Source organism: Neolamprologus multifasciatus, chromosome 3, assembly GCF_963576455.1.
Source record: "Neolamprologus multifasciatus chromosome 3, fNeoMul1.2, whole genome shotgun sequence".
Taxonomy (NCBI): domain Eukaryota; kingdom Metazoa; phylum Chordata; class Actinopteri; order Cichliformes; family Cichlidae; genus Neolamprologus; species Neolamprologus multifasciatus.
Genome location: NC_140441.1, coordinates 38462362 through 38534450, shown reverse-complemented (window position 1 = coordinate 38534450; position 72089 = coordinate 38462362). Strand labels below are relative to the sequence as shown.

The window sequence follows — 72089 nt, the reverse complement described above, 5'->3', positions numbered from 1 at the left end:
TCCAAGGAACAGGCCGATGTGTTGAGTTGGATGATTTAATAAGGTAAAGTGTGAAACTGTTGACAAAACCAGAAATAAACCAATAAAATGTTGCATCAATATAAAATATAACAAACACATATTCAAAAATATAAGAACACTATATTTATCTGCTTAGTGAGTGCCCGAATAAAACATCAAATGAAATCACACTCATGATCAAAATGTTAAAGAAACCACATGGCATATGAGCTAGCTTAACCTTACTAGCTTAGGTTATACATGCGTTCAAATTAAATTCAAACTACAAACTATATCACGCCTTCACAACAAATAATAATGCACACAAGTCGTCTCAGTGATAACAAACAATATTACTTACAGATGATGCCGTTTATCAACTTGTGAAGGCATGGATGGCAACAGATTAACAGAGGTGAAACTGCCTCTGGCTAGATCTTGCAGAGTGAAAAATACACAAAAACAACCACTAGAGGGCAAACTGCTGCAGAACAGAAAATACCTAATGCCAGCATAGACCTAAAAGAACTACAACCTGTCTTGATTATCTCTAGCTGGTGATTATGATACAATTGTGTAACATTCTGTTAATGATGAAGTAAAAGTTCAGTCATATTAGTTTTCAAACTTATGAATACTACAGAGATTAACTGAATGATTACTGCCTGCTACCTAACATGAGCATACACTTTAACTTTAAAGCATCCTGCCGACTACAATTGGACAAGAATGAATTGTACATACATACACACAAAAAGCACATACAAGAATTGTACAAACAATACAGGTGATTTGTGCTGTCATCTGCATGGCCAGAAACCGTTATTCTGTAAGGGAAATGAAACATTTGGAAGGCAAATAATTTCGTCCATTTTCCCCAATTCAAAAAAGAATGAAAGCAATGTGCTTAACAATCACTTCAATCCACAATCTTTATCAAAAGGTTGAGACAACTATAAGAGCTGAGGATGTCTATGATTTCACATCTAGTAAAATAACAAGTGACCCAACATGTATCTTATAATCTCTTTCTTTTGTGAGCAGCTGTTGAAATGGAGCTTCAAAATTTAGGTTTGTCTTCTCCAAGACTTTGTTTCACATGGAAGTTATTCTGCTGCACTTTTCAGTGGTCCATAACTCTCAAATGTTGGATTAAAAAACACTGAAAGTAGCACTGCTACATCAAACTTAATTAGTGTGCACAAATGCAGAACAACCTTTTGTGTTCTGTGTGTCTTTTAGAAAAGGAAACGTAAAGATTTTATGCTCCATGCTCTTATGATCCATTTGGTGTTTTTCATTTTTCTGTTAATAGGACAGCATCAGCTCTAGGCTTTATTTTAAGACTAGTGATGTCTCTAAATAAAGCCAAACAGCCTCCTTTATTTCCAAATTCAATGGTGATAGTCTACATACAATATCTATACAATTTGTAAAGCTTGATTGATGATGAATAACTCAATAACACAAAAAAGGAACAAGTCATGGGGTTTGATTAAATCCTGTGACTGTTAATCAACAATGTTTTGTCAGATAAGTTTACAAACCACCAGTTTAGACTTATCGTCTACTTCTGGATCTTAAGTGTGGTTCGAGTCTTGACTTAGCCCTGTCTTATGGTAGTAATAAAACTGAAACATTTCCAAACATTTTAGCATATTATATAAATCATTTACATCTCTCTGTTGTACTCAAATTCAATTCTTGTATTCATTTGTTGGTACAACAGGAACATGAGAGTTTTCCTGCTCTATGCAGAAACAGCAGAGGTAACACCAAACAATTTGGAAAGTTAAACCAGATCATGTACATCGATGCTGAGCACAGGGCAGTGCTGCTCACTAGACGTGAGATGTTGAGAGCATTAAATAAAAGCAGCCCAACAACCCATAGCCACACAGCACAGGTTATAGCCATGATGGTGTAGAAAGCTTTCAGCTTTGATTGGTCAACCATCTCCTTTTCCCCACCCCCTTCCCCTGGCCTTGGGCGAATCAACACACACAGAACAGAGAGGCTGCAGAAAGTTATGATTATTATGGAGAGAGCCAAAACAAAGAACAATGGGGCAGGTTTGTAGTTAGAGGGTAATAAAACTTTAACACCTGACAGTCCTAAACTCAGCAGCCAAACACAGCCGATGCAGATGTTTCTGATCCTGACCCCACGGGCATTTTTTAGACTGATGTAGGTGATGGGATGAACAACAGCCAGATAACGCTCTACACATGTCAGGAGGTGGAAAAGTATTTCTCCATAATAAGCAATGCTACAGGCATATGATCCTACAGTCTCACTCAGTAAGTGTTTAGTGTAAGCACCACAAAACATGATCAAACATGCTAAGACCCAGGTCAGCTCCATAGCAGCCATGTGGTAGGTGAAGATGTCAGAGTGGCTTGCTGTTTTAAAGGAGCGCTGCTGCCGCCATCTTTGGTGACCAATATAAAAGATGATGACAGAGAGAGTGAGGAGGAGGATGATTCTCACTGTATAGAAGGGAACCATTTGGGATGAATTTGCATTTGTGGAACAGATATAGTCCAGAAAATTGTTGGAGGTGGTGTTAAGTGACATATCTGCTGTAGGTCTGATGAAAAAAAACAAAAACAATTATAGGGACAAACAGGGGAGGGATCGACAGTTCACAATTAAAATGCATCTTATCAAGAAAATGTGCTCCTAGACAGTCATAGATCAGTTACTATATCTTTGGGAGCGAAAGTGTGAGTAATAAACTGCTTCCTGAAATATTTTTTAAAAGGAATTTTACAGGACATATAATCTTAAATGTTAACTGACTTTTTAATACAAAACCAAAATGAAAAGAATTATTGACACTGGAAAAAATCTACCAACGATGTTCGATGTTATTGTGATAATAACATCGAACTGATCATTGTTATCTACAATATCATTAAGTTGTTGGTTTGTTCACACTGAATAAAATTTAAATCGTCAGAGCCAGTATCTATGTTATTACAGAATATTGACTCTCTATATGAATATATGTTCAAACATAAAATATACTGTCTCTCTTATGATAGCATATACTTATGTAATCATAGTCAGTGTTCTTAGATTCACCTAATCAAGTCTGATTTAATCACGGAAAACCAACACAAAAACATTTGTGCAGTGGATACCATTTTTTTTTACATGTTAGGGGTGTATAGGCAACATAGATTCACGTATGGAAAAGTGTCTGTTGTCTGCCTTTAGAAGGAATGAGTTAATTTCATAGCCCCTAATATTCAAGTTATAATTAGTTTTAAAAAGATAAATAACAGCTTAAATAATCAAATAAGGCATTTTAAATGAAGTTCTCACTATAATAAAAGACATTAAAAAGCACCTTTTTGGCTGAATTGTTTCCTCTGGCTTGCGTCTCCAAACTGATTGATTGCTCTTTACACTAAATGTGCAGCGATGCTTCTGGGTACTCACACTGGGTAGTTCACACAGCAGCAGAGTGATAGGAGCTTTTTGCATGACTCAGTAGGTGGCACTTAATGTAAATCAAGCAGCAAATTATACTCTAGCCTTTGGAACACAGAGTCATATCACAGGGTACATGTGTATTATGAAACCATATGGAAACTTTATGTAATTAAAACAGAATTCTTATTTTTACTAAAACTAAACTAACTAACTAACTCAACCTAAAACTAACAAAGAATTTGTGTAAAGAATGCAACTGGTTTAGACTCAGTTTTTTATATGTGACAGGTAACATGCAGTTTGGGCGGTCAACAATGTGGAAAGAGTAGTGTTAGAGTTTTTTAATGTCTACGTTTCCTTCACTCCATTACATCTGACCATATTCAAATAGCCTGTGATCAAAAGCAGGTGTTCATTCAAATTAAGCAGTGTCAGGCAGCCTCTGTAGCAGCAGCTAAGTACTAATCCTTTCCTATTAAAAAAAAGAAAAGGAAGAAAAATAACAACAGCATGCTTTTTTAACTAAAGTCATATCCCTTTTACTTTCCATAAATACAAAGACAAAAAAATAAAATAAAAACACAGGTAGGAGATGTTTAAGCAGAAGTCAGCTGGACGATCACATCACTGTGTTAGAGAATGATGGACCTTTGGAGCTGACACATATAGTGGGGAGGAATAAAAGGGTCAGGGTAAGTTAAATTATTCGGACATGCAATTGCAAGAATCATTAATTACATCAACTGGTACCATTTGAATACTGCAGTCAAATGTACTAGTCCATCCATCCATTCGCTTCCACTTATCCTTTTCAGGGTCGCGGGGGGCGCTGGAGCCTATCCCAGCTAGGTCGCCAGTCTGTCGCAGGGCCAACACACAGTACAGACAACCATTCGCACTCACATTCACTTGCACATTCACACCTAGTAGCAATTTGGATTATCCAATTAACCTATCCCCACAAGCTGCATGTCTTTAGACAGTGGGAGGAAGCCGGAGTACCCGGAGGGAACCCACGCAAACACGGGGAGAACATGCAAACTCCACACAGAAAGCCCCCGGCCTGATGGTGGAATTGAACTCAGGACTTCTTGCTGTGCGGCAACAGTGCTAACCACTGTGCCACCGTGCTGCCTGGGGACTCGTCCGGGATGCACTCACAACCTAGTCATTTAGTCTAATATCACCTATTTACTCTGTGTTTGTCTGTGTAATGCTATCTTTCTGTGCAACAATCTGAAAAGCAATAAATAATATTACAAATGACAACCTTACAAAAATCTTTTAAAAAATTACAAAAAGGTGCATTTCCTGCAAAAATGCCAGGTGAATGCTGTGTAGCGGAACTTACAGCTGAAGAAGCAGAACTATCTGCTGAAAAGAGACGAAAAAGCTCATCTGCTGAAGATGGCTTTATTTGAAAGGGTACACTGAAGACTGACAAGAAAGCAGAGGGAGTGAGAGCGGGGAAGACATGCCGCAACAGCCACGGGTAGGATTCGAATCTGTGCCGCCCGCTCTAAAGGTGCCTGCTCATCTAAGTTATGCAAACCGGCACCAGTTTTGCCAACTTTGCGACTTTGTCACTATATTTAGCAAGTTTTCATACCCTTTAACCCTTTAACCCTTTAAAGCCGGTCGGAGCGGGCACGCTCTGTTTTGCGTAACTATTTTTAAATCCCGGTAGCTCTGCAACCACGTGAGCTAGCGCAATAATTTTTTTTGCATATGAAACCGGAGGAGTTGTACTTACATCTTATGCCATCAGCTTGTGCTAGGTCACAGTTTCCTTCCACATATAGCTTTGCAAAAACTGCATAAAAAGCACTTGCAGCAACAAAAACATAATATTCCAGAAACACGCTTTGCCGATCCGATCAGCTGTTCGTAACACTTCCTACATTGGATTAGACGTCAGTGCGAACTATCGCATGTCCGCCATGACCTGCTCGAAACCGGAAGTGACGTCATTTTCGCGGAAATGTAGTTTTTTACCGTCCGGGCCCCAATGAGCCTATGCTGGTGTATTTAAAAGTTATGTTTGACTTTATGACTTTCTGTGTCGTTTCTGGGATGCTTAGGACTCATATTGCACTGCTGGAAATAGTTTATTTTGATGCATATGCTGCTTTTTTGCAAATTTGCACTATAAAATGTATTTTCGTTTTTCCTGCAGTGTATAAAAATTGGTGTATTTCAAAAATAAAACTATGAAGGCACTCAAAATAAATTTCCTGCGGTGGGAAACTATTTTGTGCAACTTTTTTGTATTTACAGTTTAGAGGGATAAGCCTCTTAAATTTCTCTAACTAGAAATATATGTTAAAAAAACAAAAACGATTTTAAATTTTTTTGTAGTTTATTGCACTTTTTTGCAATTTATGTAATCACTGTGCACTTAATTCATACATATTATTAAAATCTAGGCTGTAATGGTTGTATTGATGTATAGCAACTTGAAATGCTCCCAAAAATGGCACTACAGCATGTAAAAATATAATATAAGCTCTGGCGGACTTGGTTCTATGGTAGGTCTTAAAGGGCTAAGACCTACCATAGAACCAAGTCCGCATTTCAAGTTGATATACATCAATACAACCGTTATAGCCCAATAATAATATGTATGCATTAAGTGCATAGTAATTACATAAATTGCAAAAAAGTTTTAAAAACACCAGTATAGGCTCATGAGGCCTTGATGGTAAAAAACTACATTTTCGCGAAAATGACGTCACTTCCGGTTTCAGGCAGGTAATGGCGGACATGCAATAGTTCGCGGTGACGTCTATTCCAACCCAGGAAGTTTTACGAACAGCTGATCGGATCGGCAAAGCGTGTTTCTGGAATATTATGTTTTTGTTGCTGCAAGCGCTTTTTATGCAGTTTTTGCAAAGCTATATGTGGAAGGAAACCGTGACCTAGGACAAGCTGATGGCATAAGATGTAAGTACAACTCCTCCGGTTTCATATGCAAAAAAAATTATTGCGCTAGCTTAAGTGGTTGCAGAGCTACCGGGATTTAAAAATAGTTGCGCAAAACAGAGCGTGCCTGCTCTGACCGGTTTTAAAGGGTTAATGACTTTTTTTTTTCTAAAAAAAGCAACCAGCAAGTAAGTAAGTACAATTTTATTTACATAGCATCCTTCTAGATAAAATATTGCAAAGTGCTTCACATAGAGATAACAAAGTATAAAACAAAAACAGACAAAAGTTAATAAAAATGCAATTCTAAAAACTGCATTTTTGTTTTTAGTTGTCCTTTCAAAGAAACTACTGAGTCCACAGATCTTAAGCTCAGTGGGAGAGAGTTCCACAGTCAAGGACCCTTAGTTCTCAGCCTTGTAAGCTGAATAACAAGAAGGCCCTGATCACATGACCTCAGGGACTTGCTAGGGACGTAGGGCTGTAAAGGTTCAATGATGTAGGCTGGTGCTTGTCCATGAAGAGCTCGAAAGGTCAGAACCAAAATCTTAAAATGGACTGTGAATTCAACGGGCAGCCAATGCAGCTGTGAATGCAGCAGTGAATTACAATAGTCCAATCATGATGAAATGAATGCATGTATAACAATCTCTATTTCAGTGCGTGACGCAACAGGGCTTAATTTAGAAATGTTTCTTAATTGATAAAAGCAGGACGGAACCAGAGATTTGACATGAACATCCAGGGTAAGAGCAGAATCAAAGGTTACCCCTAGGTTCCATGAACACCCAAAGTGAGAGCCGGATCAAAAATTAACCCTAGATTCCTGATAGACGATTTCACAAATGTTGAAAGGGGACCAAGAGCATTCATTATCTTAGGTACATGCCTGTCAGGAGCACATAAGAGGACTTCAGTTTTTCTTTTATTAAATTGGAGGCATTTTCAGCCATCAAAAACAAAAAGAAGATGCAAATTCTCTGTCATATAGGCCTGCATGAATAAACCTTCGCCTTATTGGGAGCCGTGGGGTTTCTCTTTTCTTCTTTCTCTCACCCTCTCTCTCGCACTTTTTTTCTGCTTCACTCCGCACGCGAGCCTTGTGCTTTGTGCTGGGATGAGGGGGGAGGGGCGGTAGTTACACTCGTAGCCAGTGTTGGGACTAACGCATTATTAAGTAACGCGTTACAGTAACTACGTTATTATTGTGGTAACGAGCACGGTAACTAGTTATTATGCCAAAATCAGGAAGGCGTTAGTCGTTACTGGGATTTAGATAGGGTCGTTACTCGTTACTTCGTGTGGTGGCTATCGCGGAGCTTCCACAGATTCTGTAACATTAGCAAGTGGTGGAGGCCAGCAGGTAGATGAGAGAAAGGGGACGCAGAAAGAAAAGAGACCCGAGGCGGCCGCCGGTCCAAGTGTGAACTGAACTTCAGGTAAGAAGTTATGACCTGCAGTCTATCTGGGTCAGATATAAACCAAGTTTAGGTGGAGTTTATTTTCGTTATTCTGACTTTTTCCGTACTGTGTACTAGCTAGCATGACGGAGTTTCTATACAGCTGGGTGGGTGCTATGAAGTTAATGATGTTGAACTTTATTTTGTTCATAAGTTATTAGAGTTGCCAACCGTCCCGTCTGGTATTCAGAGAAAATATTACGCGTTTCTTATTGAGGTGAAAAGGAACAGTTTGTCCCGGACTTCAGCTACAATGAAAAAGACACAAAGCTGGAGTTATTCTGTGTCTTTGCTGCACAGCTGCCTCTTCTTCTTTCATTCCCCCCCCCCCCCCCCCCCTCTCCTGTTTCTACTTCAATCATGAAAACTGATCAATGATCAGCTGATCGGCTTTTCTCTCTTGTTTGTTTATCGCCCACTTTGCGCCAGAAAGAGGAAACCAGCCGATGTCGCGTTAAACAACAGCAGCACGTTTAAGCTTGAGCAGCTGTTGTTAGAATTTATTTAATATTAATTTCTAGTATCAGCTGATGTTTGCTGGAGCCACAGCTGCAAAAAAGCTGCTGGTCATGATATCGGTTTGGTTATCTGGTGAGAGGGAAACATGAAGATGAAACCAGGAGACGTCCTTACTGAATCATCAGAGCTGAACAGGTGATGGAGAAACAGGTTTACCTTTTAGGTGACATGAATGAGTTGAAGGGAAGTTATGAACTGTTTCTGAGAGACAGATAACCCCAGGATCCTTTTTTAGGTAGCTGACAGCTGGTAACTGTGCAGGTGCGGATCTAGCAAAGTTTTGCCAGGGGGGCCAGGTAGGGCATTAACAGGGAAAGGGGGCACAAGGAAATACTTTTCTTTCTTATTCCCATTTAAAATGTCTAGCTTTTAAAAAATAATTATCTGAATCTTACAACAAAGGATTGATAGATTGATGCATATATACCATCAAAACTGTGTACATCACTGTCACAACAGCGGTTGTTTTCATTCAAAGGCTTTATGATTTTTCCTATAATGGCCGGTCTCTAGTCAAAACGCCCGGGCCGATTTTTTGTCCCAGTCCAGCCCTGTATGCAGCTCATCTGCAGTCTGGTGTTACCTACATCTTCCTATTCAGAAGGCAGAATTTCCGAGTTCCGAGTACAATCAAAGCACCACGACTGCAGTTTTTGTGTTGGATGTAAAAGGCGCACATGACGCTGTGACGTAGGCTAGAATCATGGCAGCAGTCAATGACGGTCCAGGTGTGGGATTTCTCTTGTGGAAATATGCACATTATCTTTTCCTTTCTATTGTTAGGTGGCACAGTGCACTTGTGGCAAGTAAGCAAGCTAGAAGACTGGCAAAGTTATGGAAGCAACACATTAACAAGAGAATTCTGAGTAAAACCAAAGTTACTTTCCCTAGTAACTAGTTACTTTGAAAGTAACGAGTAACTTGAAGTAACTGAGTTACTTTTGATAGAAGTAACTAGTAATGTAACTAAGTTACTATTTTAAAGTAACTTACCCAACACTGCTCGTAGCACAGGAACAGAGCGGGAGGGAGAGAGAGAGAAAGAGTCAGGGACAACGTCACATTAGAAAGGTATAGTAATCATCCACAACTATTTTCTATTTTGTGGTTTGAAGTGTTTTGTGTTGTTTCACTTTAAATATGTTTAAAAGGAAAAAGCTGGAAATTTAAATAGTTAAAAGTTGAAATTTTCTGATTTATTTATTACATTTTATGTGGAGTGAATAAATAAAAGTATATTTACGGTGACCCCTAGAGACAAAGCACGTACAAACTCCAAAACACGTTTCGGAGTTTGTACGTGCTTTGTCTGTAGGGGCCACCATATATATTTATATATAAACATATTGTGGCGTGTTGGGGGAGCAGCTAGTTCTCTCTCATCATGCCTTGGGACATGTGCTACTGTTTAGATGTTCTTGTTTTATTGTTTATGGTTACACTACTTTTAACTGTTATCTTGAATGTTGTGTTTGTACTGCGGTTCAAAGTTACTTACAGTTATTGTTTTATAGAATGAATGCAGTACCATAAGTGAGTTCTGTTATGCTGTTAATGACCCTCGAAGCACAGTGGAGCATCAGCAAGTGTGTTTAATAAAGAGCTCCCCCTATCAGCTTGAGGTCAAACAGCAAGCTCCAACTTTCCGTAGAGCTTCTTTGCTAAGATTTCTCTGCCACAATATATAAATAAAACCATGTTTTATATATATTAGTAAATATTTTTGTGCATAATTTTATATTGCTGTTAATAAAAAAAAAAAAGATAAAAAAAAAAGCAACAAAACAACCTGAAGAGCCGGTTGAGAGCCGAAAGATCGGCTCACTAAAAAGAGTGAGCCGATCTTTTGATCCGAAAGAGCCAGTTCTCTAAAAAGAGCTGGAAATCCCATCACTAGTACCTACCACCCCTCCCCCTCTGCGCAGCGCAAGCACAAGGCTCACGTGCAGAGTGAAGTGGAAAAAAAGTGCGAGAGAGAGCGAGAGGGTGAGAGAAAGAAAAATAAAAAACATGGGATGGGAGTATTTCAAGGTGTTATACATTAACACAACCGTTATATCCCACATTGTAATAATATGCATGCATTAAGTCCATAGTAACTACATGAATTGCAAAAAAGTGCAATAAACTACAAAAATAATGAAAATGATTTTTGTTTTGTTTTTTACATATATTTCTAGTTAGAGACATTTTGGAGGTATCTCCCTTAAAACACTAAATGCAAAAAAGTTGCACAAAATAGTTTCCAACCACAGGAAATTTATTTTGAGTGTCTTCATAGTTTTATTTTTGAATTACACCAATTTTTATGTACTGCAGGAAAAAAAAACATTTTAATGCAAATTTGCAAAGAAAAAAAAAGAAGAAAGAAATAGCATGTGCATCAAAATAAACTATTTCCAACAGGTTAATTTGAGTTCTAAACATCACAGGAACTATACAGAAAGGCATAAACTCAAACATAAATTTAAAAAAAAAAAACACCAACATATCTTTGTAAATGCTCTATAGGAAAAAAAATACATTTTCTGCGAAAATGACGTCACTACAGGTAAATAATTATCTGTACAGTTTGGGATCCAAAAGCACTATAGCCTGCCTGAAAAAGCCCTAGCTTTTGAAAAATATGCTAATGGTAAAGTGAAAGCTCTGTCATAATTCAGGCCTGTAGGTTTCCAAGCACATGAATGATTACTACCTGGCAGGCAATATGTTTGTACACAGTCATTATTCTGTATGTGACATGTGTACTTCTGAAAGACAAATCATTTATTTTGTTTTGCATGCAGAGCAGCTGGGATATGCACCAGCCCAGCCGTGACCCTGACAATAATAAGCGGGAAATAATGGATGGATGTAGGGTAGTATTAGCTCTGAAACCCTTAATAATCATCTTTGTAAACTTTGAATTTCAAGGACTAAAAAATAGTATTCTGGCGCTAGATCAAATTAGTGTTCAATTAGAATGATTTGCTAATTGATCTTACAATTAAACTAACAGTTAAGACTTATTGGCCAATATAATCAATTTCTTAATTCTCCTGGGTCTACTTCTGGAACTTAGTCTGGTTGGAGTCTTGACTTGCCCTGTGTTATGATAATAATAAAACTGAAACTGTTCCAAATATTTTAGCATACTTTTTGTTTTTAGATCATGTAACTCTATATTCTCTTGTGTACTCAAATTCAATCCTTGTCTTCACTTGTTGGTATTACAGCAACAGGAGAGTTTTCCTGCCCTGTGAAGATATAATAGAGGTAACACCAAACAGCTGGGCAAGTTAAACCAGATAAGAAACATTAACACTGAACACTTGACAGTGCTGTTCTCGAGAAGTGACTCCTTGAGAACATTTGATACAAGAAAGCCAACAACCCATAGCCACACAGCACAGGTTATAGCCGTGACAGTGTAGAAAGCTCTCAGCTTTGATTGGTCAACCATCTCCCTTTTCCCACCTCCTTCCCCTGGCCCTGGGCGAATCAGAGCACGGAGTACAGAGAGGCTGCAGTAAGATATGACTATTATGGAGGGAACCAAAATGCAGAACATTAGGACAGTTTTGTCATTAGGAGGTAATAAAACTTTAACACATGTTAGTCCAAAGCTCAGCAGCCAAGCACAGCCGATGGTGATATTTCTTATCTTGACCCCACGAGCATTTCTTAGACTCATGTAGGTGATGGGGTGAACAACAGCCAGGTAACGCTCTACACAGGTCAGGAGGTGGAAAAATATCTCTCCACAATAAGCAACACGAGAAGCGTGTGATCCTACAGTCTCACTCATTAAGTGATTAGAGTATGCGCCATAATAGATGAGGAAGCACCCCAAGACCCAGATCAGCTCCATGGCAGCCACGTGGTAGGTGAAGATGTCAGAGTGACTTGCTGTTTTAAAGGAGCGCTGCCTTCGCCATCTTTGATGACCAACATAAAAGACAAGGACAGAAACAGTGAGTAGGAGTATGATTCTCACTGTATTGAAGGGAATGAATTTAGGTGAATTGTAGGAGCAGAAATAGTCCAGAAGATAGTTGGAGGTGGAGTTAAGTGACATATCTCCTGTATGTTGTAGGTCTGAAAAGAAAAGAAAACAATTAGAGAGACAGACAGGGGACGGATTGAAAGTTTAGTTATGATGCATCGTATTAAGGAACTGTACTTTAAGGCAGTCATGGACCAGTTAGTATAGCAGATATATAAAGCAAGATATATGGAATTATGTAGCAAAGAAAAATAGAAACATATCACCAAATGTTTTATATTTTAGATTCCTCAAAGTAGCCGCACTTTGTTGACAGCACTGCAAACCCCTGGCCTTCTCTCAGTGAGCTTCATTATGTAGTCACCTGTAATGGTTTCCTGTCACAAGTGTGCCTTGTTGGCATTCATTTGTGGAATTTCTTGCCTTTTATCTACTGTTTTTTGTTTTTTTGGGTTTTTTTTTTTTAATCAATTTTAAATCATGCTTTTTATTTGTTTTTGCTCTTCAATGTCTCTGTAAAGCACTTTGAAATCACCTTGTTGTTGAATTGTGCTATATAAATAAACTTGCCTTGCCTTGCCTTCTTAACCCTTTAAAACCAGTCGGAGCGGGCACGCTCCATTTTGCGTAACTATTTTTAAACCGCTGTAGAACTGCAACCACGTAAGCTAGCGCAATATATATATATATTATTGTTTTTGCATTTATAGTTTCTGGGATGCTTAGAACCCATATTGCACTGCTGGAAATAGTTTATTTGATGCGGGTTTTTTTGGGTTTTTTTGCAATTTTGCATTATAAAATTTATTTTTGTTTTTCCTGCAGTATATAAAAATTGGTGTATCTCAAAAATAAAACTATGAAGACACTCAAAATAAATTTCCTGTTGTTGCAAACTATTTTGTGCAACTTTTTTGCATTTACAGTTTTGAGGGATAAACCTCTTGAATTTCTCTAACTAGAAATATATGTTAAAAAAAACAAAAATGATTTTCAATTTTTTTGTAGTTTATTGCACTTTTTTTTTGCAATTTGTGTAGTTATTATGCACTTAATGCATACATATTATTAAAGTTTGGGCTATAATGGTTGTATTGATGTGTAGCAACTTGAAATGGTCCTAAAAATGGCACTACAGCATGTAAAAATATAATATAAGCTCTGGCGGACTTGGTTCTATGGTAGGTCTTAAACGGTTAATGGGGTTGGAACCATCAGTTATGTAGTGCAGAGGTCAGGTTGGTACACAGATTAGAGACCAGATAAATGCAACACAGTGTTCTAGTAGCAGACACATTTCTACAACTGTTCAGAGGAGACTGCACAAATCCAGGAACGGACATTAGACCAGTGGAAATCTGTGCTATGGTCTGATGAGTCCAAATTTGAGATCTGTGGTTCCACACATTGTGCTTTAGTGTGATACAGAAAAGGTGAACCGATAGTTTCTACATGCATGGTTCCCACCATGAAGCATGGAGGAGGAGGTGTGTAAGAGCTACTTGTCCAATAAGTATAGTGATGGAGTGCTGCACCAGATGGCCTGGCCTCCACAGTCACCTGACCCAAACCCAAGTGAGATGGTTAAAGGTGGGATGGACTGCAGAGTGAAGGCAAAAAGCCCAACAAGTGCTCAGCATCTCTGGGAACTCCTTCAAGGCTGTTGGACAATCAAGTGCCTACCTCATGAAGCTCATAGAGACAATGAAAGAAAGAGTCTGCAAAGCAGTAAGCAAAGCAAATGGTGGTTATCTTTAAGAATATAAAATATAAAATGTTTTGAGTTATGTAGTTAACAAAAAAATTATGAAATAAATTCATGTTTTCATTCATAGTTTTCATCCCTTCAGTGAAGATCTACAATGTAAAATAAAGAAAACCCATTAAATGAGAAGGTGTCTCCAAACTTGACTGGTAGTGTATGTTCCAATACAAAACACATTGTGTCCCTTATCCATGATATAATATAATTATGTAATCCCAGTCAAAGTTCTTAGATCTACCTAATCAACAAGCAAGTATTAACAAGATGTCTGATCTAATCACACATAAAACAACACAAAAACATCTGTACAGTGGACAACATTTATAAAAAATTAGTTAACACAGAATAATTTATGGAAGAGCATCCATTGTCTGTGCTGCTGTCAGAAGTAATTATCTAATATCCCCCAAAATCTTCAAGACTCATCTGCTTTTATGCGAGTGCATTAGTTTAAAAAGATACATAACAGCTTAAATATGTATGAAAAAGAAGGCACTACAATAAAAGATATTAAAGAGCACCTTTTGGTTGAATTGTTTCCTCTAGTTCACGTCTCCAAACTGACTGCTATTGACCCTAAACGTGCGCTGATACTTCTGCTAGTGTTCAGGGTGCTCACAGTTGACACAGCAGTAGAACTATGTGAGCTTTTTGCATGAATCATTAGGTGGCACTTAATGTAAATTACAGCAGCAAATTGTACTTCACAATTTGGCTCACAGAGCAGTGTAGTAGGTACATCTGTATTTTCTAACCATGTGGAGACTTTATTTAGTGAAAATAGAATTCTTATTTTCACCCAAAGCAAAACTAACAAGCAGTTTGTTTAATTGATGCAACTGGTTTAGATTCAGTTTTTAGATGTGACAGAATATAACATGTCTATGTTTCATTCACTTCATTAGATCTGACAGTGTTAAAAAGGGCCTGTAATTAAATGCAGCTGTTTATTCAAATTGGGCAGTGTCATGCCACCTGTGTGTACATAGAGAAGATTTATGGGACCTCATTTCCATTCTTTATGGAAGCGGAGAGCTGCAACCCAGGCCAAAGAAAAAAAGAGCTATATTGCATTATAATGAGAAAACCTTTTTGTTCAAACAATATGCTTTTTACATTCAACATAATATCACGTTATTACAATATACATACTCATCACGTTATAAAAAAGCCTTTCATGCTCTTACAATATAAATATTATATTGTACAAATGTGATCATGTACTGTACAAGTATAAGTATATCCTATCCTAATCCTATATAAAAGTATAGGATTATAAGGCCCCGAAGGTAAAAAAAACCACATTTTCCTGCGAAAATGAGGTCACTTTCGGTTTTAGGCAGGTAATGGTGGAGGAATTGTTTTGAACAGCTGATCAGATCCTCAAAGCGTGCTTCTGGAATATTATGTTTTTGTTGCTGCAAGTGCTTTTTGTGAGCTATATGCTGAATATATGGTATATGTTGAAGTATAACTGCTCCAGTTTCATATGCAAAAAAAATCATTGCGCTAGCTTATGTGGTTGCAGTTCTACAGGGATTTAAAAATTGTTACTGTTCCAACCTTTTGTAGCTCCTGATTCTTTTGATTCTTAACTGATATAAAACACACGACTAGAGACATCATACTTCACTTCCCGTGTTCTTCTTTATTTACCCATGCACATGGGGAGATGTGCACAGCACGAAGCCTCCTGCAGATCTGAAGGCCGCTCCTTCAGTCATGTACATTTCTAACTTTTGTCACACAATACATTTACACACTTTGACCTGACCCTCCACATGTGACTGTAATCACTGAATCCATACGCTCCATCCCATGACCATGTATGTGTGTAACTGTGGTGTCTCTTACCCCCATATGTCCTGGCTCCCTACTCCTGCTATTCTCCTGCTATGAAGATATCCAAATGCCCTACTTCTTTTCCCTGCTTGCTTCTTACTTAAGGCCAGGTCAGAAGATCATCCTGTGTACACATATAGACACATCACTGGCGTCTCATTATCTACCTACTCTGCATTATCTACCCCCACAGTTACACACATGATGTTTCACATGATCTCTCCCCCTCCTCAAACCATTCATACTTTATTCTTTTGCTGCATTTCTACAAACAGAGGCCTCTTTTTAGTAAGCAAACCCAATATATTTATCCACATTACGCAAAACGGAGTGTGCCCGCTCTGCTTGGTCAAGTTTGCTGTCTAAGGACAGCACTAGCAAGCACAAAAACAAAACAAAAAACACCCCTTTGTATTGGTGGAAAAATGTACAATGCCGACCAATGAAAAAATGATATGGGAACATGAGATTTGGTTGTTTAGGAAAAGGGGGACGTTTTAGGAGTGATGGCGAGAGAGAGCGAGAGAGAGAGAGACATAGAGAGAGAAAGAAGGCAGAAAAGCGAGAGAGAGAGAGAGTTTGGAGTGTACAGTTAGTGTGTTGCCTTGTGTAGTGTAGTGGATAGTTTTGTGTTGTGGGTGAGAACAATGAGGTGACAGCTGAATATCACAGTTGCCGCCAAAAAACCACCAAAGACAGATTACAGTGTCTCCAGGCAGAAAACAGGAGGAGTGATACATAGCCTGTTGTCAGAAGTGCAGGTATCAGGCTGTGATATTCAGCTTTATAGTGGACAGAAATTATTTTTTGGAGTGGCACAAATATTTTGTGTGGCATCTTATTTAATGCAGAACACCTGATTGTTCTGAAAATAGTTTGAAAGGGATATAAAAAAAAAAAGGTAAATGGCTGCAAATAACTTTGTTTGCAAAACTTGTGCATAGGCCTTTAAAATTTACCATTTATTTGCATTTAAAGTTATGAAATACGATTCATTAAACATGTTTGTGGTTGTTACAGTAAAAAAAAAACTTTCTCTACTCGGATGTGTGTTTTTTGTCTTGTCTAATTTTAGATTGTGTTAGTACAGTATGTCAAAATGAAAACATAACTTTAAATTCAGAAATGTGAGGTTGTGCTGAAGAGAATCAGACCAAACAACGCAAAGCAAATAGTTTTTTAATATATTTCTAAAATCATATGTACAAAATGTCGTTTTCAGTTTACATTCCCGGTATGCGCAGTTGTGAACCTAACACTTTTTTCCCCCTATTTTTTTTTCCTTGGCAAATGACAGAGTAAGATAACATTTAAAACATGGATTTTTCTATTTTTTTCTCATTGCTTGCATTTTGTAATGTGATGCCTGACATTTCTTTATTTGTTTGCTTAAATTTTAATCTCTAAACTAATTTAATTTAAAATATAATCTATATTTTAAAAAGACATGCAGTTTGACTGTATTTTATCATATGAGATTTTGTTATGATAAAATTGTGATAGAGTGCTGTGCAAATATGACTAATGTCATTATAGTTTATTTAGAAAATGTGAAACAGGTGATTCATTGTAATGTGCAAAGATACATGGTCACACAGGATACAAGGCACAGAGAGAGTTTGTGTGTTCTATTTATACTAACTCATTCATATTAAATTTTTTGCTATCATTTACTTTTATTAGTTTGAACATAGAGTTAATTCAGTTTCACCACAACAATGTCTGTAAACGACTGAGAGGAAGAGGATTTTAACTTTAATGTTATTGCAGTTTGTACAGAGACATGATCGAAACAATGCAAGGAGGAAATTTTTAGATGTAAGCAGGAGGATGACAGCGATGCTAATCAGGTGATGAAAAACATGTCACTGCAGCTCAGGGGGCTCTGAGAAACTAGCTAACTAACTAACTCAAAGCCTGCTGAACTGCATTCTAGCATTTTTTTCAGTCCATGTGAATGTGTCAGAGGTGATGAATATTTCCACATTCAGAGATTCCTCCTGTGAGTCAACCCTCTGGATTTTTAAACAATTAATAATGAGAAAAAAAAAGGCAAGTAAATGTCCATTTTGTTGATCAGAGCAGCCTCACAAGGTTAAAATCAGACCTGAAGAGGGCCCGAAGCTGGAGCACTTTCATTTTGTTGAGCCTTTTTATGGTAACAAATGGTTTTTTTTTTCCTCCAGAAAACAGAAAACCTGCAGCATTGTTTCTGTTAATCCATCTGAGACATACACAGAGATCTTTATGTCATTTTTATACAAAATCAGTGAATAATTGCTAGAAAATTTCCACCTGACAGAAAGAATGCTGTGAATGTTGCTCTTACTCTGAAATTTGAGGTTTTTTTAAAAGTAATATTAGCCTGAAAATACACACAAACGTGCAGGCACATAAAAATCACAGAACAGAGGGAAAAATGAATGGGAATAGAATTCATGCCACACAAATCAAGAGAAAGGCACGTTGGAGAACAAAGTGCTAGGAATTGATGCAAAAGTCTGAGTTTAGAGTCTGAGTGTGTATGTATGAGTGTGTGGGTGTGAGTGTGTGTGTGTCAAAATATGACCCTGTGAAAACTGCTCAGCCAGGCCTAGCAATGGTTTACTATGTTATCTGCAAAGGGATGAAACTCCCAAGTTGACCGGTGCCATTAGCCTCCCAGGAGAATAGTAGAGATCATAGGGAAGATGGCGGCTCGCACAGACGCAGCGGCTCTATGCTCTCCACTTTCTGTTTCAATGTTTCCTACACATACACCATGTATATAGTTCCACTCACATATGTATACATATACACTGTTTTTTATTTTATTCTATTTATTTATTTATTTATTTTCCGCCTCCGTTGTATATTGGTTTCTCTTCTTCTTACTTTAGCACCTTTGTGGTTCAGCTACCCAATTTCGCTGTGCAAGAAACTGCACAATGACAATAAAAAGCTCTAAGTCTCTAAGTCTAGTAGGAGTCCTCCTTGCAGCATCCCAGCTAAGACAAAAGACTGTTGTAACTGTTCCACCATACCGTATATCATCAAACAAGATGTGACCTTCCCATGAACTTAACATGTGTATGAGCTATGCCGAAACAGCAGAACGGAGTGAACATCCTCCCATCTCATGGTGGACAGAGTGCACACAGAACTAGCAGACCTAAATAAGGATGAGATATTTTATCAACATACAAACGATTATATATCTCTAAGCATAAATGATTATATGTTTCTAAGTACAAATGGCAATTTTAAGTTATCACTCTCACAATGTCTGCGTGATCTCTACCAAGATAAAAAAGATGAGAAAGACTGGTGTCACGACACTAGTCAGTCTTTTACCTTTTCACAAAAGGTTAAAAAGTGATTGTCCACAATTTAGACTTTAATTCCAGAATAGTTTTGCACAATATTTAATTAAAACAATTTTGCGAGAGCAAAGCAAAATCAAATAATATCAATAACAAAAAATGATCAAATAACATGTATCATATTTATCTACTTAACCTACTCTGAGCTAATGCTGATTTCGTTCTTGTATTTAGTGGAGAGAGGCTGAAGAAAGGATGAGCATACCTGGATCCATAGATGCACTTATTGAGGATAATCACAGAAAGGAAAGCAGCATTCTCTGGGCATTTTGTAGAAGTAATCCTTCTGAATTAACCATCTAACACAGCAAAAATGAGCAGAGAGGAAAGCCAAAAATATACAACCAGTTTGCAGAGGTCGGGTTGGACTGGGTCAATAACTCTACCATCCCTCTCTGAATTTTCAACTGTGACCCTCTTATATCCAATCATCTAAACTGCTCATCTCACAGAAGACAGAGGGGAAGAACCCCAAATGTATTTTACAGCCCACTTTTATACCACCTCTAACACCTAACCTCACCTCTGGGGACATATAGTCACATCATTAACATTTAATCATCCGATGTGCACCCACACGTTACCATCCTCTCTCTGACTTACATGATCTAACACACAGTTTAAAGTTTAAAATGACTTCATTATATTTTCTTCATTATTCTAAACACAGAAATTCTAACATAGTTAAACATTCAACAACATATAAATGGTAAATGGTAAATGGCCTGTGTTTGTATAGCGTTTTTACCAGTCCCTAAGGACCCCAAAGCGCTTTACACATCCAGTCATCCACCCCTTAGATTCATCTTTAGCAAATTCTCACATGAAAGTTCATTTTAACATAATCTCTTTTTAATTGAAGTACACAGGAATATTTTACTTTTTTAAAACGGAGTTTGTCAATCACCATCTATTTAATACAAGTTCTTTTTATTAAATCATACATTTTATAAATAAACCATTTTCTGTGATTTGCACTCCGATCATTTTAATCACTTAAAGGTAGATGTTCACACCCTCTCAGCTGTGACAACAAGCAGTAGCAAAGGGGGACTTCAGTCTCTCTCTACCTCATGTCACCTGACACATCTTGATTGACACTCACTGCTTTACATGATTGACATTAAGTTTAGAACGATGGATGCACCAACATCCTAAACTATTTATAGCAAAATACAACCAACTTCTTGAATATTCTCAGAATTTTAAATAACCCACCATTAAATCTTAACAACCACCTAAAAACAAACGCAAAATCACTCAAAAACACAACCTAACACCCCAGCAAACAGTCTACACTCCATCAATTACAAATATACGAAATAAAACTACTGGATAAGTGCAACTGAAAAGCAATAAATAAAATTAAAGTCTTTCTTCTGATGATGCTGTCTAAGAGAAGCATGCATAATGTAAACAGGAGTGGTGCTAGCATGGACCCCTGTGGAACTCCATAGTTAACCTTAGTGTATGAAGAAGACTCTCCATTTATATGAAGAAATCAGAGTCTATTAGATAGATATGATACAAACCACTGCAGCGCAGTACCTGTAATACCTACAGTGTGCTCTAATCGCTCTAATAGGATATTATGGTCAACAGTATTTTTCAAACACTGCACTGAGGTCTAGCGGGACAAGCACAGAGTTAAATCCACTGTCAGAGGCCATGAGAAGCAATGAGCTCTGAAACCTGACTGAAACTCCTCAAATAAACCATTCTAGTACAGTTAGCTGTTTTACAGCTAATGCATTTTATTTATTTTGGCACTGGCAGGTCATCTAACTAGTCAAACACATCAGTTCCTGCTATATGATAAAACCAGTGTAAGCATTACTGAAATTACATACAAGAACATTCTATTTTAAAGGAACTACAGCATTTATATTCAAGACAGCGGTCTTTTAAGGTTGCTTAAATCACTATTTTCATTTTTTTCACTTGCAGCTCAGTTACATTTAGGAACCAAAACTACAAGCACACAATGACAAAACCTCTGCAATTATCTGAAAAACTCAGTACAAACCAACTATGCTGATCAGATTCTGCTTACATGACAGTGAAAGGTGTGAAGATAGGTCCCTTTGTTTTAAAGTATTTTTTATGAAAACATAAAAGTTTCAGTGCAAGAATTGCCTTGACAACTACGATAAATACTCAACTACAATTCATCAAAATGTGAATTTTCCTGCTCTGTGTAGATAAAGCAGAGGTAACACCAAACAGCTGGGAAGATTTAATCCCTCTACACTTATTTCCACCAAACACTTGACAGTGTTGCTTATTACAGGGATATTGTGCACTGGAACAGAGGCAAGCAGCCCAATGCACCACAACCAGAGCACGGATGATATAACTGTGATGGTGTAGAAGGCTCTTCGCTTTGATTGGTCAACCTGTTTCTTTTCTCCACTTGCTTCCCCTGGCCCTGGACGAATCAGAACACAGAGAACAGCGAGGCTGCAGAAAGATATGACTGTTACCGATAAAATCAAAACACATAACAATTGTTTGGAGAGTTCATTTTGCATAACTAGAGCTCCAAAGCTCAGTCCAAAACATAGCAGCCATGCACAGCCAATGGCGATGTTTCTGATCTTGACCCCACGGGCATTTCTTAGACTCATGTAGGTGATGGGATGAACAACAGCCAGGTAACGTTCTACACAGGTCAGGATGTGGAAAATGATCCTCCCATAGAAAGTCATATAATAAGCATTTAATCCAAGGTTTGTCAGTGCTGAGGTATTAATATAATTGCTACCAAGAATGAAGAAACTCCCAAAGATCCAGATCAGCTCCATGGCAGCCATGTGGTAGGTGAAGATGTCAGAGTGACTTGCTGTTTTAAAGGAGCGCTGCTGCCGCCATTGTCTATGACCCAGGTAGAGGACGATAGTGGAGAGAGGGAGGAGGAGGATGATTCTCAAGGTATTGATGGTAATGCTTACGTATCTGTAAACATTGTAGTTGCTGCAATCCAGAACACTTGAGGTGGATGAGGTGTTAACTGACATATCTGCCATATCTCCTGTATATTGTAGTTGTGCTGAAAAAAGGGAATTCAAGAGACAAATAAGGAGGCAGAAGGTATAGAGTAGAAAAAGGAAAAAAAAGAAATTGAAATACTTTTAAGTTATATTTAATCTTGGTAGGGTATTCATGTAATCTCACATTTTCTTACATTAACGTTACCATATACTATCATAAGAAAATATTTGTTGACAAATAAATGAATGGTAATAATAAAAAAAACAAACAAGAAAATTACATACACTGACAAAATTCATTTTATACTTTTGCAACAGAATGCATTTTATTCTTGTTATGGGTATACGTTTATCTTTATGCTTGAAGCTATTACTGAAGCTCTGTCACTACAGACCACATTTACTAAGAGTTTCTGCTGGTGCAAAATACTTTTTTATGTTGAACAGCTACCAGGATTTAATAGAGGCACAGTTGTAAATTTTGTAATTGAATTACGTAAACACGGGAAATTCTGTGGCTGGTCTCACTGCATAGGTATTTATCAGTTCCCAAAGCATGACGTTTTGGGAGGAGAATATTTAACTCATACATGTAAGTCATTACTGAAGCTTCTGATATTCAGTTTAATGCAGATTATTCAATCGATTCTCATATTAAGATATCTGTATTTTAGTAATTTGGGGTGCATTAGTTGTTTATGATTAATAGGAAAGTGACTATGTTATTGGGATTGTTTAAATGATTGGTAGGAACTACTTTTTCTTCAGCCTGTCACAGTGATATGCGAAATATGACTGTATCACTGCTCATGTGTGATGTGTGGCGCTATTTCAGCTCCACAAACAGCCAAGATGCGTTTTGTGACACATGTGGCAAGACCACAAGCCTCGTCTGACAAAAGCAGAAGTAAAATATAACACAGAATCTAATGATGAGTTTATGATGAGGCAAAATGAAGGAGAGGAACAGGTGCTGCTAGGGCGAGACAAACGTTGCTCGTTGAGTCCTTTCCCATTACAAGCACTCTCCAGGTACAGAGAGAGAAAAGGTGGTGGTATCGGATCTAAAAGGAAATCAGTGGTATTGCACATCACTGGGTAGTTCATCTCTCTGTCTCTGCCATGGTCCTGAGTCCATTGACTCAGGGATTTTGGGTTTGGTGTATTTATTATTATTATTATTATTATTATTATTATTATTATTATTATTATTATTATTTGTGGACTCATGTTCTAGTTTTGAGATGATTTGTGTTTTGGGATTTTCTGGTTCTGGGATTTTGGTTTGGTGCTCCCTCTGTTGGTCCCTGGTGTTTCCTTTGTCTCATCAGGTTAATCAGGTCCAGCTGTGTCTCCCACCTGTGTGTAATGTCCCAGTGTCCCTCTGGGTGTATTTATGTTGTGTGAATTGGTGTGCTGGTTACTGGACCGTCTGTTCGTCTCCTGGAAACTGTCTGTGAACCTTTTTGTGAATCCACTGTGTGCTCTCCCTGCTGTTCCCCTTCGTGTTCAGGTTTTCCGTTCAATAGTTTAGTTTCTCCCAGTTTAGATTATCCTAAGTTCTGTTTTTGCCATCCCCACTTTGTGTTCTTTCATTTATAATAAATCTCCCTCGCATCTCACTAAGTGCCTGCATTCGAGTCCTTTTCCCACACACCACAAGACTGTTGCCCCAGCCGTGACAGTCTCATTTAAAAAAAAAAAAAAATGCTGGAATTGCTAGTTCACAGATTATAAATCCAATCGGTTACATTTGTAGAACATTTATTACCAAAGATGTTTATTCAAATCAAACTTAATTTCTGGACTTATAACCTGCCCTGCCATCGTGTTTTATGAATTATGCTATTTGAAGTCACAAATAAGTATTTAATCTTAATAAAAACTGCAATATCATCAGCAGTTAAAGGGTTTTTTTTTTGGTTGATTTTAATTTTGGGTGTCAAATTGGGATATTTTTTATCCTATTTTCCAATTGTAGCTCTAACAGTGATCATTTCTTAGCACAGGTAACAATCATTTTCCATTTCTTATTGACTTTCAGGGACACCTGTTTTGATCATAGTGTGCTGCTGATATATCACCTTTTGCTTGTTGTTATTCTGCACCTTTTGGGGCCTAAATGCATATCACAATATTACAGTACATTTTGGACACACATAACAGTGTGTGTGTGTTTTTTCCACAGCTTTTATAGTGTATTTAAATTGTCTGGGTATCATTTATTTGGTTTCCATTGCAATATCAATAATTTTAATACATTATATGGCCATTAAACTAATCAAGTCCCACTTCCCAGTCAGGTATAAATACTATTTTTAATTCATGATCATCAAACTTTTTACTAACAGAGAGCTGCAATGTATTTTTTCTCTTTAAAGTGTTTAATAAGAAGCAATGAAAGTGTAATTGTTTTTTAAACAAAGGTAACTGCAGATTTTTAATTTTCTACAAACAAAGACATAGAATGCAAACTTTTCTGCATAATATGGATTATAATAAAGAACAAGTACCTCGTCTGTCGTCTCGTTGTTGTTAATCTCAGGCGTCCAAACTGAGTGATTGCTGTTCACTGCAAATGTCCTCTGAAGCTTCTGGCTTGATTGTGCTCACCACCACAGCAGCAAGACTGTCTGAGTTGTTTGCAGCAGAGTGTTCTCTGACTCAGTTACTGTGAACTATATCAGGCAAAAAAAAAAAAATCTCAACTTCTTCTGTGCATGGAGAAAATACAATCTTGCTCTAGGGCTCATTCTAATGACCATGGACCCTTTATGTGGCAAATAATAAACAATAGAGATTCAAACATGCAGTAAATAAACACCAACTCAGAGTTGAATTAGTTCAGACTTTACAACAAAGTAAAGTTGAAACTGTTAATGAAGTCTGAAAAAACAGTAAGCCCTATTTCATTATACTGACTCATTTCTATATGACTTGCTGTGCTTGAGGCTACCAGTCCATTACCTTTGACAGGATTCAAATGTACTGCAAAGAAAAAACAGGTGTTAATTCAAATGAGGCATAATCTTGCAGACAGCGTGTACAGGGAGCACTTTCTCATTCTCATTTGCATGATTCATTGTTGGTATTTTTGTTGATCTCAAAAAGGCCTTCGACACAATCAATCACTCAATTTTATTGGATAAATTGGAAAGATATGGTATTCGAGGGAAAGCTGGTAACTGGTGAAAAAGTTACCTAACGGGTCGGGAACAATATGTTAGCATAGGGCATTACCATTCAGAGAAACTTGGTATTACATGTGGTGTTCCCCAAGGGTCAGTGTTGGGACCAAAACTTTTCAATATATACATAAATGATATTTTTTGATGTTTCTCAAGTACTTAAACTCATACTGTTCGCAGATGACACCAACATATTTTTCAGTAGCGATGATTATACTGATCTTGTAATGACCGTAAACAGGGAGCTAAAATTAATAAAAAAATGGATGGATATAAATAAATTATCATTAAATATAAATAAAACTAAAGCAATGTTTTTCGGTAATTTAAAATATAACATAGAATTACCAATTATCATTGAAGGTGTACCAATTGATAATGTGAGTGAACACAAATTTTTGGGAGTCGTAATTGATAACAAAATTTCATGGAAACCACACGTCACACACATAAAAACCAAAATTTCCAGAAGCCTCGCAGTTTTGAACAAAGTGAAACCATACCTTGATAAAGATTCACTTCGTACTCTGTACTGTACCCTGGTTCTTCCATATCTTACATATTGTGTGGAAGTGTGGGGAAACACATATAAAAATACAACTAATCCATTAGTCACAGTACAGAAACGAGCACTGCGTATTATTCACAAGGCTGGTTATCTAGATCATACTCACAAACTCTTTCTTCAGGCAAAGTTACTTAAATTCCAGGATCTGGTTAATTACAATACATCTATAATCTTATACAAAGCCTTTAATAAACTTCTACCTACAAATTTACAAATTATATTTGAAATTCGAGAAAGGGTTTATAATGTGAGAGGCTTCGGGGAATTCAAATTACCCAGAACTCGAACAACCCGTAAAGGTTTTTGTGTGTCTGCATGTGGTGTGAAAATCTGGAACAGTCTGAGTTTACAACTGAAACAATGCAAAAATATTCACAGATTTAAATTCCTCTACAAACAGTTGGTCTGGTCACAGTATACTCAATGATGGTTTTAGTGTGCTCTGTAATGTCTGTTCTCTTACCATTGCTGGTATGGATTCCAAAAAAAAAAAAAGTGTGTATGTATGTATATGTGTGTGTAGATATATATGTATGTATGTGTGTTTGTCACTATGTAATTATTATTGCCTGTTACCTGTGGTGACGCAATTTATAATTATTATATATTCTGCATTTAGTTATGATCGTTCTAATTGTTGTTGCGAGCTGCCGTGGAGATGCTTGCTTGCTTTTTTGTTGATGAGTGAGTATAGGGGTGGGATTTAATAAGTTTTCTTCGTCCCACTCCTTTTCAGGTAATTTTTGTTTTTTGTTTTGTGCACTTTATGTTCAATATATGTATTTTGTTGTGCCTGAAATTAATAAATAAATGAAATGAATGAAATGATGATTCTAGTTGTCATGAGCGCAGGAGTTGTTTGTTTTATGTGCTGGATTCAATTTCCATGAGTTAAAACAACTGCATTCACAAATTGTTGAACAATTACAGAATAAGTCTTCTCAACATAAAATTTTGAAGACTACTGCCATCATCAACAGTTCATAATATCATCAAAATAAACCATCAATCTAAAGAAATCTCAACAGGAATCCCTACAGTAAAACATTACATAATAGAGAGTAGTTATAGCTTCTCTGCTTTGATGACCTTTGGAAACTATAGGACAAGGACTGGAATTTCATCAATTTAGTACTCAAAATAACAAAAATAAACAATGGAACAATATTACATGTAACTGGTTTTTCTGTCTCTTTGTCTCATGTCCTCCAGGTGTAGGGCATCCACTTATTGGCTCATTTAAACTTGGTATACCCATCTTGGGTGCTCTAAGCATAGGCGACAAACCCCTCACCATGGATCATTGCAAAAGGAGCAGCTTTCACATATATTGTTCAAAATTGGCAGGAGCAACGCAAATAAATAGCATAGAATAAAATAATCCTTTAATCATCCCACAAGGGGAAATTTGGTTGTAACAGCAGCCAGAAAGACACATATACAAACAAACAGTACACAGGACACAAACATACACAATTTTAATAAAGAGCACACACTTCTTTTTCCAGAGTGAAATGGTTATACAACATACATCATTAAAGACTTTTAAGAACAGTTAGTGGGTACAGAAGTTTAAAAATATTTTTTTATATTTTCTAATTCACACAGAGTCAAAAGTATACATACACCCCAACTAATTGTTGTTATTTCTCCCTTAGCTTTTTGCAGCTGACAGTTTTTGGACTGTTATGATATAATTTTTAAGCTGAAGTTTTGCAGGCTGTGACTATTTGATAGCAGTCATTTAATTCTGTTTAAAAAAAAGTGACATTCCCTGTACATGTTATACAGGATGTTGGAAAATTTTCAAGTCAGTTGTTTTGCAATAATGACAGCATGTTTCAGCGGTCCTACTCCGCCCTTGCCCCAACATGAAACACTGTGACATTTTCTCTCAGGGAGATGTAATGCTACATACAGTTTGACTCTAAATACATCTGAGAAATGTGTCAGTACAAAGAAAGTCACGGCTCACATGTGTGTACACAAAAGCAATTTTATAAAGAAGAAGCAGTGAATACTTTACATATGCCTATGCTGATGCAGAGTTTTGGTGAAATATTGGAATATAATGTTTCATGTTTTCATTTCTTGAAACTGTCCCAGCACATAATGGATCTGCTTCTAGAAACTTAAAAATAAAAAACTCAAAATAAATGAAGCACATTAATGTCTTTCTATTATTTTATTTGTACTACTTGCCATCATTGCACTGTTTCGTGTATCACAACAGTTAACATGCATTAACATGCTGGTGAATTTGTTATTTTAACTTTGATTTTCCCACAGCAAAGAAATCCCAGCAGCAGCAGCAGAGCCACCATCACGATGGTGAACACAGTCCGTGTGATGAGGTAAATATGAGTCTCTGGGTAACTGACTGTAGAAATAATAGAAATGAATTAGTTGTCTTAACATTGGCTGGTTACTTAATATCTACATTTTATTCTGGCAAATTCAAGGACTGAAAAATTGACACAAACTGCATTTTGTGTAAATGCCCACCTGAGTAATAAACAATTAAACAAACATGTTTATAGGCTAGTACAAAACACTCTTTTGCTATATTTCCTCCGTCTCTATACAATATATTTAACCCTCTGGGTTCCAGGGTATAATTGGCCATTTTTGATTACTTTTGATTTTCTTTTTTTCAGTGATTCATTCCCACTCTGATGGACGGATTGGAGAGAAACTTAAAGTTAGTATCTTGCCCAAGGATATTTGGCATATAGACTCTGATCGAAGAAACGACAACAAATTACCTGCTCTTCCTCCTGAGCTATACTCACTAGTGATGTGTCGGTCGCAAACGAAACGGCTCTTAGAGCCGACTCTTTAAAGTGAACAACCTTTTCTTTCTCTCATCCTCTCTCTCTCTCTTGCACTTTTTTCCCACTTCACTTCACACGCGAGCCCTGTGTTTTGGGCTGAGCAGAAGGGGGGAGAGCCGGTAGTTACACTCACAGTAGACCAGGAACAGAGCGGGAGGGAAAGAGAGAGAAAGACATCCAGGGACAACAACGTCACATTAGAAAGGTATAGTAATCATCCACAACTATTTTCAGTTGCAGATGATAAAGGATTCAGAAGGTTTATTCATGCAGACCCATATGACAGAGAATATGCATCTTCTTTTTGTTTTCATATTATAATTTATATTTAATTGTGTTGTGGTTTGCAGTGTTTTGTGTTGTTTCACTTTAAATATGTTTAAAAGGAAAAAGCTGAAAATTTAAATAGTTAAAAGTTGAAATGTGAATAGTTGATTTTTCTATTATATGATTTATTAATTACATTTTATGTGGAGTGAATAAATAAAAGTATATTTTTGGTGGCCCCTACAGACAAAGCACATAAAAACTCAGAAGCACGTACAAAAGACAACAGAAGTGCTCCAGGATGCTGGGCGCAGTGTTGAGCTTTTGTTACCTAGTGGCTACACAAGCCAGGAAGTACCAACGACCGGATTTGGTGTGTGGTAATAACAGATAAATGAATTTTTTTAATTGTTTGAATATATATGAATGCTTGTGTATAAATACACAAACAATACACAAATGCTTTCAATTATGTAATTTAAGTGATCTAACTAGCTCTGTTTTGGAAGTTCAATTAACGCTAGAAATATGTTTTGTAGTTTGTACGTGTTTTGTCTCTAGGGGCCACCGTATATATTTATATATAAACATATATAAATAAAACCATGTTTTTTTTTACATTAGTAATGCCTTTTGTGCACAAATTTATATTGTTGTTAATAATAAATTAATTAAAGCAACAAAACAACTTGAAGAGCTGGTTGGGAGCCGAAAGAGCCGATTCTCTAAAAAGTGCGGGAAATCCCATCACTAAGGCTACGTTCACACTGCAGGCGAAAGCGCATCAAATCCGACTGTTTTGACCCTATGCGACCCATATCCGATCATGGTATGATAGTGTGAACGGCACAAATCCGATATTTTCAAATCCGATCTGGGTCACTTTCGTGATACTTAATCTGATACATATCCAATGTTTTAGAAAGCGACTGCTGTTTGAACGGTCATGTCGCATTAAATCCGTCTTTTACGTCACTGACACAAAACAGACGCCAATTATGAGCGCCGGAGAAGTGGCCGAGAAGGCATCGCCAACGCTTCCTTGTCTATCCAGTGTAGATGTCAGTGAAACTGTTGGGAACACAACGTCGGAGAAACGTGAACATTTTATTTGTACTGTATAATCTGCAGATTCTGACAGAAATCTGCAACTATCCTTTGAAGCACCGCTCCTCTCTAAAACAGCAATAAGGATCATTATTAGCCCATGTAAATAACAAAATAACTTAAAGCGAAACAAGACCTTTATATTAAGGTCCATCAGTCAAAAATACTGTTTGGTCTGGGTCTAAACAGCGCGTTGTGTGTGACGTCTGCTTTTGCGCATTTGAGCGTTCACACTGGAGCACGTTTGCTGTCACATTTTATTTGTAGTGTGAACAAACAGACAAAAAAAATTGGATTTGATCAAAAAATCGGAATTGAGCATTAAGACCTGCTGTGTGAACGTAACCTAATAGTCACCCCCTGCGCTCTGCCACAGTTGTTATTAAGGTGGATTTGCTTTGACTTTTTTCAGAAAAAATATGTGACTAGTAAATTATTTTGCAGTGAATCACTGTATTTAATCACACAAACAGGAGTGCGAAAAAATAGAAAATATAAACGTGTTTATGATTGATGCATAAATCAGCAGTGATTGACCAAAATCCACTCGAAAATGGAAGAAAAAAAGTGTCTCACCTGTGAGACATGGCAGAGAGACAGACAGCCAGCCAGCTCACTAGTGATTCACCGCCTCCTGAAATGTTGAACTTGTTTTTGTTTTTGACAAAATATTACAGCCTTCATTCACTCATACCAGTGACAGTGATGTAGATATTGTTGCTTCTATTCCCTCCTGCTGTCCCACACCAGTATTCTCCACTGTCACTTGCATAAATATAATGAATGGTGCACTGTGAACCTGTTGTTGTTGCTGTTGTTTTCTTACTGGTTGTGTTGCATTGCTCTACTTCCTCTTTCATCTTATATAACACGTGTCCACGAGAGATCTCCTCACAGTAAAATAGACATGATAGCCAATAAAATGTGCATCACAAGTTTTGTGATGATTACCCCTTTCAAACACAAAATGATAAATAAAGCTTATAGTAATAAGCAAACAGATGGTACTCACCAACTTTCTGATCATGTGTACACAGGAGGATGATGACAGTCACTTTCACTGAGTCACTGAGACAAAAGAAAACACAACAGATAATAAAATGTGTGACTTTTCATCTTTGTTGACTCTTTTTGCTAAAATGTTATTTATTGTTACTTCTCTCACGAAGTCTCACATCACATTTTAACAGCTTTTTGAGACTTTAAAGTTAATAGTTTAGTTTTAATGTATAAAATGAGACAATACTCACACAATATAAAGCAGAGTTCTCTGACCTCCATGATGTCTTGCTGCAGACTGACTATTTGGCATATTTGAAATGAATCTAAATAGTTTTCAGAGAAGCAGAGCTGCTATTGTTGTAGATCACCTGACACAAAAACAGCCTGATGTTGCTTTCAGTTCTATTTGTAGCCATTTTAGAGTTCATCTTCTTTTTCTTGTTTTACAGCACTGATGAGAAAAACAGAAAAACATTTCAGTGCAAACTAAGTCGGAGGTGAAGTTTGTTCACAAACTACCCACAGAGTTTCTTAATAGACATGCAACAACGTCAACAAGCAAGATGTGGTCTATCGCTCATCGCTGGCTGCATTGTTTTTTATATATCATGACATTTATGTTTGCGTAAGGACAAGTTAGTTATTGTAGCTCTGATTTTTCCACAGTTAAGAATTCCCACCATCACCACTACCAGCAGCAAAAATCACAAAAATCAGCTGCCATGTTGGAGGAAGACATCATGTTTCTGCAGGAAAGAGTTAAATACATGTCAACTTTATCTCAGAATATTGCTTTCCTTCTGCAGATGTACCAGTGACAATGAAATTCATAATGTTGCTTCTGTTCCCTCACATGCTAAAATGTTGCTGGCTCATTCATCACAGGAACAGCAGGACTTTAGCTGAACAACATGCATTCCAGATGCAGTTCAGGTTAGAATCATGTTTAGTGAGAAACACTGATCAACTCCTGAATGTGATCAGGATTTTAAAAGAACAAAATGCAAATACCGAGAATTAAAACATTTCTCCATCATTTAGAAGTTGCAAATTCCTTTGTACATGTTACAAAAGTTTATTTTATTAAAAAAAAAAGTTTGGTTATTGTAGAAGGACAGGACCTCCTCCTTTAAGCCATTTTTTTAAAAATGTCCATTTTCCCCGTCAACCTTTCTGTATTTTGTTTAGGTTCGGACATTATAACTACATTTATGGCGTAGTATGGAGCCCCACAAGGGATATTGGAGAAGGAAAAAACAGTTTAATTTTAGTCCATGCAGTTTCAGGTCAGCGCTGAGATGTTGGAAGCAATCATAGTGATGGAAGACACACATCCATTGGTGTGATTCATAGATTTTCATTTTGAGCTTGGCCTGAACTATTAAGATATTACATAAGTGAGAGACATCTGAAGAGAGTTCTAAGCGTAAGAGGACAAAGTCATCTCTGACCTGGCTTCGTAGTTTAGTCACAGGCAGATGAAACACCAAATTATTATGCTAACCACTTCTCCGTGTCAAACTCAAAACATGAATCCAGAATGACAAATGCCACCTCCTTCTACCGTGAGTCATCAGAGTCTAATTGGCAAATGCATAAATTTCTCTATTTCAACAAATCATGTTCTATTCTTCTGTGATCTCTCCTTATTGAAATAATATGTTTTTCTTGAAAACCACAAAACAAAGCCCACTGTGAGACAGGCCATTATCATGTGTGGCAACAGAAAGACTGAAAAGGGTTGTTCTTAATGGTAAGATCAACAGCCACATTGCTGAATGAATGAGGGATGACTGTTATTATGGTCCCTCTCTAACCTTGAGAAAGGTTTAAGAGCTGAGGATCTCTTATTGTCTTTTCTACATTTTTCTCACAGTGGCAACCAACACTTAGCTTATGACTTGTGCTTTCACACAGTTTGACTAAACAAATATAGAAAGCCATGTCATTTTCTTTGGCTGTATTGAACAGATGTTGCTGTAGCATGAAACAAGACATCACTTACTATGTCTGGGTACTAGACCACACTTCAGTTAGAGACATGCTCATGCAGAGAAATGGAGTTTTTTTTCACTGCTGACCACAAAAAGACCACAGTGAATGGTAAAAGTGTGGCAGTTCTTTCTTGTAGCAACATTCATACACTTTTAAAAAGACCAATCAGATGGAACAAGTTTAAGAGCATGTGGGTCTGCCTGTCAGCTGTATCTAAATGAATACACACAAGCTATAACAATTTATATACATGTATCAAACTCAACTGACAATATGTTGCTTAATTACAAAAGCAATACATGATAAGTTTTTGTTGTTTTCACTCTCGCTCAGATGTGATTATGTCTTCGGTCAACTCTCTGTAACATACATTGGAAGGAGAGAACAAAAATAAACAAGCTGTTTCCAAAGGAGAATGAATATCTTTGAAAAGAAACAGATTTATTATTGTCTCTGGTGTCATTTTGTACAGATTTTATTTAGAGTTTTGGGGTGATTACAACTCACAAACTCTATAAAGTTCATTCATGTGTCATAGCATGTAAATGTATCTAACATCCTGCTGGGGATGTAAGGATGGAAAAGATCACTGATATATGTTGGTGCTGTTTCCATGCAGGGCCCTGAATGTCAGAGTCATAAGGCATGGGAGTACTTAGAAGACTTGGGCAGAAGCTTTGCTGCAGCGTTCTGAACAACTTGCAGATGCTGCAAAGAGGTTTTACATAAACAAGTAAACAAAGAATTGCAATAATCCAGACGAGATGAGACAAATGCGTGTATGACAATTTCCAATACAATGCAGCTGATACAATGGAACTCAGCTTAGCAATATTTCTCAAGTGAGCAAGTAGCAACTGGTTTTTCCATAGCCCTAGGTAAAAAAAAAAAAGTTAGGAGCACAAACAAGGACTTCAAGAAAGTCATCCAACCTCTAATGGAGTCCATATATGGGAAAATCTGTAGTTTGGAAACACCTTGAGGCTTAAAGGAGATATATAACTGAATATCATCTGCATAGCAATGATAAGAAATGTCCTTAAAAGGGCTCAATACATGCTGAAGAGGCAGTATATACAACAGGAACAATAAAGCTAAAGAAAAAAAACTGAATATAGCTACACACCTGCAATGAAGCTCTTTGTGGTTACCAGTGCTCGTTTTAAACTGAAGACAAGAATAACAACACAACTTTTTGTGGTGATGTGAGTTCATGAAACAGAGGTACAAATGCAAACCAATACTTCAGAGCACGGAGCACTCTTAAATGTTTACTTGGAGTGAACATTTTTAAACATGTTTACTTGTTTTCAAACTTTTACTGTCCTACGGATAGTGTTTTTTTTTTACAGGAGACAAATAGTAGGAAATTTAAGAGATGAATAGCTTTGCAGTCTGTGATTATTTAATAATAATATTTACAACACATATCATCCTCACCACAACAGGAAATTTGTAAGAAATAAGTTATAATAAAAAAATACACTTGATGTTTGAAAGAAATATTTCAGTACAATTAAGTTGCAGGTCACCTACAACCACACATGCAATACAAAGTGGTGGAATTTGCAGGTGTTTGCAGATATTTACAATATTTTTTTCCTTCAAATACATCACCGTCTTTTATACAGAAAAGCAGTGTTGTGGGTACTTCAGAGATGTTTATCAGAGTTATGGTGGGATTTTACAGGCATTTTTTCCAAAATGTCTATTTTTTTTAAAACCTTCTATTGTCTATTTGTGCTACACATATGCTGCACAGTTTCCAGTATCATGACAGTTACATTTACATCTGGGTTAACAATTAGTTGCTCTGATTTTCCCACAGTGAAGAAGTCCCACGAGCAGCAGTAGAAGAGCCACCATCATGATGGTGAACACGGTCCGTAAGATGAGGTAAATATGACATCCAGGCTCTGAGGAGGGGTCTGTCTCAGTTTCTGTGTGATTGCATGCATAGATGATAAAAATTAATTAGCTGTGTTCACCTTGGTTAATTACTTAATTCATTAATATCTACATTTCATATAGGCAAAGGCCTCAACAATTGCCAGAACCTGCAGTTCCTCTATTGCCCCACAGACTGTCAAACTGTTAAAATGCCCAACGATTGGCCAACTAAATAAATATGTTTATGGACTTGAATAAAAATGTTGCTTCTAGATCTTTCTTCTTTTTTTTTTTTTTTTTTAGCTTTTCCTTCTCTTTATGATATTAACTCTGGTTATTTTATATATTTTCATAACTGAATCCACAAGTCAGAGGGAGATGTAATCATGTTGTTAGCCTGTTTGATGTTTACTATCCATGACAGAATTGGGGTGTTTTGGGTGGTTTTTGCCATCTGATGTGAAGAGAAAATTGTGTGAATCAGAAAAATATAGTGAATTATTTTGCAATGAAAGAGTGTGTTTAGTGATGCAGCTTTAATACTCCTGGCATTAAAAAAAGGGGGAAAGTGTTGACTTCCTCAGTGTCTCACCTGTGACATTCAGCCAGCTCACTGGTGACTCTCCAGCTCCTGAAATGCTGCATTTGTAACGTCCTTCATGAGAATTTAAAACTCTGCCGATGGTCATGTATCCTGTGGAGCTCTTCCTGATGAGGATTCCATCTTTGTAGAAATCAGCTGTGAAGTTGGAGGAAGTTGTCTTGTTCCTGCAGCTCAGAGTCACAGCTTCTCCCTCCATCACAGGAACAGCAGGACTCTCCAGCATCACAGGACCAGCTGAAAACCAACATGTATAAATCTATTCAATGATGTCTTTGATTATGACAGCATATTGCTTACTAAATGGAAACTTACCAGTAACAGTGATGTTGATAATGTTGCTTTTCTCCCCTCCTCCAGTCTCACATATGAACTCTCCACTGTCTTCTGTATAAAGATTTTTTATAGAGCAGGACAATCCTGTTTTCTCATTAGTGTAGCTGCATGAGTTCATTTTCCCTCTCAACTTATGTACAATATTATAATGAGAGACGCCCTCACAGTAAAAAGTTACTGGCTCATATTCAAAGAACTGTGATCTGTTTGGAACAACACGAAGAAAAACTGCACCTGAGACAAAATAAAAGATTCACATTAGTTTTATTTTTCAATAACTGAAATGTGGGAGCACAGGGTAAAATAAGAAATCTCAAACTGATATAACTGATAAATGTTAATGTCAGTTTAACTAGCCAAAACTTACCAACTCTCTGATCATGTGCACAAAACGGGATCATCACATTCATTACTGAAAAGACAAAAAGGGCTAAACTTGTAAACCTACTGAAAAACATATTTGTTATTTTCAATCTGTCAATTTGTTATGGTTCCTCAACATGAAACTTTTAAAACAACACAGTAGTTTAACAATGTTACTTTCTTAAACATCCATTGATCTTCATCCGCTTTATCCGAGGCCGGGTCGCGGGGGCAGCAGCCTAAGCAAAGAGGCCCAGACCTCCCTCTCCCCAGCCACCACCTCCAGCTTATCCGGGGGAACACCAAGGTGTTCCCAGGCCAGCCGAGAGATATAATCTCTCCAGCGTGTCCTGGGTCTGCCGCGGGGCCTCCTCCCGGTGGGACATGCCTGGAACACCTCACCCAGGAGGCGCCCAGGAGGCATCCTTGTCAGATGCCCGAACCACCTCAGCTGGCTCCTTTCGATGTGGAGCAGCAGCGGCTCTACTCTGAGCCCCTCCCGGATGGCTGAACTTCTCACCCTATCTCTAAGGGAGATGCCAGCCACCCTTCGGAGGAAGCTCATTTCTGCCGCTTGTATCCGCGATCTCGTTCTTTCGGTCACTACCCACAGCTCGTGGCCATAGGTGAGGGTAGGGACGTAGATCGACCGGTAAATTGAGAGCTTCGCTTTTACACTCAGCTCCCTCTTCACCACGACGGACCGGTGCAGCGTCCGCATTACTGCAGCTGCAGCCCCAATCCGTCTGTCGATCTCCGGGTCCCTTCTCCCATCACTCGCGAACAAGACCCCGAGATACTTGAACTCCTCCACTTGGGGCAGGAACTCATCCCCGACCCGGAGTGGGCACTCCACCCTTTTCCGGCTGAGAACCATGGCCTCAGATTTGGAGGTGCTGATCCTCATTCCCGCTGCTTCACACTCGGCTGCGAACCGCTCCAATGCGAGCTGGAGGCCCTCGCCCGATGAAGCCAACAGAACCACATCATCCGCAAAAATCAGAGATGAGATTCTGAGGCCACCAAAGCGAAAGCCCTCCGCCACTTTCTTAAACAGATTCCTTATATTTTAGTTTTAATGCGGGAATGAAAAAAAGTACTCACTGAGTTTGATGCAGAGGGCTGTGACCTCCATAACGTCTTGCTGATTGTGACCAACAGTCTCTTCCTGTGTGGCTCATTTCTGCTGCTGAAACAATATTTAGCATTTAAAAATAGCTTTCAAAGAAGCAGCGACGCTGTTGTTGTCACGCCTCAGTGTTTCAGTTCACACTCACTGGAGGGAAAAAAAGCTAATGCTTCGCTAAAACTTGTAACCTTTTTATGCTTCTTATGTTCACCTCATGTGCTAGCACAAAACCCAGAGTGACACTCTGCTAATGGGTTGCACTGCTAATTGGTTCATTGTATATGATGAAGGTGCTTGCACTTATCAGTGAATTAACCTGTTTTAAACTGAAGCTAAGATTTGCAAGTATGAGACTGTGAGTACATCAAACAGAGATACAAATGTAAACCAGAACTTTATAGCAGAATACATTCTGGACTTTAATTTAAAATAATGATTTTTATGCAGATTTACCTCTTATTGTGAAATACACTTAGGTGGATATATGTTTTGACACGGACACAAGCTGTTTTTTTGTTTTTTAACCTGTTCACTTAAACATATTCCAGTCATAATTATATAATAGACATAGACATAAATTGTAGACTCTCAGCTTTCATTTGAATATGATATCCCCATTCAAACTGGATGAAGGGTTTAGCAGTTTCAGCTCCTTAACATGTGCCACCCTCTTTTTAATGGGATCAAAAGTAATCGACCTGCTTACTCAAAGGGCAGGTGTGAACAGTTCCTTCATTACGTCATTTTCTTTTAAGCTGATGAAAGGCCTGGAGTTGATTTGAGGTGTAGTCCTTGCATTTGGAAGATTTGGCTGTGAACCGAAAATATGCGGAGCTCTCCATGCAGGTGAAATAAGTCATCATTAAGCTGTGAAACAGAAAAAAATCCATCCGAAAAATGCTACAGTATCAGGAGTGGCAAAATCTACAGTTAGGTACATCCTGAGGAAGTAAGCACTGGTGAACTTAATAAGAGAAAAAGACCTCACAGTAGGTCTAATCACAGAATAATTTCCATGGTGCAGAGAAACCCCTTTTCAAGGGCAAACCAAGTGAACAACACTCACCAGGAGGTGTATTGATATCCAAGTGGACAATAAAGAGAAGACTACATGAAGATAAATGTAAAGGATTCACTGCGAGGCGCAAGCCACAGAAACGATTAACCTAGATGTAAATGTGTTCATAGTGTCTCTTTAAACGTTTGTTTTCATGTTGGCTTGAAATAAAATATTGACCATTGCTGGTACTGCACCTTAGTAACAAAGCGTGACAACAGTACGTAGGGAAGGTTTCAAGGATGAGCTGAAGGTATAGACCCATGTGATTTGCTGTAAGATATTGTCTTGTCTCTGTGTTTTGTCAGCTCGTATATAAGACATGAGCAAACAGCGCCCATCTTCACAGAAAGTGGCATGGGCATCTGACTCAGCTGCTTTCTCACCATGCTTTCTCTGAATGGGATTAAACCACTTCAAAAAAGGTTCAACTGCAGTTTCTCTAGTGTCCAGAAATGAGCCAGTGTAAATCATTGTTTGTCTTCTGTTAAGTCTCTCACCAGTGACCCATGAATCATTCAAGCATCAAAAACCAGATAATTCAAGGAATGATCCAGTTCTGTGGAGACATAATAGACAGCTTAGTAAAAAAAAACAAAACACACACATTGTAGTTATGTTTTGTTAGCACTTTTTACTAGCATCCCATCACAAAACCACATAATTTATTCCCATTTGTTTAGTTTCATTTATCCATTTAATCTTCACCACAGTTTTATACCTGTTCACTCTTTCTCCACCCTCTCAGACTGAATGTTACATCTTCTGAGATGATAGCTGACATCATCTCTTGTAGTATCCAATCATGCTGTTAAATATAATCTTCATGTACTGTATAAATTGAACAGTCACTGTATTGTAAACATTTATTGTCCCAGTCAGTCCCTTTGCATTGACTCATGAACATTGCAGCATTTATTTTCATCAGCCCAAAAACCACTACATGTTTGTTGATGTTGAGTACATGAGTGTAATACTGCCATTAAAACCATTAAATCATGGATTTACTCATAATTTTTGTCACATGATTAAATGAATAATGTTCTAAAATACAGCTTGAATTTTATTTCATTTATTTACAATTTTTCAGCTGCCTGATAGAGAAACTGGGGAGATTGTGTGAGACCGCTGTTTAAATTCATTTGCAGCAAACATGGTTTGTGTTATGACACAGAACAAGAGAGTGAACACAGCAATTATGATGCAATGTGTGAATGTGTGTGTGAATTGCACACAAAGAAAATGGCGTGAAAGAACAATTTCAATAAGTCTGCGTCATGTGAGAGAATTTTTGTATCTTTTTTAAAAATTGGGTTCCAGAAGACGTTCATGTGCTTTTGGGTGTTTCTGTTTATTTCTGACTTTCATACTTCGCCTTTCTCATGGTGTACTATACTATAACTGATTATGTTGTCAAGGTGAATTAGTGTATACTCAAGAAAAATTATAATTTTAACATACAGTCTTAATCCTTAACTGATATTTTTACAGCCACATATTGACTGTAGGTTTGTTTTAATAGGTTGTGTTGTTGTCTGACTCTTTATTGTACATTTTTGGAAGTGCATTAAAAGACTGAACTATATATTCAATATTAAGTAATGCAACATAAGAATACAATTTAATAAAATAATTTCAATGTAAACTACATCAGATATTGACTACAAGTCATGTATTAAATATGTTTTAATAATCGATTTATTCTTCCTTATAGCAAAGTGTATGATCTCGGTGGTCTTTCGGTGTTCAAACAAACATACAGCCTCTTTTCACAGAGCTTTATAGAGATTTTGGTTATGCTGCAGATAGTTTGTCAGTCTTAAAAAAAGACCTAACCAACAATAGCAATAGAAATACTGAGATATGGTTTAGAAACCAAACAGATATCTTACTTGAATTCACCACGGTACATGACAGATAGTTTTATTGTACTTTTTTTGTACTTTTTTTTTTCTCAATGTGCAGAACCACAAAAACACACATGCAGAAAAGGACAAAAGACATGCTGTGGAAGAGAGCCAGAGGTTAATAAGAAGTGTGATTCAATGCAGAGAGGTCTATTAACACATACTGAGTGAGAAAGGTGACTGAAGAAGAAAAACTCAATGCATCAGGGAAATCTCCCAGCAGCCTGCACCTATTTCAATGTAACTAAGGGAGGATTCAGGGTCACCCGATCCAGCCCTAACTATATGCTTTAGCAAAAAGGAAAGTTTTAAGCCTAATCTTGAAAGTAGAGATAGTGTCTGTCTCCCAAATCAAAACTGGAAGCTGGTTCCACAGAAGAGGGGCCTGAAAACTGAAGGCTCTCCCTCCCATTCTACTTTTAAATAGGAACAACAAGTAGGCCTGCAGAGCGAGAGCAAAGTGCTCTAATAGGGTGATATGGTACTACAAGGTCATTAAGATAAGACGGGGCCTGATTATTTAAGACCTTGTATGTGAGGAGCAGGATTTTGAATTCAATTCTGGATTTAACCCTTTAAAGCCGGTCGGAGCGGGTACGCTCCGTTTTGCGTAACTATTTTTAAATCCCGGTAGCTCTGCAACCACGTAAGCTAGCGCAATAATTTTTTTTGCATATGAAACCGGAGGAGTTGTACTTACATCTTATGCCATCAGCTTCTGCTAGGTCACAGTTTCCTTCCACATATAGCTTTGCAAAAACTGCATAAAAAGCACTTGCAGCAACAAAAACATAATATTCCAGAAACACGCTTTGCCGATCCAATCAGCTGTTCATAACACTTCCTATGTTGGAGTAGACGTCAGCGTGAACTATCGCATGTCCGCCATGACCTGCCCGAAACCGGAAGTGACGTCATTTTCGCGGAAATGTAGTTTTTTACCATCCGGGCCTCATGAGCCTATACTGGTGTTTTTAAAAGTTATGTTTGACTTTATGACTTTCTGTGTCGTTTCTGGGATGCTTAGGACTCATATTGCACTGCTGGAAATAGTTTATTTTGATGCATATGCTGCTTTTTTGCAAATTTGCACTATAATATTTATTTTCGTTTTTCCTGCAGTGTATAAAAATTGGTGTATTTCAAAAATAAAACTATGAAGACACTCAAAATAAATTTCCTGTGGTGGGAAACTATTTTGTGCAACTTTTTTGTATTTACAGTTTTGAGGGATAAGCCTCTTAAATTTCTCTAACTAGAAATATATGTTAAAAAAACAAAAATGATTTTCATTTTTTTTGTAGTTTATTGCACTGTTTTGCAATTTATGTAATTACTATGCACTTAATTCATACATATTATTAAAATTTAGGCTGTAATGGTTGTATTGATGTATAGCAACTTGAAATGCTCCCAAAAATGGCTCCACAACATGTAAAAATATAATATAAGCTCTGGCGGACTTGGTTCTATGGTAGGTCTTAAAGGGTTAACAGGAAGCCAATGAAGAGAAGCCAAAACAGGAGAAATATGCTCTCTCTTTCTAGTCCCTGTCAGTACTCTTGCTGCAGCATTTTGGATTAGCTGAAGGCTTTCAGGGAGTTTTTTGGACATCCTGATAATAATGAATTGCAGTAGTCCAGCCTGGAAGTAATAAATGCATGAACTAGTTTTTCAGTGTCACTCTGGGGCAGAATATTTCTAATTTTAGAGATTTGTTGGACAACTACTCTTTCAAGGATTTTTGATATGAAAGGAAGGTTGGAGTTTGGCCTATAATTAGCTAAGACTGCTGGGTCTAGAGATGGCTGAATGAGTAAAGGTTTAACTACAGCCAGCTTGAAGGCCTGTGGTACATAGCCGATTATTAGAGATAGGTTGATCATATTTAAGATCGAAGAACTAATTAACCCTTTAAAACCGGTCAGAGCGGGCATGCTCCATTTTGCGCAACTATTTTTAAATCCAGGTAGCTCTGCAACCACGTGAGCTAGCGCAATAATATTTTTTGCATATGAAGCCGGAGGAGTTGTACTTACATCTTATGCCATCAGCTTGTCCTTGGTCACAGTTTCCTTCTACATATAACTTTGCAAAAACTGAATAAAAAGCACTTGCAGCAACAAAAACATAATATTCCAGAAACACGCTTTGCCGATCCGATCAGCTGTTCATAACACTTCCTACGTCCATCAGCGTGAACTATCACATGTCCGCCATGACCTGCCCGAAACCGGAAGTGACGTCATTTTCGCGGAAATGTAGTTTTTTACCATCAGGGCCTCATGAGCCTATACTGGTGTTTGTAAAAGTTATGTTTGACTTCATGACTTTCTGTGTGGTTTCTGGGATGCTTAGGACTCATATCGCACTGCTGGAAATAGTTTATTTTGATGCATATGCTGCTTTTTTGCAAATTTGCACTATAATATTTATTTTCATTTTTCCTGCAGTGTATAAAAATTGGTGTATTTCAAAAATAAAACTATGAAGACACTCAAAATAAATTTCCTGTGGTGGGAAACTATTTTGTGCAACTTTTTTGTATTTACAGTTTTGAGGGATAAGCCACTGTTTTGCACTTTTTTGCAATTTATGTAATTACTATGCACTTAATGCAGACATATTATTAAAATTTGGGCTGTAATGGTTGTATTGATGTATAGCAACTTGAAATGCTCCCAAAAATGGCTCCACAGCATGTAAAAATATAATATAAGCTCTGGCGGACTTGGTTCTATGCTAGGTCTTAAAGGGTTAATGGCAGGACTTCTTTGAGCAGTTTTGCAGGAATGGGGTCTAAAAGACATGTTGATGGTTTGGAGGAAGTAATTATTGAAGTTAACTCAGAAAGATCAATTGGAGAAAAAGAGTCTAACGTAACATCAATGGTACTAAAAGTAGCTGTAGATAATATTACATCTGTGTGATGATTATTGGTAATTTTTTCTCTAATGATAAAAATTTTATTTGTGAAGAAGTTCATGAAGTCATTACTAGTTAACGTTAAAGGGATGGTTGGCTCAAAAGAGCTCTGACTTTTTGTCAGCCTGGCTACAGTGCTGAAGAGAAACCTGGGGTTGTTCTTATTTTCTTCAATCAGTGACGAATAGTAAGATGTTCTGGCTTTGCGGAGGGCTTTCTTATAAAGCAACAAACTATTTCTCCAGGCTAAATGATGATCCTCTAAATTTGTGACACGCCATTTCCTCTCCAGATTACGAGTCATCTGCTTTAGGGTACGCGTTTGAGAATTATACCACGGAGTCAGGTACCTTAGTTTTCACTGGAGCTACAGTATCCAGAGTCGTACATAGTGAGGAGGTGAAATTATTAACAAGATAATCGACCTCTGTTGGGGTAGCGTTCAGATAGCTCCTCTGCTCTATGTTGGTACAGGGCATTGAAGATGATAACAGTGGGTGGAACTGAACCCACTGTTCAGTGGAAACAGTGGAACATTTTTCGGTTAACCAACTAGTGATGGGATTTCCGGCTCTTTTTAGAGACCCGGCTCTTTCGGCTCGGCTCACTAAAAAGAGCCGGCTCTTTCGGCTCCGAACCGGCTCTTCAGGTTGTTTTGTTGCTTTCATTAATTTATTATTAACAATAATATAAAATTATGCACAAAGGGAATTACTAATGTAAAAAAAGTGGTTTTATTTATATATGTTTATATATGGCCCCTAGAGACAAAGCACGTACAAACTCTAAAGCTTATACAAACTCCAAAAAGCACGTACAAACTCCAAAACACATTTCTAGCATTAACTTAACTTCCAAAACAGAGCTACCTAGGATCACTTAAATTACACAATTGAAAGCATGTGTGTATTGTTTGTGTATTTATAGACAAGCACTCATATTTATTCAAATAATTAAAAAAAAAATCATTTACCTGTTACTACCACACACCAAATCCGGTTGTTGATACTTCCTGGCTTGTGTAGCCACTAGGTAACAAAAGCTCAACACTGCGCCCAGCATCCTGGTGCACTTCTGTTGTCTTTTGTACGTGATTTTGAGTTTGTACGTGCTTCGGGGTTTGTAAGTGTGTCTGAGGTTTTTTTACGCGTTTTGGAGTTTTTACGCGTTTTGGAGTTTGTACATGCTTAGGAGTTTTTACGTGTTTTGGAGTTTGTACGTGCTTCGGGGTTTGTAAGTGTGTCTGAGGTTTTTTTACGCGTTTTGGAGTTTTTACGCGTTTTGGAGTTTGTACATGCTTAGGAGTTTGTACGTGTTTTGGAGTTTGTACGTGCTTTGTCTCTAAGGGCCACCATAAATATACTTTATTTATTCACTCCACATAAAATGTAATAAATAAATCATATAATACAAAAACCAACTATTCACATTTCAACTTTTAACTATTTAAATTGTCAGCTTTTTCCTTTTAAACAAATTTAACATGAAACAACACAAAACACTGCAAACCACAACACAATTAAATATAAATTAAAATATTAAAACAAAAAGAAGATGCACATTCTCTGTCATATGGGCCTGCATGATTTCTGAATCCTTTATCATCTGCAACTGAAAATAGTGGATGATTACTATACCTTTCTAATGTGACGTTGTTGTCCCTTGCTCTCTTTCTCTCTGGCTCTGTTCCTGTGCTGCTGCGATTGTAACTAACGCCCCTCCCCCCTCTGCCCAGCGCAAAGTACAGGCGGCGCGTGCGGAGTTTAGCGGAAAAAGGGCGAGAGAGAGGGTGAGAGAAAGAAAAAAAAAAAACCTCACGGCTCCCAATAAGGAGCCGGCTCGCGTCGTTCACTTCAAAGAACCGGCTCTAAGATATGAGGTGCCGTAAGGGACATTATTACTGAAACGCTCTCACACACACTACTGAAACGCTCTCACACACACTACTGAAACCCTCTCACACACACTACTGAAACGCTCTCACACACACTACTGAAATTTTACCTCTCACACACACTACTGAAACGCTCTCACACACACTACTGAAACCCTCTCACACACACTACTGAAACGCTCTCACACACACTACTGAAACGCTCTCACACACACTACTGAAATTTTACCTCTCACACACACTACTGAAACGCTCTCACACACACTACTGAAACCCTCTCACACACACTACTGAAACGCTCTCACACACACTACTGAAACGCTCTCACACACACTACTGAAATTTTACCTCTCACACACACTACTGAAACGCTCTCACACACACTACTGAAACCCTCTCACACACACTACTGAAACCCTCTCACACACACTACTGAAATTTTACCTCTCACACACACTACTGAAACCCTCTCACACACACTACTGAAACGCTCTCACACACACAACTGAAACGCTCTCACACACACTACTGAAATTTTACCTCTCACACACACTACTGAAACGCTCTCACACACACTACTGAAACGCTCTCACACACACTACTGAAATTTTACCTCTCACACACACTACTGAAACGCTCTCACACACACTACTGAAATTTTACCTCTCACACACACTACTGAAACGCTCTCACACACACTACTGAAACCCTCTCACACACACTACTGAAACGCTCTCACACACACTACTGAAACGCTCTCACACACACTACTGAAACGCTCTCACACACACAACTGAAACGCTCTCACACACACTACTGAAATTTTACCTCTCACACACACTACTGAAACGCTCTCACACACACTACTGAAATTTTACCTCTCACACACACTACTGAAACGCTCTCACACACACAACTGAAACGCTCTCACACACACTACTGAAATTTTACCTCTCACACACACTACTGAAACGCTCTCACACACACTACTGAAATTTTACCTCTCACACACACTACTGAAAAACCAAGGCATTTCAGTTGAACAGGAAGGCATTTCAGTTGAACAGGAAGGCGTTTCAGTTAAACAGGAAGGCGTTTCAGTTAAACAGGAAGGCATTTCAGTTGAACAGGAAGGCGTTTCAGTTAAACAGGAAGGCATTTCAGTTGAACAGGAAGGCATTTCAGTTGAACAGGAAGGCGTTTCAGTTAAACAGGAAGGCGTTTCAGTTGAACAGGAAGGCATTTCAGTTGAACAGGAAGGCGTTTCAGTTGAACAGGAAGGAGTTTCTGATGAACAGGAAGTTGTGTCCAGACCAGGAAAGTGGAGGGAAAAGTGGTACACCTCAAACCACTACACAGATGTCTACTCAGCAACCTGCTAGTAGCCTAAGTGAAGCAGCCGCATTGCTCAACAGTATATTAGCCTCAGCAGAGACCATCAGAACTTTGTCAAATGCGACAGTCGTGGGGCAGCAACCTGTTGCAAGTACCAGTGTGGACGGACTGGATAGTCACTTAGCATCCCTCTTTCCCTCACATCAACGTAGCAGCTTGCCCATGCCAGCGACATCTACAGTCAGGAGAGAATGTGCACCTGCACCACGTTATCAAACTCGGCAATGCTTCGGCAGCTGGACATCAGGCACCAGAAGAAAAAGGTAGTTACAAAGTTTAATGAGTTTGTATTCACTTGCCTGAAATGGGGCCATATGTAATAGTCTGATATTTAAGAATATATTGAATACAGGGCTCGCAAAATCGCTAGCCCGACGTCCCGGGTCTAGCGATTTTTCCAGTCGGCTATCTATGGCAGGTACCCTGCCCGTCGGGCTATCATAGGAAGGAAAAGTATATGTCAATACTTTTCCATTCTTTCGGAAATGTAGCTGGGTAATTATGTCATTGGCATCGGTGAGCCACTGTCAATATGTGACATATTGAAATCGCGTTTGAATTTGCGCTTGTTTTTTGCCTTCACTTTGCAATCGCGCGAACTGTGTATAGAGAGCGACAGCACTGATTGGTGATGATAATTGGTGATGATAATTTGCGCACCAATTCTTCTGACATCGTCTTATCAATCGTTAGCTTACTATGCAAACATGACAAGTGAAATCTCCCGCAGCTTAAACATGTGAGAGGTTGATCGCGCAGAGAATCGCTGAGCGTTATGTGAGTGTGTGTGTAAAAGCAGCAGGATATATATTTTAGTTCTGCTGAGTCAAATAAGACAGGTCAGGGTGAAGAAGTGACAGCCAAAGAAAAGCTTACCACAAAACGGAAAAGTTATGACAAATCAGACTATAAGGCAAAAAGAAAGTGCAGCTTTATGGTTTCATGGACAAAAGAATTTCTGTGGCTGAAATATGAAGAGCTAAATAACCAGGGCTGCACATAAGTGGTCCGCAGGTGCGCATTCGCTGTCAAAATAAAAAACGCGCACAAGATAAGAAGTTGCAACGTGTGTTTGCGTACATAGGATTTTCTGGAGGAGAAAATTTAAGAGTTTAGAACTCTTAAAGATGTCGAAGAAGCAAGCTCCTTTGAGCAATTACTTTGGTTTTCCTCCACCTCCAAAGACATGTCAGAAGGAGTCCGAACCACAAAAGAAGCGCGTATTCTCGGAAAAGTATAAAAAAAAGGTATAAGCCTAACTACAACAATTTTGTCTATGAAAACATTCTGTGTAGGGGTTTGGATAGTGTTCTGCTCTCTGCATCTCAGTATTATTAGTTGTCACTTGCTGTTGTTTATGGTATCTAATAGTTCTATTTATATTTCAGAGCTATGGCCCAGCAGCATGACCATTTCAACAAAGATGTTATACTACTTCCAACTCCATCATGGGGAGTAGTGTGCAAACAAGGTTCAAAATTATGGTTACACAAACATGGGCACATCCTCAGTGCTTTTGAATTCCAGAAGACCTGGGACAACCAAACTGTCGTGAAACACATCAAGGAAAGCTTTGGTGAACGCATTCCAGAGGATGTCAGGTAAAATACTATTGTTTATTGTTACTGTGTGTATTCATGTAATGACTTGTACTTAAAGATAATATACCAAAGTAAAGAAGTTTAAAATATTATTCATCATTATAAAAACATATGGACTATACCAGTAGCATTTAAAAGTCATAAAAGCATACACACAAACAGAGCAATATATAATAAATTATTTAACTAATATTTAAAATATTTAACTGATTAGCAATTGCTGTTGTCCCTATTTATTTTTTGTAGCCTTGAGTTTCTAATGGCTTGTGGCAATAAGCTGGTGTCTCCAAAGCTCCAAGATGGTCAGGAGCTGAATGGGATGCTGATCCTAAAGGTTTTTAAAACCAAAGCCCTCTATGTAAGGCCATCAAGGACACTTTTAGTAAGTTCCTAAAAGAATGAAAAGTAATCTTGATTTGGGGAAAAAATGTCAACAATTGTATATTGTATATATTTATTTAAAACAAGTGTTTGGGAGCAATCAATATGAATATTTCTTATTTTAATCTTTTTAAGATAAGCTATAATTACTTGCTTTTGATATATGTTTTTGGTCTTTCTCTGTTGAAGAGTGAATCAGATGAAGACAAAGATCCTTCCCACATCAGCTCCAAATCAGCATTAAGCAGTTGTGCAACTGATAAGGACAGTGACAATGATTGTTTTGAAGTTGATAGTTCAAAAATCCAACAAGACATGAGCAGCCAAGTCACTACAAGGTTAAGAAGTCATGTTAAAAGTGATAACCCTGGCACTAGCAGTGATGAAGAAGATGATACTGGGACCAACTGTATTGGAAGGAGTGTTGGTAAAAGGCGACGAGCAAAGCAAGGAAGTGATGGGAACAGCATTTGTGATGAAGGCTACATGGCAAGAAGTGATGACAAACCTAGCACAAGCAGTCACAGCAGAGATTTCAATGCAAGAAGTGAAGACATCCCTGCCGTGAGCATTAATGATGAAGATTATTCTTCATATTTAACTCTCGTGGCATCGCTTTCTGGCGATTCTTCAGATGATGAGGATTTAAATCAAGCTATAATTGCGAGCTTGGAGAATCAGATGTGAGTAACAAACATACAGAATTTGAGTTTGAGACATGATTATAGCTTTCCAGAATTGTCAAATCAATATAAAACGTTTAAGCTTTAAATCTCTATGATCAGTGTGACACATATTCTCAAATTCTGTAACATGACTACATGGCTGATATATTTTATTTTCTGTTTTATTTTCTTTTTTTAGTGCAGAAAAAGTCCCTGTTCAAGAGATACTGCTGGAACTATCAAGCAAAATTAGCACAAAACAGCAGTGCAAATTTAATATAAATCGCTCTGCTGTGTGGGAGGGAGCCTTACGTGGTTTTCAAAGGCTATCTTATGATCCCAACTTGATGATCTGTGTGAAATTCTCAGATGATATGGGGAAAAATGAGGAAGGGGTTGATTTAGGCGGGCCAAGGAGGGAATTCTTGAGACTATTGATGGACACCATTGCCAGGTCAGCCATGTTTGAGGGGAAAGAAAACTGCAAGAACTTGGCTCTTGATAGTACTGGTAATTACCTATTTTTCTAAGATTTATAGTGGGAACTGTTTAACTGATATTTATTTTTACAGGCAACATTACTGACAATTTTGCTTTTCTTTTTATTCTGTTGCTTTGCAGCTCTCAGAGGGGACTGGTACTACATCTCTGGCAGAGCCATTGCAGTGAGCTTGGTACATGGTGGTCCACCACCTAACTTTCTGTCACCAACAGTATTTTCCCTTCTGGTTGGAAATTCAGCAAATCCAGCCCTGGAAGACATAGCTGACCTGGAACTCTTTGAAAAAGTCAAAAAGGTCTCTATATGTTTATTCTATAAATCTTATAGTGAATTGGAAATAGTTTGTGTTCCAGTTTTCTTTTGCAGGGAATGTTTATCCGGATCAGTCTGGCCATTGCTGAATGCCAAGTTTTTATATGCTGCTGTATTAAACTAAGACTCAGCAGATAAGGGTAGACAAAAGAGTATATTTTCTTATTTTTTAAGCACATTGTAAACATATTAAAAAAATATGTGCAGTCATTTGACTTCCAATGTACACTTGGCATATTGTGATTGAGTAGACCACTAGTGGCTGTGTTCCTTCTAATAGGTTATAAGACTACTAAGTAACTTCCATAACAAGCCCTTCCTCTGCTCTTTGTGATGCTAGATATCTCAAAGTACAACCCTTGAGGACCTTGAAAAGTCAAAAGAACCTCTGCTTGATTACTTGGCCAATGCAGGATGCCTGAGGCCTATGCGTTCACTATGAGACAGGGATCTGCTGGTACATGACATTGTCATGTTTCAGGTCATCCACAGGGTTCAAGGTCCATTTCAGAGGTATTTGTGTATTCTGTGTTTTTCAGATTAATTAAAATGGTGATAAAAATCTTACCTATTAATCAAAATGGTCAGTTAATAACCTAGTATAATTGATTGTGCCAAATTGATAATATACAATTAACTTAGAAGCATGAAATTGCAGAATTATTGAATAAAATTTCTTTGTGCTGTTTATCCAGATTTTGTGAAGGTCTGAAAACTCTTGGGGTTCTCGAGAAAGTGAGGAGGCATCCAGACAGTTTTCGCCCTCTGTTCTGCTATGAGCCACATATGCTGACTGCTGACCAGGTGGATGATCTTTTCAACATTCATCTATCTCCAGAAGGAAGCAACAGAAGAGCTGCTGAGGAGATGGTTGTTACCTTCTGGAGAGACTATCTCCAAGATGCAGAAGGTAATTGTCACTTTAGTGCACAATAAATAGATGTAACGATTTATAGGTTAGCATTTCTGAAATCTTTATTTTAAATAACATACTCATATAACAATAACACCACATTACCCTCTTGGTTGTAGTAACATTTTTACATAGTTCTTTGAGACTATTGAAAGATGAAAAGCATGCTCTATAGTCATTGCAATAACAGTCATTAAGATTCTTGCTTTAGATTAATACTCACTGACAATTTATGTTAGCCAAATGAAATAACCTTTTAACACTTTTTTCCTTCTCTGTTTTATGCAGAAGAAGAAGGACCTTCCAAATTACAGAAGATATTGGCCTTTGCAACTGGAGCAACTGCGGTGCCACCTATTGGCTTTTCCCCAGCACCCTCAATTGAGTTCATTCATAGAGGAGACAATGACTTCTCTTCTACACCAATTTTCCCTCTTGCCAACACGTGTGTTAACTGCATTAGGCTGCCACTGCATGTTTCATACCAGCTGTTCAAGGAGAAGTTTGATTTTGCATTAGGTAACACTTACGGCTTTGGCAGGGTATGAACACATTATGCTGGAGGAGTTTGTGTGTTTCTCTTTTGTATTGGCATCTCTACTGATTGTGAGTATTGAGTATTAACTTGTTAAGGTTTTAATATTTCCAAATTTACCTGCCTCAGTCAAATTGATGTTTTAAAACATCAATTTGACAAGAAGTGATTGTTCTTGAGGATTCATACAGGTAGATACCAATTGTTTAACAGCACTTCAGAAGTTTATTTAGATTGTTGAGTTTGAATATACAAAATTTGTCTCACTTTACTCATTTCATGTGTATGTGCATCTGTTTTTGATATGGTTGTCTTTGTGTCTGTTTATTCTTCTGCCTGTGTCCGTTTCTGTTTGACAACAGAGCTGTCATTTTAAAGAAAATGGTTTCAATATGTTAGTTTCGATCAGATATGTTTTCTGAATTTTTTTTTTATATATATTTTCATATTTTTTATTTTTTGCAACATATTTTATTTAATGTAGAAGGTGTAAAAGTGAAGAAAACACATCTATTCCATGATTTCCATCATTTTCTAATGGATTCACTTGTTGAATTATGTTCATTGCAGTCTCATTTATGTTGATGTCAATATCTGGAATAATGACATTATTGTTTGTTTGAAGTTCTGGTAATGGCCCTTCTTCATCAACGCCATAATAGTTATCAACATGAAAAATGTCATTTATAAACGACAGGATTCCCACATTGTTTGTGACACCTGTATGCCACAGCTGAAGAGGGGTCTGTCCTCTTTGTGTAGAGAGGCCATGGTTGTTCCACTGATTGACAAATTCTGTTAATGCTCTTTCAATCCTTGGCAAATAAACATAATGCAGACAAAAAAGATGTAGCTCATTCAGTGAATCCAATATACCCTGTTCTTCCATAAAGTTAAAGATATTTATAAAGTGTCTTGATACAACTCTGTTGAGTTCTGCCCACAGTCTTTCAATTCTTTGGTTATGTACTGAAACACCTGTAATAACACTGCCTACTCCTCTTCTCTGTAACATAAAACGAGCAACCTGTATATTTTCCATACCATGATCACACCTGACCCTTAAGGGCAAACCAAAGTTTTGTATTCCTTCCAAAAATAATGACAAGACACTTGAGGCTCTGTTATTGGATAAGCAACGTAAGTATATGATAGTTCGGCTGAAGCCATCAACACAGCCATGCAGGACCAAGCGCCATCTAATCAACTTGTGGTTGCCGTCAAAATGCCTGTTGAGAGATCAGAAAGCATTACTACAGTTCCACATGTTTGTTCATATTATTTAGTAGTGAATTCCTGACCCTGTACTTAAACAAAAACTAGAGGTTTCATTTTGTACATTTACTTCTACAACACCACACCTCTCTCACACACACACACGTGCTTACACGTGCACACACATACACACAGTGGCATAAAATGTATTTTTCCACACTACGTTTACCTGGCACAATCAATGTTAGAGATTAAAATTGTGATGTGAAATAAAGGATTAAACAACTCAACAGTATATACATTAGACGACAGCTAAATTGATGTACTATGAATCCCCTCAATATTTAACATACTTATAGCAATTTCAGTTTTTTTGGTTATTGTTATTTTTTTATTATTATTATTACCTTATGCTGATCATATAGATTAACTTCAGTAATGTTTTGAATGAAGGACCTTTAATTTTGATGTATTGTGTTAATACTTTTAAACACAAGGTCTGACCATTTGTTTCAAACCAGTGAACTTACCATAAGTGGTTGGGGGCCTGAACACTATAGATCCTTCGCCTTATTGCATAACGACGTCTAAATGCACGTCCAATAGGATCCACTTGCTGTAGACTATGTCTGACCCTCCAACGTTGAACTCTTAAGCCACGAGATCTCAGACTTCCAAGAATGTATACTTCCCCTGCATTTGGAGTGTTCTGTAGGATATCCGTCACAAGGCCATTCAGTTCTTGATTTGAAATATCCACATAGCTTAATGGCTCAACTCCCAAAGTTTGTCTGTGTCTGTACAGGGTTCTTCGACTTATTCCAAAGCATGATGCAATTCTCTGCCATGTCATACCAATGGAAACAAAGTGAGAAATCTGTTCAGCAGATATAGTGTATTGTGGCCGACCTGGATGACCACTCAAGGTGGTTGGGGGTAACAATCTGTGGGTCGCATAAGTAGATCTCTGTCTAGCATCATATTCATGTAGCAAGCTGCAAAAGCATCTATACAAGGATCCGAGTAGGTTGGTGGCAACCCTATTATTGGGATCATATCGAGATACAGCAGCAAGAAATTCTGATAGAGTTCGTGTATGATCATCTAGCTCTCTATAAAGCCGCTCTTGTCTGATATTGCCCGAATTTTCATTTTGGAGCGCCTCAATACATTGCAGAGCACAAGTAAAAAATCTTTCAACATCTTCTTCATTGGTTCTCACCTCAAACAACAAAGAATGTATGTAAAAAATGACAAGGATCCGATGTAATTTCATTGTAGATGAGGTACTGTCAGACACAGTCTTTAAAGATTATACGGGCAGCTAGCATAGCCAATATGCCCCGACTTGTTGCAATAGGCTGCTACCCTACAACAATGTTTGGATAGTCACTGATGAAGGCAAAAAAATTTTCAATTATACCTCTAACAGACTGTTGTAGACGTCACCGCGGTGTTAGCTGTGCATTAATGTGTTATTTGTTTTTCCTCACCTTCCTGTGCAGCTAAAATACCTTCCTGTTCAATTGAAATCTTCTTAGTTTTCAGTAGTGTGTGTGAGAGCGTTTCAGTAGTGTGTGTGAGAGCGTTTCAGTAGTGTGTGTGAGAGGTAAAATTTCAGTAGTGTGTGTGAGAGCGTTTCAGTAGTGTGTGTGAGAGGTAAAATTTCAGTAGTGTGTGTGAGAGGGTTTCAGTAGTGTGTGTGAGAGCGTTTCAGTAGTGTGTGTGAGAGGTAAAATTTCAGTAGTGTGTGTGAGAGGGTTTCAGTAGTGTGTGTGAGAGGGTTTCAGTAGTGTGTGTGAGAGCGTTTCAGTAGTGTGTGTGAGAGGTAAAATTTCAGTAGTGTGTGTGAGAGGGTTTCAGTAGTGTGTGTGAGAGGGTTTCAGTAGTGTGTGTGAGAGCGTTTCAGTAGTGTGTGTGAGAGGTAAAATTTCAGTAGTGTGTGTGAGAGGGTTTCAGTAGTGTGTGTGAGAGGGTTTCAGTAGTGTGTGTGAGAGGGTTTCAGTAGTGTGTGTGAGAGGGTTTCAGTAGTGTGTGTGAGAGGGTTTCAGTAATAATGTCCCTTACGGCACCTCATACTAAGAGCCATTTCGTTCGCGAACGACCCATCACTATAACCAACACGTTAACCGAAAAAAATGGATTGAAACTGAAAAAATAAATTGTAAGCAAAAACAAAAGAATTACAGTTTCAATTAATTGTTTTTCACTATCAATTTTTTTTTCGGTTTCAATACAAGATTTTTTAGTACATTTATTTCAGTTACAATATTTTTTTCGGTTTCGTTTCAAGGTGGCATCGTTCTGATTCCATAGTTTTTGTGATGTGGTTAAAACAATAATGATTACAAAATAGTGCTTGACATTAATGGCCATAGTTAAAGTCCCTTATTCACATTTTTTCATTTGTCTGATAGAAAAATGGAAATTGTGTAAATTCACTAAATTAATTTCAAATTAATTTCAGTTTTGTACAAATAATTGTTGTGATGCAGTGAAACAGTTAACTTTCTGTCTGAAAGGTGATGTAAGAACTGAATGGAATTTTTAAATCACTTCATGACTCAACCTGTAACCCATAAAAAATTTAATTGTGTTTTTTTTTCCTTTTAATTCAATTCAATTCAATTCAATTTTATTTATATAGCGCCAAATCACAACAAAAGTCGCCTCAAGGCGCTTCATAGATACAGAGAAAAAACGCTGTGCCTCGGTGGTTTTCACCCTCCGAAACTGACAGCATTGCTCCCAATACACACAAAAGCAAGGAGACACTTTGAGCCAGCCAGGAGTCGAACCTAGAATCTTCTGATCCGTAGTCAGACGCGCTATCCATTGCGCCACTGGCATTTTTTCATGTTTACTCAGCTTAGAGTTAAATGATACTTTTAGTGTAAGTAATTTTAGGTAGGTATTTAATGTTAAGCTGAAGGATGCTTTGAGAGGATTTTCAATAATAAATCTTTCTCATTATTTCTCTAGTCTCCCATTAATGTCCAGTGGAAATCATTGCAACGCACTGGGGCAACAGCAGAATACAGGTAAAACACTGATGTGTAGGGCTTTCATATATAAAAAATAAACATGTTTGAAAATGACATCAATTACATACACTCTCCCTGATGAAACATTTGTAGGCATTTAAGGCAGTGGCTCCTTCCTGTCTAAAATCAAAGCATCATCAGACCCTCTGTACGGAGCCCAAGGTCTGGCTCTTACGTCAGATGGGCATGTTGCAGTGGATGACCGGCAATCATTGCTTTAAAGTTTACTGCTACCTGCAATAACGGAGGCTTAAATGACGATGGGGGGTGGTGACGTGGAGGCAGTAGAGTGGTGAATAACAGAGCAGTGATTGAATTGAAGTCACACAGTGAGAACCGTCAAATAATATGACAACTTTGTGAGCCTCTATTGGTGCCTGTAAATTTGGAAAAGGGGATAAATAGCAGAGATAAACAAGGCAGTGAAAATGATCCGATGATAAGAGACCTCATTTGGGAAGTAGATAGTGTAGATATTTTTGATTATTTTAATTTGGTAACAGCATAAAATAAAATCAAAAGGTGGATACCAGACAACTCTCAGTAGTGTTTAAGATAGGCTCATGTGAGGTGCAATAGAAAATCTCAATAATTTGCAGCCTTCCTACAGATATTACTTAATGGGATGCAGGTGTGATGCATGGAAAGACAAAAGTCATGACACATTGGTTCAGAGATGTCAAATTTAAGAGATCCACTGTCTACCACCTGTTAAGCCTCAGTCTAGGGGGAACTAAAGTGCAAAAGAAAAAAAAAATCACTCCCCCACTCCCTGCTCCCAAGGAAGAACCAAAGCTGCCACAAAGTTTGCAGTTTCTCAGCAACCAAAAATTGTATTTATGCATGATGTTCAGAAACCTTAAGATGGACATGGCCAAAACAACAAACAAAACATTGTAAAAATGAACAGACCTAAGTTACCTATCATTAAAAAAAAATCCGAAAGAAAATACAGGCCTCTTACCTAACCTAATAAGAGAAAAAGATTTTAAAGGAAGAAGCTGTTTGACCCCTACATCTACCAGCTCAGTCAACAGAAGTCTATTTACAATATTTACTGTAAATACAAAAACAAAAAAAAACAACTAATCCTGCCACAGAATCTTCATCACATACAGTACAGAGCTAAACACAATCTGCTTTGAAGCTGGAATTAGGCAAAGCTTTCATTAGCAAGCATTAGCATGGGTAATAATTTATAGCCAGGCCCATTTTCTAGCAATATGCTTTCCTACAACCCTCAATAATAATAACTACATAATTAGAAACTTCCCCTATGGATTTGAGTTTCATTCTGCCATTTGGACGCAGACATTAGCTACCAGTTCCCAGAACTAGCAAATGAGCTTTTGGAAAAAAACATTGACAAATAAGATGCATTAAATTATTTTTTTATTTTTAGTCTTTCATGATTTCAGCTGGTTACTTATTTTCAGAAAAGTATTCTACACTGCAGTACTGTTTAAAATACAAATATATTACACTATAATGTATAATTAATTGCTTAGAACATGTGCTGGTAAAAAAAACCTCCCTTAAAAAGCCCTATCTAGGGAATTTGGTACAATCATGTGTTTTCAACAATATACTAATTGGGAAGAGAATGTTCTGTCATATCTCAGGCCCGCAAGTTTCCAGGCTTATGAATGATTTCTACATGGCAGGCCTTATGCGAGTACACAGTTCAATAAGATCATATCAACGTGTGTGGTTAAAGCTTAATTTCACTTCTCGGCAAGTTATATAATAAATCATATAAGCAAACACAAACCACCAACAAGCACTGTACAAACAGTAAAGATGATTTGTGCCGTCATTTACATAGAGAGCAGCCATTATTCTGTATGTGACATGTGTACTTTTGGAAGACAAATCATTTATTTTGTTTTGCATTTTTCCCCATTCAAACAAAGAATTAAATCAATATGGCAAACTGATCCATCAACCCAGAACCTTCTTCAAAGTTTTAACATAATTATGTCAATCATGCCACACTTTATAACGACACATGATCAACCCAGTATGTACCTTATAATCACTTTCTTATGTATGCAGCTGATGAAATATGGCTTTTCTTCCCAAAAATTAGATTAAGATGGAAGTTTCCCTTCTTTAAAAAGCAGCCTAAAACACACTGATATAAACACATTACACCACACACACCACACACTATGACTGTGGTTGTCTTTACTTGTTGGTACAACTACAACATGAGAGTTTTCCTGCCCTATGCAGATATAGCAGAGGTAACACCAAACTGCTGGGCAAGTTAAACCAAACCATGTACATCAACATTGAACACCTGCCAGTGCTGCTCAGCAGAAGTGACTGCTTGAGAGAATTTGATACAAGAAAACCAACAACCCATAGCCACACAGCACAGGTTATAGCCAGGATGGTGTAGAAAACTCTCAGCTTTGATTGGTGCAACGTCTCCCTTTCCCTAGCCGCTTCCCCTGGCCCTGGGCGAATCAACACACACAGAACAGAGAGGCTGCAGAAAGATATGATTATTATGGAGGGAACCAAAATGCAGAACAGTGGGACAGTTTGGTAATTAGGAGGTAATAAAACTTTAACACATGTCAGTCCAAAGCTCAGCACCCAAACACAGCCGATGGTGATATTTCTGATCCTGACCCCACGGGCATTTCTTAGACTCATGTAGGTGATGGGGTGAACAACAGCCAGATAACGCTCTACACAGGTCAGGATGTGGAAAAATATCTCTCCACAATAAGCAACACGAGAAGCATATGATCCTACAGTCTCACTCATTAAGTGATTAGTGTATGCGCCATAATAGATGAGGAAGCACCCCAAGACCCAGATCAGCTCCATGGCAGCCACGTGGTAGGTGAAGATGTCAGAGTGGCTCGCTGTTTTAAAGGAGCGCTGCCTTCGCCATCTTTGATGACCCACATAAAAAACACGAACAGAAATAGTGAGTAGGAGGATGAATCTCACTGCATAGAACGGAATGAATTTCGGTGAACTGTAGGAGCAAAAATAGTCCAGAAAATTGTTTGAGGTGGAGTTAAGTGACATATCTCCTGTATGTTGTAGGTGTGAAAAGAAAAAAAATGATTAGAGAGACAAACAGGGGACGGATTGAAAGTTCAGTTATGATGCATCGTATTAAGGAACTGTACTGGCAGTCATGGACCAGTTAGTATAGCAAATATATAAAGCAAGATATATGGAATTATGTAGCAGAAAAAAATAGAAACATATCACCAAATGTTTTATATTTTAGATTCCTCAAAGTAGCTGCACCTTGCTTTGTTGACACCACTGCAAACCCTTGGCCTTCTCTCAGTGAGCTTCATTATGTAGTCACCTGTAATGGTTTGCATAAGATGTGGCCTACTTCATATAGTGAATCATATAAGGCTTATATGATTTACTCATGGAAGTGGCCACTTTCTCATTACTTTCATATATTGTTTTAGTAAGTATCCAAAACATACAAGTTTTATTTATATAATTTTTCAAGGGCTCTTATATCTGTTTTCACTCTTGTATGCTTTTCATACAAGTTTCACACAAGATATATACAAACTTTATAAGATTTATAAAGTTTGTATATATCTTTTCCATATGGGTATGGTCAACTACCTGCTAAGAAACCACTACTTAGGAAAAGCAGAAGAGATTTGTTTGGGCCAAGAAACACAAGGAACAGACTTTAGACCAGTGGAAATCTGTGCTTTGGTCTGATGAGTCCAAATTTGAGATCTGTGGTTCCACCCGTTGTGCCAGAAAAGGTGAACAGATAGTTTCTACATGCATGGTTCCTACCATGAAGCATGGAGGAGGAGGTCTGTAAGGGCTACTTGTCCAATAAGTATAGTGATGGAGTGCTGCACCAGATGGCCTGGCCTCCACAGTCACCTGACCTAAACCTAATTGAGATGATTTAGGGCACAGGTGTCGAACTCCAGGCCTCGAGTGTCCTGCAGGTTTTAGATGTGTCCTTGATCCAACACAGCTGATTTAAATGGCTAAATTACCTCCTCAATATGTCTTGAAGTTCTTCAGAGGCCTGGTAATGAACTGATCACTTGATTCAGGTGTGTTGACCTAGGGTGATATCTAAAACCTGCAGGACACTGGCCCTCGAGGCCTGGAGTTTGACACCCCTGATTTGGGGTGAGATGAACTGCAGAGTGAAGGCAAAAGGGCCAACAAGTGCTCAGCATCTCTGGGAACTCCTTCAAGGCTGTTGGAAAATAAGGTGCCTACCTCATGAAGCTCATTGAGAGAATCCCAAGAGTGTGCAAAGCAGTAAGCAAAGAAAAGGGTGGTCATTTTTAAGAATACAAAATATAAAACATGTTTTGAGTTATGTAGTTAACAAAAAAATTATGAAATAAATTCATGTTTTCATTCATAGTTTTCATCCCTTCAGTGAAGATCTACAATGTAAAATAAAGAAAAACCATTAAATGAGAAGATGTCTCCAAACTTGACTGGTAGTGTATGTTCCAATACAAAACACATTGTGTCCCTTATCCATGATATAATATAATTATATAATCCCAGTCAAAGTTCTTACATCTACCTAATCAACAAGCAAGTATTAACAAGATGTCTGATCTGATCACACATAAATCAGCACAAAAACATCTGTACAGTGGATAGCATTTATAAAAAATTTAAGTAATTTATAGTTAACACAGAATAATTTATGGAAGAGCATCCTTTGTCTGTGCTGCTGTCAGAAGGAATCATCTAAAATTCCCCCAAATCTTCAAGATTTATCTTTTTTTTATGCCAGTGCATTAGTTTAAAAAGATACACAACAGCTTAAATATGTATGAAAAAGAAGGCACTATAATAAAAGATATTAAAGAGCACCTTTTGGTTGAATTATTTCCTCTAGTTCACATCTCCAAACTGACTGCTATTGACCCTAAACATGCGCTGATACTTCTGCTAGTGTTCAGGGTGCTCACAGTTGACACAGCAGTAGAACTATGTGAGCTTTTTGCATGAATCATTAGGTGGCACTTAATGTAAATTACAGCAGCAAATTGTACTTCACAATTTTGGCACACAGAGCAGTGTAGTAGGTACATCTTCATTTTCTAACCATGTGGAGACTTTATGTAGTGAAAATAGAATTCTTATTTTCACCCAAACCAAAACTAACAAGCAGTTTGTTTAATTGATGCAACTGGTTTAGATTCAGTTTTTAAATGTGACAGAATATAACATGCACATTGGACTGTGAACAATGTGGGAAAAGTAGTGTTAGAGATTTTTAATGTCTATGTTTCATTCACTTCATTAGATCTGACAGTGTTAAAAGGGGCCTGTAATTAAATGCAGCTGTTTATTCAAATTAGGCAGTGTCATGCCACCTGTGTGTACATAGAGAAGATTTATGGGATCTCATTTCCATTCTTTATGGAAGCGTAGAGCTGCCACCCAGGCCAAAGAAAAAAAGAGCTATATCGCATTATAATGAGAAAACCTTTTTGTTCGAACAATATGCTTTTCATGTTTGTACAATATACTTTTCACATTCAACAACATAATATCACGTTATTACAATATACATACTTATCATGTTATAAAAAAAAACTTTCATGCTCTTACAATATAAATATTATATTGTACGAATGTGATCATATACTGTACAAACATAAAAAAGATTAGATTATTATTTTTTATTGCAAGAACATAAAACGTGTTGTGTTCAGAAATCCAATTGCATGGTAGGTCTGGAGAGCCCACGCTCTTGAGAACTGGCAGTGGCAACTTGCAATGTGCTGCTTTCAAATTGGACACAAACCGGAATAGCCCACTTCCAAGATTTCTTCGGGAATCACGATGTACCTGAGGACTGTCTCTTGTAAATGCTACAAGAACACAGAACTACTCTCTCTATGGGTAAATTTGTAAAACTCACTTCATGTGAAGTTACCAATCATAGCAGTTTTACAACTTCTGTCTCTTACTGCTTAAGGACGTAATGGTAGGCTGCATCTGCATCAGCCTGTATAAGATGGATAATGTAAAACAAGGAAACCAGCTATAGAAAACTGGGCCGTTGTTATGACAAGAGTTATTAAATGTTGCTACTTAATCTATTAGTTGTATGTAGGGTCCAGGTTTATTGAATAGGTCACTATATTATTTGATGACTTTACCAATAAAGCACAATGTTTCCTTGCTTATCTAAAAATAAATGAATCAAACTGTGTTTATATTGATATTTGGCTTCAATTTAAAGCAAGGATAAGAATAAATGCTAAAGACTGATGGCTGACACTAAAATAATAACAGATTTCATAGAATGACATAATAAACAATTATCAAAACACCTGTGAAAAGTATATACATTTTTATTCTGATGTACCATTAATATATGTAATAACATGTGATGTGAAAGCAGTAATTTGTATTTCTGTACAGTAATAAATATCTGTTATTACAGATTGATGCCACAGTGAAGACCCTGTCTGGTTACATCCCAGCATATGTTGATCAGAGAGCTGCCAGATGCTTCGGCTTGGAAAACAATGGCACAAGTAAGTAAAGTTTATCAAGTGCCTTTAACTTTTAAGCACCAGTAACTAAAGAATTAAGAACAAAACTCTTTGCCTGAAAAATTGATGGAAAAGATGCGCATTAATGAAAATGAGAAGAAACCTGATCATGAGGAGTTATTTGCTTCTAAGAAAAAAAGAACATATGCGATTTTCCACTGATGAAGATGATGGTGAAGTTTATGATAGAGGGAAAACACATGTGAACAATGTTACACAACTGACTGACTCACATCAAGGAGAATTGAGAATTGAATTGAATTGAATTGAATTGAGATGAGAAAGCTTCTCAAACTGTCATGATCCCATCATCAGATTTTAGGAATACTGATGAAGATGTATTGGACTCATTTGAGGTTAATGATTGGGCTCTACCTTGTAGCGCCTCTAGGTTGTCATTTTGATGACACTGTAATACATGAACCATGCCTCCAGTTTGGAGAACATGGTCTGGTCATCACATCCATTACATTTCCTCTAACAAACACAGCAGTCAGTACTCTAGATACATCTATAAGCGATGAAGCAACGGGTTCTGCATCATATGATGTTGTCTGTGTCACCATCGAACTTCACAGGACTAATATTCTGGAGGAGAAGATCAGCCAGTTGAAAGATCCAGCACTAGTCATACACCCACTAAAACACAAATATATACACCCACTAAAACATATATATATATTGATGAAAAAGGACACAAATATATTGATGAAAAAGGAAGTGATGCAGACAATTTATGAAGAGATGTGTATCCTGCAGAGTTTGCAGACAACACAGCTGAAGGAATATTCTCTACAAACGTTAAATTCCCTAGAAACATATACATATGAAACCCTCTCAAGGTTATCCACTGCAGTTCAAACCAGTTTGTTTAGTTTGTAATGTTTAATGTATGCAGTACCAATTATATCCAAAAGAGGGCAGTAATGGTGCTAAAGTTGTCCTGCACTGCGTTATGCGGCAAGAAGAAGAACTGCAGCAGAGCAGATAGCCAGCAAGGCAGAGCACTGAGTGCATGGAGTACCGGAGGGAATAAGAACTTTTTTCCTAAGTGTGAAGGTTTTCACAGTTACAGACTTGTTGGGATTTGCTTACCTTGCATCCCATTCTCCAGTTGTGTTTTTACTTTGTTGGGACATTTGTTGGGTGCGAGAGACAGCTGGATACTTAAACGACGTTTGGAAGGTAAATCCAGTGGGTTTGTTTTTCCAGAGACGTATTGCTCCACCCAGGAGGGTGGCGAACAAGGATTCTACTCATCTTTGCAGATGAGTGTGTGTGGTATAGTTATATATGTATATACATACATATACATACATATTAGGGGTGCAACAATACTCGTATCGATATTGAACCGTTCGATACAGTGCTTTCGGTTCGGTACGCATATCTGTCTAACAATACAAAATTTTAAATTTATTTTATCAACTTTTCTTCTGACGATGCTGTCTGTGTTGAGCGCTCAGTGGATCTGCGCTCGACAGTGCAGCCTAGGCGGAGTAGTCGAACTCAGAATCACTGAGCGCAGGGCAAGCTAGCAGACAGAAGTGAAGCTCTCCTTGCAACATGGCAAATTGAACCTCCCCCACCCTCATTCAGATGTGGCGTTTGGAACTATTTTGGTCTTCATGTGACGTATGACCCTGAAGGTAAGCGCGTCATGGACAAAAGTAAAACAGTATGTCGGATGTGCCACGCAATGCTCAATTACATGGGTGGCAAGTAGTGCGTTAGCGCAGTTAGCTCGTTAACGTGTTGACGCCGTCCAGCCCCACGCACGGGGCAATCCGCGATGGCTCGTTAAAGGAGATTTGTTGTGTTGTGGCGTTAACGTCATTTCAACGAGATTAACGCTGACAGCACTAGTGGGAACACAACGAATATGACTGCACATTTACTCCGACATCATCCTAGGGCAAAGACAAGTGGAAGCAGACAAAACAACAAGCACGCATGCTACAAACTTTACCGAGTCATTTAGACAGCCGTTAGCACATGAGTCCTCCTCATGGGGACCTGATATGTTTAATATGCTGCTGAGAATATAGCCAGAAGAAGCGTATAGTATAGCTTTTATTTTGGAAAGAGCCATTTCTCTGTAATAAACTCTCTTTTCCAAAGATGAGTGATTTCTAGATCAGATAGATTTATTTTTTATTACTTTGTTGTTTTAGCAACATTAAATTTAAAAACTGTACTTTTGAGTTAAAATATATATTTATAATTTTAATAAATGACAAATTAAAAAGGCATGAACATTTTTTGTATCGAAAAAATATCGAATGGGCTTCCTCCGAAGGGAGGCTGGCCTCTCCTTTATAGATAGGGTGAGAAGTTAAGCCATTTAGGAGGGGCTCAGAGTAGAGCTGCTGCTCCTCCACATCAAAAGGAGCCAGTTGAGGTGGTTCGGGCATCTGACAAGGATGCCTCTTGGGCGCCTCCTGGGTGAGGTTTTACGGGCGTGTCCCACCGGGAGGACGCCCTGGGACAGACCCAGGACATGCTGGAGAGATTATATCTCTCGGCTGGCCTGGGAACGCCTTGGTGTTTCCCCGGATAAGGAAACCAGCTGGCCATAGGGCTGGCCATATTATACTGTTCACGGTAATACCGGTACAATGTTAGGCAACGATAAGAAAATGAAATATCGCGATAGAATATGGGTAAAATGTTTCTTTGTTTTCATACGCACATGGCCGAAAAAGCACGGCGGCAACAGAGAATGAGAAGGGGCAAAGCGGATTGTTGAGTAAAACAGATGAACCAGAATTGGTTTGTAAAAATTGGGCAACTTCAGAGATGTAGAACTGGTTTGGTGTTTGTCCGTCAGATACACAACAAAGCTTTTTTTTTTGTAGAACATGCAAGCGTGGCGTCGTTATTGTTGTGTTTGTCGGACTAAGGTGCTCGTAAATCTGGGAGTTATCTGGGTCCTAAACTCCGTCCGATTCACGTCCCAAAGTCAAACGAACACTGCAGCATCACTGAGAGTTAAAAACTGTCTAAATTCTTTCATCTTTAATAAAACGATCAGCATTGCTGCTTTACCAGGTGTAACTATGAAGTTTAACATCCAGGCATCCATGAAAACAGAGTTTATTACATTTAACGGAGTTAGAAGTTAGCAGGAAGTTAGTGGAAGTTAGCTCGCTAGTTTCGCTAGGTACCTAAACATGATATACCATGTTCTGACTGAGAGATTTCTGAAACAATTCAAACGTACAGCTCTGCTATCACTTCCAACATAAATGAAGACAGAAAACTAAACAGCAGTGACGTTTGTAAGGTTACTGAAGTTGGGCGAGGTGGTATATAATGATGTTCTACGTGATCGCTAGCAACACAGCTATGTTAGCATAATATAAATAGTGAAGCTGGAGGATGAACACTAACACTTTTCCACTCGATAAAAGTTAACGTGAAGGTTCCTGATGGTTAGAGACAAATGCAATCGCATGACAGGATGCTGAAATATATAAAATGAATATGAAATATAAAAATACGTATATGACTTTTTTATTTGGCACACTGCAGTTTAATGTTGCAAAGCACCTCTTTTTAACTTCAGTGGATATTACATATGCTTATGCTCAGGATATGTCAGCCCATTTCTACTGGAAATGCCTTTTGGTTAAACTTACAGTAAGGAATTTGCATTTGCACTGTTAAATTTTTTATATAGCTTTAATGCACATAAAAAACAGCTGCTTGTTTAAGTGAAAATAAATGGATGGGTGTTTTTTTGCACTAGTAAAGTTGTTGTATTGTATTGTATTGTAAAGTTGTGAGTTGTATTTTGTCTTGCAGAAATTATATTGTCAGTTATATCGTTATCGCAAATGTTCAAATATATATCGTGATAGATATTTTTGGCCATATCGCCCTGCTCTAGGCTCCACGTCATCCTCCGAGAATGGCTCTTGTCTTCATCTGAGGATAATGGGGATGAAGCAGAAAATGTATCAGAGGTGGAAACGGAAAGAAGCTGGAGTCCAGTTCATCTGGAGGAGTGTCCGTCGGACTTTGAGAGCGGAGAGAGAGATGAAGAGCCAGCAGAGTGGACGTCTAAGAATAGAAGAATTGTGTGGGCTCCCACAAATGCCGAAACGTTCCATTATGTCCCCGCAGCCACGGAACTTATCCCGGGACCCACACATTATGCCACTGCCCGAATTAGCGACCCAGCTTTGCGCTGTTTCTCACAGATGAAATAGTGCTGCACATTTGCATTGATGACAAATGACAAATCTACAAGGAAGACGCAGGATCGAAGAATGGAGAGACGTGGACACGGATGAAATAAGGGCTTATGTGGGACTGCTGATCTTGTCCGGTGTGTACCGTTTCAAGAAACGAGTCATTGCGCAGGCCTCTTTAGTGAGAAAACCAGATGGCTAATTTTCCAGGCCACCATGTCGGTAAAAAGATTTCTTCACATCACCAGGGCGTTGCACTTCGATGATAAACTTTCCCGACCCCAACGCTGTGGTGACAAACTGGCTCCAATACGCAAAGTCTGGGACATGTGGGTGCACCGCCTCAAGATGCTGTTCTGCCCGGACAGAGACGTGTGTGTGGATGAGCAACTTGTGCCATTCAAAGGCAGGTGCGGATTTAGGCAGTACATGCCAAAAAAGCTTGCTAAGTATGGCCTGAAGGTTTGGGCCCTATGCGATGTCAAGACGTCATACGCCTGGAAAGTGCAAGTCTACACAGGCAAAGCAGCTGGCAAACAGGTGGAGGTCAACCAGGGGATGAGGGTGGTCCTGGAGATGACAGATGGGCTCCAGGGACACATCTTCGCCTTCACAAAGACGCACACCCTGGTGTCTTACGTCCCCCGACACAAAACAAACATCCTCCTGCTGAGCACAAAGCACCAGACTTCATTCCATAACCGATGACGCCAAGAGAAAGCCAAAATAATAACTGAGTACAACAAATGTAAGGGAGGTGTCGACAACCTGATAAGGTAGGTGTCATTACCTATCAGTTTACGCACTACATTTTTTAATTCTTGCTCATCTATTCTTGTGTAAAAATAGACATAGGTTTAATGTATTTGTTTTTTTGGGGGTTTTTTTATGTTAGGCTGTCGCCACCTCTTCATGCAGGAGGCACACAGCACGGTGGCCATTGGCCCTATTCCACCACCTCCTTGATGTCTCCCTCTACAATGGCTACGTCTTGTGGAACGAAATTGACCCATCATGGCAGCAGGCCAAATCACACAAGAGGAGGCTGTACATTGAGGAGGTGGGAGAGATCTTAGTCCAGCCACAGATAGCGAAGAGAGGCTACCTTCCCCACTCATCACTCACAGCAGATTTGGTGAGAAGTGCGCAGGGTGCTGCTGCTGCAGGCCCCTCTTCAGGCTCTAAAACCAAAAGCAGGAGGCAATGCGAGTTTTGCTCCGACAAAAGCAGAAGAGTTGTGACCACCTGCTGCCAATGTGGAAAAGTCACATGCCAAGTCCAGTCTTTCCATCTGCAGCATCTGCTCCACCTGAGCAGGAATGTCAGAATGATGGAATGCACCAACATCCTAAACAATTTATAGCAAATGCAAAATACAACCAACTTCTGGAATATTCTCAGAATTTTAAAGAACCCACCATTAAATCTTAGCAATCACCTAAAAGCAAATGTACAATCACTCAAAAACACATCCTAACACCCCTATATGAAATAAAACCACCAGATAAGTGCAACAATCTGAAAAGCAAACAATACAACTCAACTTCTTCTATGCATGGAGAAAATGCAGTCTTGTTATAGGGCCCATTCTAATAACCATGGACCCTTTATGAGGCAAAATAAGTAAATAAAAAAAAAAATCAGACTCAAAGTTTGAATAAAACATGAAGTAAATAAACACCAAATCAGAGTGTAATTAGTTCCGACTTCACTTTATTCCATCAGAAAAACAACAAAGTAAAGTTGGAACTGTTAATAAAGAGTGAAAAAACAGTAAGCCCAATTTTATTATAAATGCTCTTTTAGACTAAGCACTGAATAATACTGACTCATTTCCATATGACGTGCTGTGCTTGAGGCTATCAGTCCCTTACCTTTGACAAGATCAAATCTACTGCAAAGAAAAAACAGGTGTTAATTCAAATGAAGTAGAATCTTGCAATTAACAGCGTGTAGAGCACTTAATCTCAGGCTACGTCCACACGTACCCGGGTATTTTTGAAAACGCAGATTTTTCTATGCGTTTCGCACCTTTCGTCCACACGTAAACTACGTTTTTCGGTCACTGAAAACTGAGATTTCTAAAACGCCTGCCAGGGTGGATATTTTCGAAAACTCAAGTTTTTTGAATTTACGTGTGGATGAGGAAAAACGCAGCGTCAAAGGTGTGCGCCTTTTTTGACATCACACTGTGCGCCACGTTATTGTTTCGGTGAAATGAATTTCTACAATACTGTTACTTGTACTCTCTGCAGTGTTTAAATGCTTACATATACACACACAGTTACTGTCCCTGCACACATACGACTCGGTTCTGCTTTTATGCCCCATCTTTGTTTACTGTTTCCCACCGAGGTTTCTAGACTTCTGATTGGCCAACATTTCTGCACGATTAGGAATATATCGCCACCTGTTGCTTTGGCATGTTCCTAGCAGCGTTTTCCTTGATTTCTGCATTTATGTGTGGATGGGATTATTTTTTTAAAACGAAAACGGAAAATCTCTGTTTTCAAAAATACCCGTGTACATGTGGACGTAGCCTCATTTGCACAATTCATGATTTTATGAGTCATGACCACAGCAGGAGGAGTGTGTTCTATGTCCTGGATTCAGTTTTCACAAACTGCATCCACAAATTGTTGAATATCTGAAAACATTTCTCGACTTAAATTTTTTAAATAATTCTATTAACATCCACAGTTCATAATATCATCAAAATATTCCACTAATCTGAAGAAATCACTTCAGGAAAACATCCACAAATTACTGTTTGTGAACTTACTCTCATACCATAAATATTTGTAAGGCTTCATCTGTGTATTATAGGGTATTTACCCTACATAATAAAGGATCTTGAGGCAACTGTTATTGTGAATTTAATGAAATATCCTTCTTTCTTTGCTCCATGACTTTATTTTCCCCTTGAACTTATGCAGAACTTCAGAATAAATGACCCCCTGACAGTATAATGCTAGTGATTCATGGTGGATGCAAAAGGACACTTTTTCCCTTCTCTTCAGACATTTAGTCCACCAAACACAAAATAAGGACGTAACATTTATTCTGTTTAAACAACTGTGGCTGGTCTTACTGATATGATTCACCATCTTCCTGTTCATGTATCCAAAGGGTAACAAGGGTTCTCATTGAAAAGACCAAAAAATGTTACTGTTTGCAAAGTATTGTGCAAGAGATTCAGAGGTATTCCCTTGAAATATTCTGCTTTGCTCTCATAAGATGGTTTTGTTAGGAAGTTGAAATCACCTTAGCCTCTCTCTCTTTCCTGCTGTCTGTTTGCTGCTATTTTCCTTTCATCTGTATTCATAAGCAGAGATGGTCAGTACTGTAACCCGATTAAGTTTTCCAAGTAACGCGTAAAGTAATGGGATTACTATTGCAAAAAAGGTAATTAGATTACCATTACTGTCCCTTAAGCACGCTACGTTACTCCGTTACCAAAACCGTGATTTTTTTTGTGAGTGTCTCATGACAATGACAAAAGCGAGTGCGACGTTCGCGGCAACAGTTGTGTGCAGATCAAAAATGGATAATGCAGGGTGGGCCATTTATATGGATACACCGTAATAACATGGGAATGGTTGGTGATATTAAAGTCCTGTTTGTGGCACATTAGTTTATGTGAGGGGGCAAACTCCTCAAGATGGGTGGTGACCATGATGGCCATTTAGAAGTCGGCCATCTTGGATACAACTTTTGTTTTTTCAATAGGAAGAGGGCCATGTGACACATCAAACTTAGCAGTGTTGAGCTCGATTTGAAAAATAAACGGCAAGTTTGTTGCAAACACACAGAGTTGGATACCAGCTGAAAACACCGGCAAGGATAGACCAACCACGCCTCATAATAAAGGTAATGTGCAAACTGTTGTTAGTTTTACTTTTTTTATTACTATGAACGCTTGGTTTATGCTTTGCTCAGAGAGAACTGGTTTAAAAAATTGGAGAAAAGTATGAAAACGTAATGTTTTAGCGATTTCTGTCCTTTGCTAAACATCAAAAGTAGCATGCAATGCAGTTTATATACATATATATAATGAAAGTTAAGATAAAATATGTAATCTTATTTTAATATTTTCCTCTGAGTAATTGATTGAAAAACATTCTCATAGTCAAACAAGTATTTGCAAGAGAGGTTATAAAAATCTAAGTGTAATGTTTTTGGGAGTTGCGCATATATGTCTGTGCTTTCAAGAGTCTTAATGTAAGATGTGAAATACTTGTATTTTCTGTGGGTTGTAGTGAATCTTAATTTTTTAAAACATTTGATGGGGTCATTTTTACAGATGTACTGTCCCTTCTGTGGACACCTCTTGGCAGACAGTCCTGCCTTTTGTAGTCTATGTGGTAAAAACATCAAGTTTTTAAAGGACATCACCAGCACTGTGTCTAGAAATCCTGCCCTTGGTGAAGAGGCAGCAGCTCTTCCATCTACCAGTTCCAGCATCCTGACTGGCACAACTATACAGTCTACACAGGGTAAAACACATATTTGTATTAAATAAATCTTCTTAACTGTCCTTTCCTAAAATGATAATAACTTAATTTTTTTCTGGTTATAGCTGGGAAATCATTAGTGGAGTCATTTATAAAATTTAGGGATGTGAAAGAAAGGGAAAGAAAGGCCTTTTTTTTCAAAGAAACACCAGGAACAGAAGGAACATAAACCAGTGAAGGTATGTCATAAACTTGAACGTGGAAGTTCACTTTTGTTGCTAATACAAAATCCAAATTACCTGTAGCACTGCCAAGGCATCACTGTAAATTTCAATATGCATATGAAAGGAACTGTATATATTGCAAGGGTGGCCAACTATGTCCTCTAGAGCTATGGACCTTCCCCCCGTACTAGCTCTGTGTAATTTACTTTGAGGCTGATTGCTGTTCATTACCTGTATGTGGTGTGTTCAGTTAATCACAACCTTGGAGATTAGTGTTGCTTGGGGAACGTTGAAGAAACTAGAAATGATCTAGTTGCCGCTCTTGGGGATTGTAGTTCACCACTGATACAGGGCTTACAATTTTTAACCTGATCTGAATTTCTTAATTGTCAGCCTTTGGTCAACATTCCTTCAATGATATATGCCCCCTGTTAAAGCTAGATTTAGTTGATGATGTTGTCTGCTGAGTCACAGCACAGCTGGAGCACAACTACAGATCAGAAATAAAATGGAAGACAGGGAAGACCATGTAGGAGCAATGATGTAAAAACTTATTATTGTTAATCTCATTTCTAGATACAGATTGGCATCATGACAAGGACTAGTGATGCTATAAGACCTGTCCGAGGAAAGTCACTTCCTGTTGATGTTCATTTTCACTGGTCAACTGAGCAAATCTTGTCTGCCAGCGTGAAAAAACATAAGGACTTTAACCAGGACATGGCCGATGGACCATATGTACT

At 38.0% G+C, this 72089-nt stretch overlaps 3 protein-coding genes, 1 non-coding gene and 1 pseudogene across 5 annotated transcripts; 1 reads left to right on the top strand and 4 right to left on the bottom strand.

Annotated features, from left to right (window-relative positions):
- Nucleotides 1-30893: 30893 nt before the first annotated feature.
- LOC146523074 (cell adhesion molecule CEACAM20-like) lies at nt 30894-36327 on the bottom strand (the record flags this gene model as incomplete). Its single annotated transcript, XM_085154189.1, has 3 exons — nt 30894-35222; nt 35717-35978; nt 36057-36327. Coding segments are annotated over 3 exons (708 nt in total), but the record flags the coding sequence as incomplete, so codon positions are not given.
- Nucleotides 36328-45806: 9479 nt separating this feature from the next.
- Nucleotides 45807-51669, top strand: LOC146523073 (uncharacterized; annotated as a pseudogene). Its single transcript, XR_014873264.1, has 9 exons — nt 45807-47010; nt 48136-48348; nt 48595-48730; nt 48919-49412; nt 49594-49904; nt 50016-50191; nt 50549-50721; nt 50904-51118; nt 51410-51669. The product of XR_014873264.1 is annotated as an uncharacterized LOC146523073 (transcript).
- A 462-nt stretch (nt 51670-52131) lies between these two features.
- Nucleotides 52132-52896, bottom strand: LOC146523072 (uncharacterized; the record flags this gene model as incomplete). The annotated part of the gene is made up of 1 exon (XM_085154187.1): nt 52132-52896. A coding segment is annotated over one exon (765 nt), but the record flags the coding sequence as incomplete, so codon positions are not given.
- A 2752-nt stretch (nt 52897-55648) lies between these two features.
- trnar-acg (transfer RNA arginine (anticodon ACG)) lies at nt 55649-55721 on the bottom strand. The gene has a single exon. It is a non-coding gene; the product is annotated as a tRNA-Arg (tRNA).
- Nucleotides 55722-57445: 1724 nt separating this feature from the next.
- LOC146523070 (uncharacterized) lies at nt 57446-62751 on the bottom strand. Its single transcript, XM_085155524.1, has one exon. It carries the CDS (start codon nt 58961-58963, stop codon nt 58103-58105), a length of 861 nt encoding a protein of 286 aa, XP_085011650.1. The 5' UTR covers nt 58964-62751; the 3' UTR covers nt 57446-58102.
- Nucleotides 62752-72089: the final 9338 nt, after the last annotated feature.

Excerpts from the sequence above, each read along its gene's own strand:
- LOC146523070 (XM_085155524.1), bottom strand. The coding sequence starts at position 58,963 with ATGTCACTTAACTCCACCTCAAACAATTTTCTGGACTATTTTTGCTCC.